The sequence below is a fragment of the Coenobita brevimanus genome, chromosome 39 (genome assembly GCF_032717465.1).
Source record: "Coenobita brevimanus isolate Jiangsu-jjx chromosome 39, ASM3271746v2, whole genome shotgun sequence".
Classification (NCBI taxonomy): Eukaryota; Metazoa; Arthropoda; class Malacostraca; order Decapoda; family Coenobitidae; genus Coenobita; species Coenobita brevimanus.
The window spans coordinates 29,778,504-29,850,592 of record NC_136992.1 but is presented as its reverse complement, the minus strand read 5'-3'; the positions used below and the strand labels follow the sequence as shown (position 1 = coordinate 29,850,592).

Genomic DNA, 72,089 nt, shown 5'->3' with positions numbered 1-72,089 from the left:
CACAGACCCCATTTCAAGTCGAGGTTGGGTGGAAATTTAGGTCACGTCCATACCAAATGCGTACTGTTGTGGGCGGGAGCCATGTATCACCGTAATCCGTAAAAGTACTCGCCCGAACCCGTCTCCAGTGGGGTCATATGTGTAGGGGTACAGTGATGCAGATTCCCACCCGCACCGGCAAGATTTCAGTGTGGACGTGACCTTGTCTGCCCAATAAACAACTTGCAAATGTAGGCATGATTCTTGCATTGATGTGATGTAACAGTGTAAGGCCAGTATTCCGTTTGTGTGGAGCAGGTAAAATAATGCATGATGTTCGCCTCAGCCTGTCACTGTGATGGAGAGTGTATAATGTCTGTGCCAGTTATTGCGTCAGGAAATATTGGATCCGTACTCTCATTGGTTTTGATATCGTAACAAGTCTTCTGCGTCAAATTGACCCATTGCTTTTCTTAACCCTGAGACAGATATAAGAGGGTGACGGAGAGAAATTAGAGGTGGGGACAAAACTATTCCTGATCGGTTTCGTTGTTGTATTTCAGTGGAAGGAAGTGTCAGAGAATTATACTCCTTAGACATCAACTTCATCCAGCTTTTAAGATTATGTAGGACAGATATATACTGCGCTTTGAACACTACTACAACAGTAACACAATAAATAAGAAAGGATACCAGTTCAACCAAGCACACTTCACTTCATGCCGCACACTGTTACTATTTCCACACGAGGCTGTCACAACATCCAGGAACCCTCCACTCCTTGTCAGCAGTGTCCCAAGGTCCTGATAGTCCCACGGTGTTCTAGGATTCTCCACCCCTCCTCCACACAGTATCTCAAATGTCCTAATAGCCCACGCAGGGTTCAGGGGTCCTTCACACCTGGTCCACACAACGTCCCAGGGGCTTTGTAGTCCCACAGCGTTCAAGGACTTTCAATTCCCAATCCAAACCAGTGTCGGGTGTGCACTTCAGCGGGTTCGTCCTCTGTACACCTTGCTACACTGCTGCTCCGTCTCTGTGTGCAAGGAGGAGTATTTGTCTCGTCTACCAGGTGTCTCTCAGTCTCCTACGTAACCATTACCGTCTCACCTTGGACCGGGAAATCAGTACTTATTCCGTAATTAGGTTCGAGACAGTTGACAAAGAAGCATGCTGTATTCAAGACATACTGTGCTGTATTGAAGTGACAAGGACCAAATTACACTCATCGAACCTTTTCAGGAAGTTCTGTGACAAAAACCACAGTCAGGATTTAGCTTTTGTGTGTGTGTGTGTGCGCATGTGTGTGTGTTTCTCTAAGTCACCCTGCTGTATGTCCTTTCATATGTCACATATACAGTACTGTACTTACACGCAGTTGAGGCTCCCCTGATCACAAACACAGACTCTCTCAGCCATATACACAGCAACACCCACACATAAACAGACTTTCACCCATATACACATACACCCATACATACACTGTCTTTCTCACCCATACATACACAGACTCACCCATATACACATACACCCATACATACACTGTCTTTCTCACCCATACATACACAGACTCACCGATATACACAGCTACACCCATACAAATGTCCACATGGATTTCTCACCCTCCACTCCAGATCATCAGGTGGAAGGGGTTAAGGGGCCGGGATAAGTCGCCAAGTAAGAGGGGTTACGAAATCAACCATGCCAAAGAGAATACGGATCTGTGTGTATGTGTGTGTAAACCCAGCCTAGCACAGCGGCTGCCATGTGTACCTGTCTTGTATAAGCTTACCTCATGTACCGCACTATCTTATTGTCGTTCCAGGTCCCTACTTCCGTAACCCCTTCAACTCTTGTCATTTATTCTTGCTATCTCCACACTGTTTATGTAGCGGAGAATTTTCAGGCGTGAGAGGTTAGCTATACCATTGACCTCTTTACTGCTAGGGTGTGTTCTTAAAGGCGCTTGACCACGGTGCTCCCCTCACCTCTCTCTCGTGACTCATCCACTGACCTGAGATGCAAGGCCACAGAAACGAGACTATATTGAAATCAACATGTATTTATTTTTGTATATTTATGTATTTATTTATTTTAGATTCACGACTGAGCATCATTTTTTTTTTATCTAATGAAGGCTGAGGAGAGAGAGACAGAGACAGAGAGAGAGAGAAATCGTCTGGAGATAGCAAGAGTAAATAGACGTCCTCGTAGTGAAGGGGTTAAGGAGATGCACAAAGGCCCCGTATTCTCCTTAGCACCTTTTCCTAAGCGATTTATTTTATCACGCCTCACTGTCCTCCTCTGTGTTATATAAATCCTTCCACTATCGCCATAATCTGCATAAATAACGCACAAAGGGTTATTAACTAGCCATATCCAGGAAATAAATCGCTATGGAAGAGGTGTTAGGGAGCTTAGAATACGAGCCCAGACCTGCAGGATGGGCCATATATTGCGTCTACCAGTGCTTGTGTTTTGCGGGGACGGCTGAGCATAACAAGTGTATATCCTGTATTGTTTATTTCACATACTTCTGTGTGTGTGTGTGTGTGTGTCTATTTATGTATGTACAGTATGTGTGTGTGTGTGTCAGTGTATGTGCATTGTGTGTGTGTGTGTGTGTGTGTATGTCTGTCTATTTACGTATGTATATGTGTGTATTTGTGTGTGTGTGTGTGTGTGTCAGTGTATGTGCATTGTGTGTGTATGTATGTCTGTCTGTATACAATATGTATGTGTATGTATTTGTGTGTGTTTGTGTGTGTGTGTGATTATGTATGTATATATATGTGTGCGTCTCTGTCTGTGTGCGTGTGTATAGGCCCATTGATTGCAAGGGTGACTAAATTCATAAAGCAGTCTAAACCCCTGTTCTGCCCACACCAGCAGACTGTGCCATCCTCTCAACACGCAAGCTGTGACCTGGTTAGTGCAATATATGGACATCCCTGTCTTGAAGCATCGGTGTTTGGTGTGGGAGCCTCTGTGTTTGTGTTTGAGAATGTTTACTGGGAATTAGTTTATTATTATTATTATTATTGTTATTTATTATTATTATTATTTCTCCTATTATTGCTGTTATTGTTATTATTATTATTATTATTATTGTTACTATTATTATTACTGTTACTATTATTACTGTTACTATTATTACTCATATTATTATTATTATTATTATTATTATTATAGATGAAGTATCGATGTCTCTGTCATTCGGCTGGTTCCAGTGATAGAGGTAGTTCTGTAGTTTGCTTGTTTGTGACGTCAGCGGTGGGTGATTAGGGGTCAGGAGAGGATGAGGTATAAGGAGAGAGAGAGGAGGGGGGGGAGGATACCGAGAGCGTCCGTGCTAAATCCTAATAACGTTTTTACTCTTCCTTTTTCCCCCCCTCCCCTCCTCCCTGAAGTCCTGGAGACGCCCTTGATCTTATAGGCCCGTTGCTCCTTATCACCATTTCCTGAGCGATTTATTTTACTTATTACACCTTACTGTCTTAGTCTGTGTTTTATAAACCCATCAAACATCGCCATACTCTGCATAAATAACCCACAAAAGGATATTAACTACCCATTATCCAAAAATAAATCGCGAAGGAAGAGGTGTTAGGGAGCTTCCTGTACCAGAATACAAGCAATAGTCACGTCAGGAACTTCAGAAATTTGCAAACACCAGTTCCTTATTGATTTATTCTTTGTATTGAGACGTTGATATTCTCTTCTAAGATATTCTAAGATATTACAAGGGTATGAGGAGCGTACAGGACCTCCTCCTCCTCCTCCTCTTCCTCCAGACTAATCTACCAAACCTTCCATATTTATCTTCTGTTCCTGCTCCCCTTCCTCCTCTTCTTTCTCCTCCTCCTCCTCCAGACTAATCTACCAAACTTTCCACATTATTTATCATATATTTCTGCTCTCCCTCCTCCTCCTCCTCCTCCTCCTCACCTGCACCCCTAAACTCTCCGCCCCGCGCCGCCTCCGCATCGTCCCTTTAGTGGTTGACTCTGGCCAAAGCAAATCAAACGAACTCTATACCTGTCGCTTGAGCCTGGCACACACCGCTACACCCACATTTATTTATTTATTTATTATTTTTGTATTAGCTGCGTCCTTTAATTTCCCAGGATAAAGGGTAATAATAACTTCAGGATTGGGAGGGACGAGAGAATGAAGGATGAAGCTGCCAGACACAATCTATTCTCGAAGTTGTTTGAATCTCTCGGAAAGGCAAGAGGAGGAAAACACAATATTTTCAATAATTCTTTGTTTTTTTTCCTTCAAAAGTTTAGTTAGAACGAAGAATTGGTGTTTTTCTTTTCTTTTTATCATACCAAGTGTCTGTCTGATTTATTTATTGATTGATTTATTTATTTTTGGCGAAACAGGTGTAAGAAAAATGTTTACGTTTTGGTATTTGAAGAGAACTGGTAATATTTAAAGAGAACTGGTAATATTTGAAGAGAACTGGTAATACTTGAAGAGTGCTGGTAATATTTGAAGAGAACTGGTAATATTTGAAGAGAACTGGTAATATTTAAAGAGAACTGGTAATATTTGAAGAGAACTGGTAATATCTGAAGAGAACTGGTAATATTTGAAGAGAACTGGTAATATTTAAAGAGAACTGGTAATATTTAAAGAAAACTGGTAATATTTAAAGAGAACTGGTAATATTTAAAGAGAACGTAATATTTAAAGAGAACTGGTAATATTTAAAGAGAACTGGTATTATTGAAAGAGAACTGGTAATGTTTTAACAGAACTGGTAATAAAAGAACTGGTAATATTTTAAAAGAACTGGTAATATTTTAAGAGAACTGGTAATAGTTTAAGAGAACTGGTAATATTTTAAGAGAACTGGTAGTATTTAAAGAGAACTGGTAATATTTGAAGAGAACTGGTAATGTTTTAAGAGAACTGGTAATAAAAGAACTGGTAATATTTTAAGACCTCGTAATATTTAAAGAGAACTTAATATTTTAAGAGAACTGGTAATATTTTAAGAGAACTGGTAATATTTTAAGAGAACTGGTAATATTTTAAAAGAACTGGTAATATTTGTAGAGAACTGGCAATATTTTGGTTAACGATTTTTTTAGACGAAAATTGTAAGAAGAAATCAGATCATAATTTAAGATTCTTTTAAAATACTTTCCTGTTCAGTAAAAAAAAAAAAAGAAAAAGAAAAAAAATGGTTGATTGAAAAGACGCATTTCTGATAGTTCTCTGTTGTAAGGAAGACCAAAAAACTAAGAATATGACTTTTCAGAACGCTTTTAGATTTCTCAGAGATCAAACCGTCTTGGAGTATGTCTGCTTATTTCTGTTTTTTTGTATTTTAGTGTCGAAAAAGTATATAACGATGCTTGAAATTCGAAATGAAGAAAAGTGCGCAGCTGAATTATGCGTGTGTTACTTCCCAGCGTAGATGTTGGTCTGGTAACTAAGCTGTCGAGAAAAACTTGTGATAGAAAACTGTGAAGGAGAAGAATTAAAGCTGACGAGACTTACTATACAGCTTGTTGCAATTCCGAGCTTGTTTTTGTGTTGAGAAGGACAGTGTTGCTTTAAAAGTGTACTGGGTGTATTATTGTATGCATGTTGTGAGTTAGTGCTTGGAGGTTATTATTATTATTATTATTATTATTATTGTGGTGTTGGTGAGGCTGTACTGGATAGGTAAGTGATTGTAATACTGCCATCATCACCTCACACCTGCCACCACCACCACACCACACTTGCTACTGCCATCATCCCACACCTGCCACCACCACCACCACACACCTGTCACCACCACCACCACCACCCCACACCTGCACCACCACCACCACACACCTGCACCACCACCACCCCACACCTGCACCACCACCACCCCACACCTGCACCACCACCACCACACACCTGCCACCACCACCACCACCACACCTGCCACCACCACCAATACACACTGTCACCACCACTACACCACCCCACACCTGCCACCACCACCACACCACACCTGCCACCACCACCACACCACACTACCGCACCACACCACACCACACCACACTACCGCACCACCACCACACCACACCACCCTGCCAGGCTCCCTCCGTTGCCCGCTGCGTGTGTATATTTATGTCCATACGCGATACTGTCATGTGCGTCAGGAGATAATATGTTTGTTAATAAAAAGACCAGAAAACATAATGGTGGTAGTAATTATTTATCCATAGTTATTGCTGTAACGTTAAGAATTTAATTTAATTTACTCACTTTATGCTGGGCACCTTTTATTATTTTTATTATTATTATTATTATTATTATTATTCTTTTTTTACCGCCGTTATTACCACAACCATCATTACTACCACCTCAGTCACCACTACTGTCACCATCACTACCATTATCATCATCAGTATCATCACTACCAGTCACCACTACTGTCACCATCACTACCATTATCATCATCAGTATCATCACTACCAGTCACCACAGACCATCACAACCATCACCACTACCACCACCATGATCACCACAACCACCTGTAACGCTATCACCACCAATCACCACTACCACAACCACCACAATCATCACCACAACCACCACAGTCATCACCACCACAACCACCACCACTATCATCACCATCGTATCTGTTATACTTCAACACGCATCACACGAAAAGCAGTAAACACACATTCGTTATACTTTCTCTGTTGTTGTATTTCGTGTTATACTCACCGTTGTTATATTTTACCTGTTGTTATTATTTCGTCTTATTATTATTATTATTATTATTATTATTTTGTTATTATTTTCTGTTGTTATGTCCTGTTATATTTTTCTCGTTATATTTTTGTTCATTGTTATATTTACTGTTGTTATATTTTCCCTGTTGCTGTTAATTTGCCTTATTATTATTATTATTATTATTATTATTATTATTATTCTGTTACATTATCTCCTGTTATATTTTGTGTTATAATTATGTAGTTGTTATATTTTCCCTGTTATTATTATTATTATTATTATTATTATTATTATTATCACTGTTATTATTATTATTATTATTAATATTATTATTATTATTATTATTATTATTATTACCGTTATTATTATTATTATTATTATTATTATTATTCTCTTGTATTATGTGTTATATTGTCTGTTATTTTTGAAGTGACGTCTTCTTCCTCTGCCTCTCAGTACAAACGCCATCTTGCTGGTGATTTATTTTAAGATTATTTCAGCCTCCCTAACATCTAAGCGATTTATTTTATTACACCTCACTGTCCTCTTCGTTACATAAATCCTTCCAATATCACCATACTCTGCACACATAACGAAGGATATTAACCAGTCATATCCAAAAATAAATCGCTAAAGAAGAGGTGTGAGGGAGCATCTTACCCGACGAGATAGGTGAGAGAAGCTGGGTGTTTCTCTGTCTATACTGTGTGATTTTCTTTCGTCTACTGTTTCACCTCATCTACTCGTCTACTACTACTGTTTCACCTCATCTACTCGTCTACTACTACTGTTTCACCTCATCTACTCGTCTACTACTACTGTTTCCTCATCTACTCGTCTACTACTACTTTTTCACCTCATCTACTCGTCTACTACTACTGTTTCCTCATCTACTCGTCTACTACTACTTTTTCACCTCATCTACTCGTCTACTACTACTGTTTCCTCATCTACTCGTCTACTACTACTTTTTCACCTCTTCTACTCGTCTACTACTACTTTTTCACCTCTTCTACTCGTCTACTACTACTGTTTCACCTCATCTACTCGTCTACTACTACTGTTTCACCTCTTCTACTCGTCTTCTACTACTGTTTCACCTCATCTACTCGTCTACTACTACTGTTTCACCTCTTCTACTCGTCTTCTACTACTGTTTCATCTCATCTACTCGTCTACTACTACTGTTTCACCTCTTCTACTCGTCTACTACTACTGTTTCACCTCTTCTACTCGTCTACTACTACTGTTTCACCTCATCTACTCGTCTACTACTACTGTTTCACCTCTTCTACTCGTCTACTACTACTGTTTCACCTCATCTACTCGTCTACTAGTACTGTTTCACCTCATCTACTCGTCTGCTACTACTGTTTCACCTCATCTACTCGTCTGCTACTACTGTTTCACCTCATCTACTCGTCTACTAGTACTGTTTCACCTCATCTACTCGTCTACTACTACTGTTTCACCTCTTCTACTCGTCTACTACTACTGTTTCACCTCATCTACTCGTCTACTACTACTGTTTCACCTCTTCTACTCGTCTACTACTACTGTTTCACCTCTTCTGCACGTCTGCTACTACTGTTTCACCTCTTCTGCACGTCTGCTACTACTGTTTCACCTCTTCTACTTATCTACTACTACTGTTTCACCTCATCTACTTATCTACTATCTCTTCTGCTCGTCTACTACTTCCTCTACCCCTCTCCTGTCTCATCTCATTACTTCATTTTCCTCACTTGCCCATTATTTTTAAGTTGACAGGGGCTTGGTATGTTTCTCCAACCCTAGATGAGTCTCTCTGATATGATGTGTTAGGGAGGGAAGTGACGGATATGTCCTAAGTATAACGCATACCCAGTGCAACAGAAGCCAGCTTTTCCCCCAGACTATCATCCACTCATATGGTGTAGTGCTGCCTACTTCTTCCTTCACCTTTATCATTCTTTTTCTGTGTCTGCCCTCCTCTCTTCGTATTTCTTCCATCTTTCCTGTCACTTTTTGTTATTCTTTCTTTTTCAGGTGGCTTTACATAGAGTGACAAGCCTAATGGTTTCCTTTAAGCCAGGAAACCATTTACAGTGCTGGGTGGTATCCATATAGCCAAACCACACGTGTTCCCTACGTGTCGACATGTGGGTTGGCGGAGTGTTATTGCCCCTCGTAAAACAACTAACTCAGAGACAAATGGCCGCCCCTTACATGATTATGGCGTCTGGCTATAGATAGATAAATTGATAGACAGGTTATATAAGGTGGGGAAGCTTTAATCTCTTTCTTTATGCTGTGACAGTTTCTTCCAAGATCTAAGAGTCAAGAGAAGGAATCGACTTAATACACACATCGCAAGGCGCCTTAGGTCCCGGCCAACGTCAAATGAACCCCTTCAGCTCCGGATCCACGTGATAGCCCAGCACCTTGAAGTCAGCCGCGTAAATCTGTAATATTCTCGCCATCACGTCTCCAGGTACCTCAAGGAACTGCCGTAAGTCTTGGCTGAGGCTTCTCTCGGCGTGACCTGTGAGGGAGGGGGTCAGGGGAGATGGTATAGCCAATTCTTGCAGTGTAAAGATGAGCAGAATATTATCAAGTATTATTCTGTCTGGTGTAGGGAATATTGTCAGGTATTTTCAGGGGTTTTGTGTGGTGTAGGGAATATTATCAGGTATTTTCAGGTATTTTGTGTTGTGTAGGGAATATTATTAGGTATTTTGTGTGGTGTAGGAAATATTATCAGGTATTTTGTGTGGTGTAGGAAATATTATCAGGTATTATCAGGTATTTTGTGTGGTGTAGGAAATATTATCAAGTATTTTGTGTGGTGTGGGGAATATTATCAGGTATTATCAAGTATTTTGTGTGGTGTAGGAAATATTATCAAGTATTTTGTGTGGTGTAGGAAATATTATCAAGTATTTTGTGTGGTGTAGGGAATATTATCAGGTATTTTGTGTGGTGTAGGAAATATTATCAAGTATTTTGTGTGGTGTAGGGAATATTATCAAGTATTTTGTGTGGTGTAGGGAATATTATCAGGTATTTTGTGTGGTGTAGGGAATATTATCAGGTATTTTGTGTGGTGTAGGAAATATTATCAGGTATTTTGTGTGGTGTAGGGAATATTATCAGGTATTTTGTGTGGTGTAGGGAATATTATCAGGTATTTTGTGTGGTGTAGGAAATATTATCAGGTATTTTCAGGTATTTTGTGTGGTGTAGGGAATATTATCAAGTATTTTGTGTGGTGTAGGGAATATTATCAAGTATTTTGTGTGGTGTAGGGAATATTATCAAGTATTTTGTGTGGTGTAGGGAATATTATCAGGTATTTTGTGTGGTGTAGGAAATATTATCAGGTATTTTCAGGTATTTTGTGTGGTGTAGGGAATATTATCAAGTATTTTGTGTGGTGTAGGGAATATTATCAGGTATTTTGTGTGGTGTAGGAAATATTATCAAGTATTTTGTGTGGTGTGGGGAATATTATCAGGTATTTTCAGGTATTTTGTGTGGTGTAGGGAATATTATCAAGTATTTTGTGTGGTGTAGGAAATATTATCAAGTATTTTGTGTGGTGTAGGAAATATTATCAGGTATTTTCAAGTATTTTGTGTGGTGTAGGGAATATTATCAAGTATTTTGTGTGGTGTGGGGAATATTATCAGGTATTTTGTGTGGTGTAGGGAATATTATCAAGTATTTTGTGTGGTGTAGGGAATATTATAACATTTTCTCTGGTGCCATTCATTTTCATAGTCACTCCAGTCGTGTGTGTGTGTGTGTGTGTGTCTTTAGCTGTACGAGTAAAAATAAATGTATAAACAAGCCACAGACTCAAGAAAAACCATAAATACCGTACCTGGCGACGTGTGGTAATGAGGAACCATCACGTCATCGGGGTAGCCAAGGACGGAATGTAGGATGTAACTCAACTCAGGGCCGAGATTCTCCAGGCGAAGTATATAGTCGTAGTGTCCATTGCAGGGGCGGCAGTGGTGATAGGCGGACATCCAGTGGTGATCGGGGACGCCTTGATCGTGTGTCCATACTACGTGACGCAGGAAGTCCACCAGCGTGAAGGTGACGTTGGCGAAAGTGTGGTGCGGGGTGTGTCTGTATTCCCGCCAAACAGCGTCCCACAGCCCCCAGTGCACGCCGCTCGTCACCATCGATGTCCCTGTTGGCAGAAAGTTTTGAACCAGGTCCTTCATTATATTACCATTATGCCGGGAATGGAAACCGGGACTCTTAGGTGAGAGCCAGGCGGCAATCCACTACACCACGACCAGGTAAAAGTTTTTCCAGTTTAAAGTACAGGTTTCTCTCTTCATTCTGACTTGCCGTAACTCCCGTAAGTGCTTGGTTGAGACTAAAAGCATCTACTTGCCTGAGTTCCAGGGTGTTATCTCGGTCTCTTCAGGCCCACAGTGGGGGCGGAGAGACATTGGTTACAAGATTGTGACAATGTGAGATAATTTTTACCTGGTCGTGATGTAGTGGATTGCTGCCTGGCTCTCACCTGAGAGTCCCGGGTTCGATTCCCGGCATATTGGTAATATATTGGATGATTTTTCTTGTGTAAAGTACAGGTTTCTCTCTTCGCTTTGAACCAGGTTTTGACGGCGAAGGAGCCTCGTATTTTTGTGTCACATTATTCTATCTATCTATCTATTGCCAGACACCTCAATCCCGTTTGGGGTGGCCACAAACAAATCGCCTCCAAGTCGCCCTGTCCCCCGCCATTTCACTTCCCTGCTCCCAACTCACACCCCCCTCTCTGATATACCTCTCCACCCCATCTCTCCATCTCATCCTCGGCCTCCCCCTCCCTCTTTCCCCCTCCACCTCACTCACATACACTCTCTTCGTCAGTCTTTGACCCTCCATCCTCTCCACATGGCCAAACCACCTCAGTGTGTTCCTCATAACGCTTCCTATCACATCCACATCAACACCACAACGCTCCTTTATATCCTCATTCGTCAGCCTGTCTTTCCATGTGACTCCACAGGCTCCTCTTAAATAACTCATTTCCACGGCTCTCACTCTTGACTTGCGTCCTTCCAACAACGTCCAAGCTTCACTTCCGTACGTTAGAGTTGGTATCACAATACTGTCATGTAGTAACTTTTTCACTTCCATGCTCACTTCCCTGTTTCTTATCACTGCTTTCAAAGAACCAGCAACCTTTCTTCCCTGCTGTACCCTTTCAAGCACTTCACCCTCCAAACCTCCATCCTTACTCATCACACTACCCAAGTACTTAAACGTACTCACATTTTCCAATTCCTCACCATCCAACCTCGCTGTACATTCACTGACTTCACCTCTCTCAAAGACCATCACTTTACTCTTCCCTACATTCACCTTTAGATTCCGTTTCTTACACACTCTCTCAAACTCATCCACCAAGCCTTGCAGCTCCCCTTCGTCTTCACTCAACAACACGGTATCATCTGCAAACAACAGTACAGGGAGTTTCCAAACACTATCCTCTCTCACCAGGGCCACTCCAACATCCACTACCCTACCTTGTACCTCTTTTATTACCCCATCCATGTACAGATTGAACAACCATGGAGACATGACACATCCCTGTTTCAACCCAACTTTCAAAGAGAAAAATTCACTTAGTTCACCATCCACACGCACTGCAGCCTTCGCACCATCGTACATACTCTTCACAGCATTCAACAACTTCCCATCTATTCCATATATTCTTAACACTTTCCACAATCCTAGTCTATCCACCCTGTCATATGCTTTCTCCAAGTCCATGAAAGCCGCATACAACTTCTTTCCCTTCTCTAGAAACTTTTCCACTAAAGATCTGAGAATGAATATCTGATCTATACAACCTCTTCCCTTCCTAAAGCCTCCCTGTTCTTCTCCAACTAATTCTCTGTTCTTTCTCTAACTCTGTCAAAAAGTATCCTACCATACACTTTTCCTATTATACTAAGAAGACAAATGCCCCTATGAGTACCACACACTTCTTTTTCCCCTTTTCCTTTGTACTAGGGAATAATTATACCTGACTTCCAATCCTCCGGGACTCTACCTTCCTCCCAGGCCAATCTGCACATCTTCCACATCCATTCTACTACTATCTCTCCCCCATGCTTCAGCATTTCACCACACACTCCATCAATTCCTGGGGCTTTCCCTGATTTAACTTTCTTCATTGCTTCCACAACTTCTATCCTACTGATTTCTTCCTGTCTTCTCACCTCCCTCCTTCTTCCAGCCATTCCCCAGCCACTTATATTCGCATTACTTCCATCCTCCACGTTCAACAATTCCTTAAAGTGTTCTCTCCATCTGCTCACTTTTTCTCCCTTCTCCACTAGTAATCTACCATTTTTATCTTTCACTCCCCTGCTAACTTCACTTCCACCCTGTCTTACTCTTTTCACCTCTTTCCAGACCATTTTCTTACAGTCCCTCCACTTTACACTCAAATTCCTTCCAAATTCCTCATCCACTCTCTTCTTACTCTCTCTTACTAATCTTTTCACCTCTCTCTTTCTTTCTACATATAACTCTCTCTTCCGCCTCTCAACTTCTTCCACGCCCCTATTTCTCATCCATTCATTGTATGCTTTCTTCTTTTGTGCCACAGCCCGTTTCACCTCTTCAGTCCACCACGCTGTTCCTTGTACCCCCCTCCGTCTTCTCTTCCTTCCACACACCACATCACATGCTGCACATATTTCTTCTGTAAATATTCTACACACACCTTCCACGTCCCCCATCTGCTCCAACTCATATTTGCCCAATCGTTCCTCCACTTCTCTCTTATACTCTGCCTTTTTCTCATCCTCTTGTAACCTTTCCACTCTCCTTGCAACTACTCCTTCCTCTCGTCTTTCCCTTCTTCCATTCCTCCATCTTACTTGAACTTTAACTCTGGCCACCACCAAGTAGTGGTCAGAAAGTCCACTCCTCCAACCTCTATAAACTCTTGCATCCAATATACATCTTCGCATCCTTTCATCCACACACACATAATCAATCATTGCCTTCCTTTCACTCAATTCACCACCCACCCTTCTCATCACTCGCCATGTATACCTGTGGATCATTTTATGCCTGAAGAGGGTATTGGCTATCACCAACCCCCTCCCAGCACAAATGTCCACTAACGCACTCCCATTCTCATCTATCTCAGCAGGCACACCCCACTCACCAACTATTCCATCCACCTTCACATTCCCAACTTTACCATTCATATCACCAATCAAAAACACTCTATCATTCCTTCCAAACTTTTCCATGCACACTTCTACATTTGTCCAGAACTCTTCTCTCACTCTTCTAGCACGATCTTGCGTTGGCGCATACACACACACAATCGCCCACATTTGTATTCCAACTTTCAACTTTACCCACACAATCCTTGATCCAACTGATCCATACTGTCTTATGCTCCTCTTCCATCTTTTACTCACAACTATACATACTCCTTCCTTTGCCCTCTCATTCTCACCTACTCCTGCACATATACCCCATCCATACTCCCATTCTCTCACACTTTCTCCTCTCCATTTTGTTTCAGTTATTCCACATACATCCACTTTCGCATCCTCAAGCACCTGGACAATCTCTCTCTCTTTCACCTCATCATTTGCTCCCCTTACATTCCACGTTCCAATTGCAATGTCCTTTGTCCGGTCCTTGGTCGTCAACGTTTGGTCAGTCCTTGTCCGAGGCTTATTGTTTGTTTTTTTAGTTAGTTGTTTTCCGGGGAGGGGCACTAACCCTCCGTCAACCCTTTTAGTCGCCTTTTACGACAAGCAGGGATACTGGGGGAGTATTCTTGACAAACCCCCCTACCCCCAGGGGTAGTCACATTATTGCTTACTGTAATTGGTAGCATTGTGAATGAAATGTAAACAAATAGTGGAAATGTTGGGATGGGAGAGAGAGACAGTTTGGTAGCCAGTTAATGTTTACTATTTTTACTGCAGGATTAATGTTAACTGTTTACTACTCATTATATGTTTACCGTGTTTACTGCCCTATTAATGTTTTCAGTTGTTGTTCTAGGCTCTTGTAACTGAAATGAGGGTGTACAAAACTTACTAGCCTGGGAACAAGGTAAAATTCTGGTGCATAAAGCTAAGGAGATTTCAAGAGACTATACCTGTGCTCATTGCCTGTGGGCCGTAAAGGACGACCTCTTCTGTGGTGGGGGCGGCGAGGAGGACACCAGTGGGGGAGAAAAATCGCTCTCGTATCATCTTATAAATCTGTAGGTTCCTGACAAGAAGAAGAATAAAAGAAGGAGAAGAAGAATCGAGGAAGATGAATACGATAAAGAAGAAGATGAAGAAAAAGAAGAGGTAGAGGAAGAAGAAGAAAAAGAAAAGGAGTAGGAGAAGAAGAAAACAAGATGAAGAGAAGATAAAGATGATGAAGAAAAAGGGGGGTAAAGGAGGAAGAAGAAAAGGAGGAGTAGGAGAAGAAGACGACGAAGAGGAAGAACAAGAAAGAGAAGAGTTAATATTCACCATATTTTCGTTGTCTCTGAAGAGTTCGTAACAAATTTCTTATATTTGTTTTTGCATCTGACACCTTTATATCTTCGTGGATGTTATTTGTTTCTTCATTTCAACAGCATTCCTTTTCCTACTATACCCTTTTTACTCTAACTTGGTCTAAAATTGCCCTCTCTCCACCTCGAATGCTGAGCTGTAGAAATAGATTAACAGTAGAATACGATGCTAGTCACAAAGAAGTGCCATGGAAAGAATGTAGTTCTAGTATTGCCTTATTCTGCCAATGAGCTATGTGAAATAAGCTACAAGAGGAGGAAAATGTGGACCAAGTTAGTGTTAAAAGAAAAAAAAAAAAAAAACTGACAACCTAACCTAACTCAACTTGACCTAACCTAACCTGACCTAACTTAACCTAACCTAACCTAACTTAACCTAACCTGACCTGACCTAACCCGACCTGACCTGACCTACCTCTCAAGATGGCGGCTGACCCTCTCCACTCCCTCCACCCTGCCTAAGGACACGAGGGCGGGCAGCCAGTACAGGAAGAGGCGGGTGGTCCAGGTGTCAGTGGTGTTTGTCTTGTGCTGCCAGGTGGTGCTGTAGTGCTGGAGTGCTGCCCCGCCCAGGTACTTGTCCCTGTGTGGTTGAGGCTGGGTAGTGGTAGTTGTGGCGGTGGTGGTGGTGGTTGAAGTAGTAGTAGTGGTGGTGGTGGTGGTAATGGTAGTAGTAGTGGTGGTGGTAGAAGAAATAGTGTTGGTGGTTGTGGTGGTAGTAATTGCAGAACAGTAGTAGTGGGGGTGGTGGTGGTAGTAGTAGTAGTTGCAGAATAGTAGTAGCGGTGGTGGTGGTGATAGTAGTAGTTGTTGTAGAATAGTAGTAGTGGTGGTGGTAGTAATAGTAGCAGTAGTTGCAGAATAGTAATAGTGGTGGTGGTAGTGGTGGAGGAAGAGAAAGAAGAGGTGTCAGAAGTAGTAGTTGTAGTAGTAGTAGTAGTAGTTATGGTGGTGGTGAAGGAAGAGGACGAAGAAGTAGTTACAACCGCAGGCTCATCTGAACGTGAACCCGGGACACTGCAGGCCAGCACAGCCCTTCTCCCGCAACCCACCCTCCTGCCGCGTGAAGGCCTCCCTCTCCACCACCAACTCAGGTCAGATTAGGTTACTTTAGGTAAGATTAGGTTATTTTAGGTAGATTAGGTTAGGTTAGGTTATTTTAGGTAAGATTAGGTTATTTTAGGTAGGGTTAGGTTAGGTTATTTTAGGTAAGATTAGGTTATTTTAGGTAGGATTAGGTTAGGTTAGGTTATTTTAGGTAAGATTAGGTTAGGTTAGGTTATTTTAGGTAGGATAAGCTTTTTTTTTAGTTAAGATTAAATTTTAGGTAAGATTAGGTTAGGTTAGGTAAAATTAGGTTATTTTAATTAAGATTAGGTTAGGTTATTTTAGGTTGGTTTAATTTAGGTTAGGTTAGATTATATTAAGTGCTTTCTTTGTATACCTAATTTTGGTCATATACTGAATGATAGATATATGATACATGGAATTATAGGTTTTGTTCACATTTACCAATAGTTAATATATTTCTCTCTCTCTCTCTCTCTCTCTCTCTCTCTCTCTCTCTCTCTCTCTCTCTCTCTCTCTCTCTCTCTCTCTCTCTCATATCTGGCCCTAGTTCGGAGTCTTCCCGAATGCCATCATCATCATCATCATCACCTTTTCCTATCAATACCTCACTAAATATACCACATCCCTCCCTCATACTACGTTATAACAGCATATACCACATCCCCAGACCCGTATACCACCCTATGATAGTATACTTCTCAAAAATAATATACTCCTCTTGTCCAGCATACTCCCCAACTCCACCCCACATCCCAACATACCTGTAAGCAGAGAGTAGGCGATGGAGTGGATGTCTCACTACCACTACCTTGAGTCTCCTTGGTTTCTGAGGCCTTATCCCCTCCACCGCCTCCTGCAGTAGGAATAGGGCACCCGATCCCACCTGAGGAAGTAAAAATGATTGCTGTGTCTTTCTGAAATGGGAGTGGGTGAAACAGACTCAATCCTTCATCACTGGACATAGAGAATGGTGAGGGTAAGAGATGGATGACAGGAGGAATGTGTGTGTGTGTGTGTGTGTGTGTGTGTGTGTGTGTGTGTGTGGTGATGGTCCCAAATATTCTTACATGTGGCGTTAGATATTATGAAAACAACTAATAATAACTATACTTGGTTTGCTTTCATCTGATGGAGGGTCGATTTGAATAGTAATCAGGGAGACTCATTGCTACCCCAATCCCATCGAATTCCATGCAACCACGACTTAATATATGAGTTGCAGGAGTGACCTAGTTCCATCAGATGAAAACAGAGACACAATACTCACTTTTGGCAGTAGGCAGAAGGTAAGAGGCCCGGGTGGTATATGGAGCATCATCTCTTTCTGCCACGCCATCACGGGAGCTTCTTCTGTCCGATCCAACTTTCCACATTGTCTTTTTACCCTCTCAATCCTCTCTGACAATACTTTTCCCATATTCCTCTCTGGCGATTTGCTTGTCGATCTGATTGTGTCGCTGGCCCATTCTGTTGTTGTTCTAGTTGATTTGGTTGCTGTGTCTGTCGATTTGGTTACGATGTGCGTCGATCTGTTTGAAATGTTAGTTGATTTTGTTGTGGCGTTTTGCGATCGGGTTGAAGTTGCGATCGGATTGATTTTGAGGTTTTTCGATTTTTCTGCGGCGTTTTTCGACCTTGTAATCATGTTTATCGGTATTTCAGTCGTGTCTGTCGAGTCTGCTGTCGTCTTTGTCGATTTTAGAGCCGTGTGAGTCGATTTGGTTCCTGTTTTCGTTGATTTTACAGCTGTGTTTGTCGATTTTGCAGCTGTGTTTTTCTGTTTTGCTCCTGTTTTTGTTGGTCTGGTCACAAAATTACTGTCATTTCGACGTGTGATGGTGGTCGTGAGGGATGCTGAGAGGGGAAGATGTGAGTATTTATGAGATGATAAAACTTTTGCGCTTGGTGGGGTGTCTCCGCCATTATCATCACTTAATGTCTGTTGTTGATCTATACCTCTACTCTCCGCTAAGCTTGTGTCGTAGGTCAAATGGTTATTGAGTGTCTGAAACAAAAATAGATAGATTAATGGGCAGATAGATAGACTGATGGACAGATAAATAGATAGATACATGGATAAACAGGTAAATAGATACATAATGGGATAGCAGCAGCCTAAGTTGAGAGATCTGGTATGCTTTTTTGACCGTATATGATTTTTGTGTATGATGCATCGGGGAGGAATATGGCGGACATGATCCATATATGAAACAGATGCAGTGGAAGAGTAAGCAAATTTTTTTCACAGTACAAGAGTATATAAAAGCGAAATGTTCGTCTAAAAAAAAAAAAAAAAAAAACACGGGAGGGGTAAAATTTTCGCAACAGCGGAAAATATGAGGGAAAAATCTCATGCTGCCAGTCACTTAGAAGACAGTGGTTAAGAATAAAGTGAATATGTGATTATGTCTACTTATATAATTCATGCATATGTAATTACAGTCGTCTGTGTGTGTTCTTACCTAACTGTATCTTTACAGGAATGAGTCAAGCTCGTACTGTCCCTTGTATTGAACCATTTTCATCATACGCATCCTTAATTTTATGAATAGTTTTGACACCATTTCATTCGGTAGTGCATTCCATTGATCAATTGCCCTATTTGGGAAACTAAATTTCCTTACGTCTTTATCGCCTCTCTCTCTCTCTCTCTCTCTCTCTCTCTCTCTCTCTCTCTCTCTTTTATTATGTAGTTTTTTGCAGTGTCCTCATGCTGATGCTTCCCCATAGGTTATATATTAATTTATGTCTATTTTCTCTTTCCCTGAGATGCATTTATATAGCATAATCATGTCTCCTCTTTTCCTTGTCTCCTGTAGTGTTGGTAGATTCAGTTTTTCTAGTCTTTCCTCTTACCTTAGATCCCTTAAGCTTGTTACCCATCTTGCAGCTGCCCTTTGTACTTTTTCAATCTCATCTATGTATTTTTTTTGAGATGAGGATTCCAGACTACTGATGCATACTCCAGGGTTAGTCTGATGAATGATGGTATTATCTTTCTCAGCATGTCTTCAGTTATATATACAGTATGTGAATGCTATTCTCTTATTAGCAAGCAGTGTATACTTATTACGTACCTTCTCACTGATGTGGTCAGCCGGAGATAGTCTGTAATTGATAATCACTCTTAGGTCCTTCTCCCTTTCTCATATGTGTAGGGTTGATCTTCCCAAATTATAATCCCAGTCTGGTCTGTGTAATTCACCGGGTCGGTCAGGATCACTTTGATGGTCGTGATCGTCAGCTTTTACCCTCCCGGAAGGGAGCTGAGAGCTCATGTAGTCCGATCTAAGGGCAAGGCTGTGACCTTCACACACGCACACACCCGTCCCCTTGCTCAAAGGGGACAGTAACCACCCACTTCGTCAGAAACTTTTCGCAACCTGAGCGAGGCGCGAACTCCCGTCCACCAGTTGGCAAGCGAGAGCGTTACCACTGCACCAGCGAGCGGTGTTCTTACCTTACCTAATTGTTCTTACCTAATTGTATCTTTACAGGAATGAGTCAAGCTCGTATTGTCCCGTGTCTTAGACCATATTTATCGTACATATCCTTAAATTTGTGAATTGTTTTGGCACACACTATTTCATTCGGTAGTGCATTCCATTGATCAATTGCTCTGTTTGGGAAACTGAATTTCCTTACGTCTTTATCACCTCTCTTCTTATGCAGTTTTTTGCAGTGTCCTCTTGCTGATGCTTCTCTATATGTTAGGTAATCATTTATGTCTATTTTCTCCTTTCCTGATATGCACTTATATAGCATTATCATGTCACCTCTTTTCCTTCTCTCCTGGAGTGTTGGTAGATTCAGTTTATTTAGTCTTTCTTCGTAGCTTAGGTCCCTTAAGCTTGATATCCATCTTGTAGCGGCCCTTTGAACTTTTTCAATCTTGTCTATATGCTTTTTGAGATGAGGACTCCAGACTATTGATGCATATTCCAGGGTTGGTCTAATGAATGATGTTATTATCCTTCTTAGCATGTCTTCATTTATGTATGTGAATGCTATTCTCATATTTGCAAGCAGTGTATACATGTTCCGTACCTTCTCGCTGATGTGGTCAGCCGGAGATAGTCTGTTATTGATAATCACACCTAGGTCTTTCTCTCTTTCTGATGTGTATAGGGTTTTATTTCCTAACTTATAATCCCAATCAGGTCTTTTTTCCACTTTTTACCAAACTTGATTACATGACACTTGTCCACATTGAATTCCATTTTGCCATGTACTACTCCATTCATGAAGTTTATTTAATTCTTCTTGTAGCTCCCTACAAGAGTCTGTGCTAGTAATTCTCCTTTGTATTTTTGCATCATCTGCAAACATATTCAGATAGCTGTCATTTCCAGTGTTACTGTTTATATCATTTATGTACACTAGAAACATGATTGGTGCCAGCACCGAACCCTGTGGTACTCCACTAGTCACTTCTTTCCATGATGAGTAGTTTCCTCTTAGTACTGTCCTCATTTCTCTTTTTATGAGAAAGTCTTGCATCCAACAAAACAGTTTGCCTCGAATTCCTCCTTGATGGTACAGCTTCCATAAAAGTCTTTGGTGTGGTACTGTGTCAAAAGCTTTCTTGAAATCTAAATAGATACTGTCCACCCATCCTTCCCTTTCCTGTATTGTGTTTGTTACTCTGTCATAATAGCTCAACAGACTAGTAACACATGATTTTCCTTTTCTGAAGCCAAACTGTCTTTCTGTTATCATACTGTGTTCTTCTAGATGATTTACCCAAGCTTTTCTTATAAGTTTTTCTAATACCTTGCTTACAACACTGGTCAGTGATACTGGTCGGTAGTTGAGGATTTTGTCTATTTCCTTTCTTGAATAAGGGGACTATATTTGCTTTTTTCCAAATATCAGGTAGTTTACCTTGACTCAAGGATTTCTTGAAAATTAAAAATAATGGTTTACTTAACTCCTTTGCACATTCTCGTAACACCCAACATGAAATTTCATCAGGACCACTTGTTTTTCCTCTGTCTAATCTACTTAACTCCTCCTGTATTACTTTTTCTGCTATTTGTATATCTGGTAGTATGTGTGGACATGCGTGTTCCACATATTCCCTCTCAAAATTTTTTTCTTCTGTAAAAACTAATTGGAAATTCTTATTTAGTGCTTCACAAATATCTTTCTCTTGTGTATAAGTGATTCCCTCGTCCGTGATGGATTGTATTATATCTTTTACTTTGGTTTTGCTTCTGATATAGCTGTAAAACAGTTTTGGTTGATCACTACTTTTATTTATTATATCCTCCTCAAACTGTTTTTGGGCTTCCCTCCTTATTCTTGTATAGTCGTTTCTTGCCTGTTTGTAATTATTATACGCCCTTCACTATTGTGTCTTCTGTATCTATTCCACAACAAATCTCTTTCTTTTGATTTTTTACATTCTGTATTGAACCATTTCTGTATTTTCTTATCTGCTTCTTTGTGCTGTGGGATGTACTTCTGGACTCCTATTTCATAAAATTCACAAAATTTTTTATATACAGCATTTAAATCTTGTCCTCTCAGCTCATTTTCCCAGTCAACTTCTAAGAAATACTTCTTTAGGTCTTGATAATTTCCCTTTTTATAGTTTAGTCTCTTTTTGTAACTGTCATTGCTGTTTACTATGTCATATGCTATCCTGAAGTTATAATTTAGTACTGCATGATCGCTTTTGCCGAGTGGAGGGTGATATATTAAACTGTCAATGTCATTTTCTTGCCTAGTAAATATTAGATCTAGCACTGAAGGTACATCAAGTCCTCTTTTTCTAGTGGTTTCCCTCACATGTTGCGTTAAGAAAAACTCTTGTACGAGATCCAGGAGCTTTTGGTCCCAACAACTTTCTTGGCTATTTATATCTAGAGTATTCCAATTTATATTTGTATTGAAATCCCCAGTTAGTATAATTCTTTCCGATTTCTCTTCCATTTTATGTAGTAATGATCTTACACTCTGAATTGTACTCTCTGCCAGGTCCTCATATTCGTCTCTTTCCCATGTGTTTGATCTGGGTGGCATATACAAATTGGCTACAATTACTTTACCTTCAGATGTGTCGATCTCTACTGCAATCAGTTCTACTTGTGATGGTATATCTAGGTTTATTTCCTTGACTTTTAGATTTTTCTTAGTTAATATTATAATTCCTCCTCCTTTTTTTAAGTTTCTGTCTCTTCTCCATATATTGTATTCCTCTAAGTTTAGTATGTCATTGGATATCCTTGGTGTTAATTTTGTCTCAGTTAGGCATATTATTTGTGGTTCATTTTCTCTGACATAATCATTCATCTCTAGTAATTTAGATACCATTCCATCCACATTTGAGTACATCAATTTTATCATCTTGTTTATATACTTGTCATGACATGGTTCTACTAACTTCCTCCTTTTTCTTCCATCCTGTTTGTGTACCACTTTCGTACCTGCAACCCTATTACTTTGTAAAAAATTTCTTCTTGTCCTCTTCTGATCTTCCCTCATTTTTTGTTTTTGCTTCCTCCCTTTTCTCTTTCAGTAATTCCAGCTCCTCTTGTGTTAGGCATCTTTTTATCCATACATTTTTGAACTCCTCTTTTTCCATAAGATTCTTTGCATTTTTTAGTATCTCTTCCACAGTGTTTACACTCTGGAAAGTCACCTTTAGAGGTCTTGTCTTGCTTTTCTCGTATTTCCCTAACCTTTTGTGTTCCTCTATGTCTTTACTACAGATTTCCTCTGATACTTCTTTCAGTAAGTGTGTGTGTGTGTGTGTGTGAGAGAGAGAGAGAGAGAGAGAGAGAGAGAGAGAGAGAGAGAGAGAGACTTACCAGGTATAGGCCAGTGAGGGTGAATAATGCTAGGGTGAGTATGGGTAATGATGAAGCTCCCAACCGCACCCTCAGCCCCATCCTCACGCTCCGTCTCCAACGAGGTCAGTAATCACAAAGTTTATTAATCTTGCGTAACGTATAGGATGCCTTGTTTGTTTATAATTTTGCCACAACTCGTTAAAGTAATTTTCTTTATTTGTACATTTTTTAAACACTTCACAAACTGCAATGAATTAAGCTGTACATGTTTTCTTGTTTAGGTTGTATTCACGAAGTTTCCTGAATTTAAAATATGTAAGAAATTGTTTACATATTTATTACCACTCATACTGTTCCCAGACATATTCCAACTAAATATTCTTGATTTAAGTTGTGATGATGCTTGTTTAATCTATTCCCCCTGGGGAAGGGGGGGGGGGAGAATACCTCCCCAGTATCCCTGCTTGTTGTAAGAGGCGACTAAAAGGGCCTTTTTGTCTCCCGTCTTTCTTTCCTTATTGTCCTCCCCTTCTCTTCTGTCCTAATCCTCTTCCTTATATTTCCGTGTTTCTTTCGGCCTTTACTTTCCCTCTTCTCCTGTCAGGTTAGACATTTGGTTTTCTATTTGTCCATCTATAGCTAGACGCCTTAATCACGTAAGGCATGGCCACAAACAAATCGCCTCCATGTCGCCCTGACCCCTGCCATTACGCTGCCCTCCCCCAACTTCCCACTCCCCCAGTTTAAGGACATCCCGTTGACGTTAACCTTTTCTCCCTGTACTTCATAACCAAACTTTAGTAATTGTTAATGCGAATAGGGTCCACTGCGGCAAAATATATCAATTCCTGACAATAATTAAACGATATAATTTATTTATGTACGTATTTATTTATTTTATTGTAGAAAATTGTTAATCCCTTCACTCACAATGACAAATAGTATTTGGTTCTCGCCACTTTCAACTACGGTTCTCCTTTTCGAATTTGGCGGGTTAGATACAGCCTTAATTAATCTCTTTACTACCGGATCCTTCGTATAAGTTGGATTAAATCGTCCGGTGGCAGCATGAATAAGTAAAAGAATCGTCCCTGGGCTGGATGGGTCATACAGCATTTCCTTTATCTAGAAGTGCACTTTCCTGATACTCACTCTCTCTCTCTCTTTCTCTCTCTCTCTCTCTCTCTCTCTCTCTCTCTCTCTCTCTCTCTCTCTCTCTCTCTCCACAAGTACTCCTTAAAAGGTAGTTTCTCTCCACAGTTAAGACATCTCTCTCCACGAGTAGGCTACACATCTTCCCGCAGGTATACTTTCTCTCCACAGGTCCTGTACACTACTCGTAATATACACTTATCTACCATCTTTCCATAGTCTACAGTAGTTCTATCCATAGGTACACTTATACACTTCTCTCCCTTCTCTCCTCAGGTAGTCAACAAGTTCTCTCCACAGGTGCACCTTCTCTCCACAAATTCACCCTGCAGACTGAAATGAGGGAAGTCTGAAAAGCAGTGGATAAAACTTGTTAACTGAATTTGTACGTTATTGTAGCACTATGAGCAACAGTTAACTAGCAATAATAGCACTGTAGCACGATTCAAACCCCAGACTACTAGCTCAGCTGCAGCGTCAGGTAAATATAAAGGCACCGCACTTGCCGCGTCTAAGTATAGCGTTCATTCCAGTAGCTTTTCTTCCTTGTGAGACAAATACCCACTCAACTTTCCTGTATGCTTGCGGTTTGAGAAGTGTTTGATTGCACTACAGCCATAAGCCAGCATGATTTTCCGCTAGTACGGCTTCAAAACCACTTTATATTTTCTTGATTTTAGGAAACATAATTTAACTCTCAGATCTCGGGGAACGACTCCTGCATTTTACCCTGACACTCCAGACGATTTTACTCGCCAGTGGCAACTTCCTTTTCTGTATCCGTTGATGGATAATGGATAAGAGATAAATGAATTCCCCAAGCTAGACCTTGATCGATCATATAGTCCCCATAAGATGACGGGAGAGCGCTACGTCTCCCAGCAGGGCAACTACCCGGGCGGGGAGCGAACTTTCGACTCTTCGGTCTTGAATCAGGCGCTCTACCACTGAGCCACCCTGTCCCCACGCAGGTAAGGAAAGGGAAAATGTTCCCTCGAGCTAGTCATATAGCCCTGCTAGGTGACAGGAGGGCACTACCCCTTCTGGCATGGCAGTTACCGGACATGGCTCGAACTCACGATCCCCATTTCCGAATCCGACGCTCTACCACTGAGCCACCCTGCTCTCGTCGTAGGTAAGGAAAAATGAGTTTAGATCAATGGGTAGGTACAGTACGTGGCATAGTTGGTACGGTGTGTCCCCCTCCGACGTCATCGCCATCTATTCTAGAAGATAAGAGGTACCGGCAGAAAGCTAGGCTGATTACCCGGGTATATAATTATTCACCCAAAATAGTATGAAAATGAAACGATGAGGAGAATATCAATGAGAAAAAGTAAAGAAGAATATCACTTTCAGTGTTACGCCATTCGCTCACTGGTGGCGTTGCTGTTTGTTTATAAGGTAGGGCGGTCTGTTTAAAATGATAGGTTTAAGATTACGACAATGTACCGGTAACATTGTTCGTGCACTTTTATGATCGAGCGATGAATGTTGACTTTACTTGTAACTGATCAATGGAGGTTAAAGCCACATTTTTGCCTAACATCATCCATCTGTCATCGCATGGTGGCTGTCATCTGTCATCTGTGCGGAGGAGCTGTGGACTCTGCAACATCTTTCTTATTTATTTATTCTGCGCATAACTCGTCATATCCTCTTGTATTTTATTTATGCATCCCACGTCGATACATGAGTGATATAAATGACGTACGAGGGATGTAGAAGTTTTAGATGTGTATAGATCGCAGAGAAGTCCCGTATGTTTTCCAAAATTCCAATGATCCTCTTGCAAGTTCCCTTGGGTGTGGACGCCGGCAAGTTCGTTTGACCACCAATCCATTGTTATCGTACGTATCGAATAGTTCAGTATCAAATAAGAGATGCCTTTTGATGTTCAACATGGTGTTTATATATTAATGAACGTCTAGAGGTTAAATTGCAGCCATTCCAAAAATATCTTTTAGGAAATGTACCCAACCCGATGATGGTGATGAGTTTTTTATTTTTTATTTTTTTAGCCTACCTATCCAGACAGTGTCTAGGCAAGTAACACCTTAAAGATACAAGAATTTATGCTGGGAAATAGTTTGATTAATGAGCAGTTATAAAATTGTATATTTATATTTGCATCAAGCCCCATGTGCTTGAAATGCTATGTATTTAGGTAAAGATATTTTTGCTTTTGTACCAGTAGCCTATTTAACATATTGGTTATATCTTTCAGTCAGTATTAATTATTTTTAGATTACCTAGAGGAGGATCCTGGTGAAACTGCAAGAGAGGTCCCATGCATAAATCTACAGTTGTAAATTTTTTCTCAAGTTATGATGTAATCGTCATTTTGTAAGCATTGAGAGGTTGTAGGAATGTGTAATTTTTAAGATATCTGCTATATAACCAACAGTTTTACATGCAAACCATGGCAAGCAGCCACCTGTGTTGCCAGATTTTAAGGTTGATTCTACTCCATAGTTAACTCATCACTAATTGTTTGTTCCTACTAACCTAACCTAATATGACCTACCCAAACTTAACACAACTTACCCTAACCTAAAATAATCCAGCCGGACCTAACAAACCAGAACAGTTTGGGGGCAAAAGAGTTTCGGGTCCCAATGACGCCATTGCTGACGATGACAAACCTAACATCGTGCTGTCTAGAATTTGAATGTCTTAAGTGAATTATGCAATTTTGAGTAACATAAATGATATTTCTGCAGAATCTGGGTATCATAATGAATTTCTAATTATGAAAGCTAATCCTTGTCTGGAAGTTTTCATCATATGGTAAAGTCTCTCCTACAGTTTGTCCAAGTTCCCATGAACAGATATTGAAATTAGGGGAAACTTGCTAGGGATCACCATTCAATATTTTTGTAAGTAATCTGTAGCTTAATTATCTTTGTGATAGATTGAATTTGTAGAAATGCATAAATTTGAAAATATTAAATATAACCAAATTATGACACCTGGTGGTTTAGTGGGCAATTAAGGTGCTCCAATCGGATTGAGCCAGTGCAGGTTTATATCCAAGGGGTGGTTGGGGTTTATTGCTCATGTAATACCACTCAGAGATGAGTTAGACAGGTCACTCTCATCTTAAATGTCGGGACCAGCTTGCCTACCCCTGGGCTCCTATACTCCTCATGGGCCAGCACTGGACTAGATGAATGAATGAATGATTAATTATACAACTTCCATTTTCATATGCAGACCTTGGCAAATGGCACCAGCAGTGTTGGGCCTTCAGGCTGATTTTTTTCTAAGATCAGTTCATTACCGATTGTTTCGTCCCTGCTAAGCTAACCTAATATGATTTTACCTAACAACCTAACCTAATGTAACCAATTAAAATTGAGGCTCAATGGGTTTCAGGTGTACTGATCTATTGCCCTGTGTACGATGCTGGCCCAGGTGTAAGCAAGTTTAACTGTGCCTTTAGTAGCATAAACAGTTGTTTCTGCAGAATTTGGGTGTCATACACATACTGGTAGCTACAGTTATGAATGTAAATTCATCATAAACTTTTCATTATTTGTTAAAGGGAGTTCTCTTGTTGTTTGTCCAATAATAACTACTGGTATTAGCTTTCCTAATTGTATTCAGATTATGATGTCCAGGTTCTGTGGAAATAACAAATTATACTAAGAGCACTAAAGTTAAATTTGTCGATTCCAGCAGTGGCATCCTATGGAGGGTAATGGATCGATTCAGACCTGAAACCCATATGCCCTGAAGATGTTTTGATTAGTTAGGTTAGGCTACATTGTTAGGTTGGATTAGATAAAAAAAGCAGAGATGAAACAGTTGGTGACAGATTGACTCTGAGCCAGATCATCATGAAAGCCCAGCATGGTAGGCAGTTGTTTGTTGTAGTATGTGTCGTAAGACTTGTGAAGTGTTATAGGCTAATTAACATCTTGGACATTACACATTTCTGCAACTTTTAAAATCTGAGAAAGAAATGTTTTGTAATTGAAAATTATATGCATACGAGCCCTCCTGCAGTTTCACCACATTTCTAAGGTGCCAAAAATTATAGCGCTTTGTATTACTGTACTGTAATCAGTATACAGGCGAGCCCTGTAATGCAAGCATGGACTATACAAGAAGCCTGTGATACAAGAATGGGTTTAGACCCAAACTTGGTGATACATGCAGGATGAGTTAACCTAACCCAATATTTCCCACAAATTATGTACTGTACTCTGTTATACGAATCTTTGCAATTATTTCCCCCCCGCCCCCATTATACAAGTTTGAGCTATCCAGGCAGCCCTCCCTTAACATATCCGACTCATATATTGGGACCCGCCCATATAATATAGCCTGTATACCTGGAAAGAAGTTGATTGGGATTTTCCAAACTACTCTACTGTAACTCATGGAAAATCTTTGAAATCATAAAATCAGTTTCGTTGAGGTGCTGATACAGTACTGGATATTTGTGATTCTTTTAATGATAGTTTTTATTTTCAGCCACAGACAGTAATAGTAGCAGCCAATCCCATATTAACCACATCTGAGATGAAGTGCCCAGAGGCTAGGTTAACAATGTAGCTATAGTATATTTAGTTATCCAGACTTACAGTTTTGCGTTTATTCAATAATTAGTGAAATCGCATTTAAATGTTGGTCTTTGTTTGGATACTTTAGCAATATTTATCTAGGAGGTACCGGTACTTGCCTGTCTCATTAATGTATACTTTACAGGTGTACCTCAATATACAATACCCTTAGATGCGATACCCCGGCTTAAAGATGGGGGTAGAAATACCACCATACCCTGCCTGATGATGGCCAAACTCTGGTTTAACAATGGGTTTTGATTTTTTTTACCGATTTCAATGATATTTTAGACTAAAATTATGTGTTTAGGTTGATTTATAAACAGTGTTTTAGCCATAGGTGGGGTGAACGTTGTTATTTTGGGATACAGTTTACTAAGGTTTATTTTTTTCAGACATATTTGACAATTTTCAGGTTTTATTTGTTGGTTTAAGTGAGTTATTTACAGGTGTTGGGCTTAGGTTAGGTTCTTTTACAGCTGTTAGGCCATTTAGATTGGCTTTAAACTTGTTTTGGGGCTCATTTGGGTGGGTTTGGGACTTGGTTAGGGGGAAACCCCAGACTGAAAAATGCATCCCATTACTTTACATGTTAAATCTACCCCAATATACAATACCCCGTCTAACGATGGATTTTTACCTGACCAATTCCATCGTTAAACTGGGGTTTACCTGTACCTGCATTTAGCCGTATCAACCCAGTGACGTTCATATTTTTACTGGTACTAGATGATTTTATTCAGTTTAAGAGAGACCTCGGCAAATGTAGTTACTACGTAGACCAACACTGCCTGTATTTTTTATTGATTTATTTTTAACTTTATTCGTTTTTTATTGCTGAGTTCAGATCATATTCAGATCTGACTTATTATAATATGCTGTACATCCTCCCAATAAGATATGAAAGGGACGAAGGTGTTTTAGTTCAGGGGCTGTAACACACCACGTTCTCCCACAGAGGAAAGTAGTGTGATTCATATTAGTCAGTTACATTATAAACTGAATAGGCCATGTTTGTTTAGGTTCTGAACTAACCTAACCAAACCATTAGGCCCTGATTCTCTAATACATATCACACTAATTAGTTAGGTGGAAGAACACACTTGACAGGTAAAGGAAAATTACGATATATACTGCTGGGGGGGTGGGAGGAATACAGTTTAGCTTCAGCATTATCAGGGTTTGTGTTAGTTTTGTCTTCTAGAGCTTGGTTTATTGAGTAATTTTCACTTTAAACTACTGATGTTAAAATTTTTTTGGCTTCCTAGTATAGTGGCATACAAATTCTCAAATCAGAAAACCAATATACGAAAACTTCCACTTTCCAAAATATATTTTCATGGGATAGTGGGTTCTTGATATCACCTGCACTCACACAATCAGTGCATATATGAATACTAGGTTTTCTTATTGACAGAAAACAAATACTGTAATAAGTTATTATTGCAAGGTACTTTATTGTGTAGTATTTACTATTAATGGTGCTGTACTATGGGGTGTTTATAACATGGTTTTCTTATTAGGTACTGTATCATTATGAGTCTAAACGCCACTTTTTTTTTTTTTTTTTTTTTTTTTTTTTTTTTTTTTTATACCTAAGCCTTTTTTATTTCAGAGTTTGTACTGTATTTATTTTTTAAAGTACTGTATCGCCTAAACAGAGTACAGTTAAACCTTGATATAACTGACTTCAGTAGACCGGAATTCGCTTTTATCGGAATCGAGGAGCTACTGGACTAAATTCCTATACAGTAAAACCTCGATATAACAGACTTCAATAGACCCCCTCCTGGGGGTAGGGGGGTTTCAAGAATACTCCCCCAGTATCCCTGCTTGTCGTATGAGGCGACTAAAAGGTTTGTTGGTGAGTCAGGGCCCCACCCTGTAAAAAGAACTAACTAAACAAGCAAATAAAGCTACCGGACTAAAATCCTATATATCGGAAAAAGTCCGATAAAGCCAGAAGCAGTCCGGACTGCTTGACCACTTCAGCTATGTTCACTACAATTAGATAAATAAAAGATATGTTTATCAGTGTACAGTACAGTATTATTATATATATTATACCATTTGAGTACTGTAGTGAAGGTATAAAAATAGTTCAGTACTGCAGTGGTAGTGAAAACAGTTTAAAAACTGTTGGTGCAATCCGGACTAATGTCTGATATATCCGAAAAAGTCCGGATCGGCAGGGGGAAATCCGGATGTCACTTTTTTCAGAATGGCTTGGGCCCCAATTAGTCCGTTATAGTGAGGTCTTACTGTATAGAACTTTGTAATATTTTGGAAGACATCATCGGCATATAATGAAGACTGTGTGTATTATTTGTATAGTATAGAAAAGGTTGTAATATTTTTGAATACTATATGGTTTATATTTTACTTCTGATGAGGGCTGTTTAATATTTTCATAGATGATGTCAGTGTACGCATGTGGTCTGAACACCAGCAGCCAGATAATAAAGGAAGGTCCTGGTGTGATATGCTGCCCTACCCCTGTTGCATGGGCCACGGACATCACACAAGCCAGAGTTGCCTTCACACATATATTTTGGCACACAGGTACAGTTTTTTTTTTCCATTTTGCCCCTTTTTACACTTGCACATCAACTTACTCAACTTTTCTCATTTCACTTGCATTCACTGTCACCCTCACTGACACTGTTTCACATATTCTTTCTTCCACTTCCTGTCAGAATCGTTTGTTTTATACTCACTCATATTCTCATTCACTGATTTTCAGTTCTTCCTGCGATTTTTTTGTTATACACTTACTGTACTTTCATTTACACTTCAGGTCAGTCACATTTGACACACTGTTATTTATGCATACAAATTTCATGCGCATTCTTTTTCTGTCCTTTCACTCATCCACAGTCACTTATGTACAACAGTTTGCGGGTTGTGTGTGCAGTATTTATATGTCTGTAAAACTTGTAGCAGCAAGAATATAATAAAAAGGGCATCCTTGGACTGAATGGGCTAATAGTACAGTTTTGTCATACCTTGTTTTGTGTGCAGTAGTTATTTATTGATGATTTCTCTCAGGAAATGGGTGGAAATGCACGGGATTTGAGCAAGAGAATGTTCCTGATGAAGCAGCTATTGAAGGAGATATAAAGGTAAACTCTGTACAGTAAGGCCTTGTAAGTTGTCTTTTTTTGACATTGTTTTTGTTCTTAAGTTCCACAGCAAGTTACGAAAAGTGCTTATTGCAGATCCCTGGCTGTCTGTAAAGCTAATTTGCCATTTTTTGACAGTTTACAGTGCCATTTAACGTAAGTAGTTGTGATATTTTAATTATATTATTGGCATAAAACAGACTGCACATATGTCATACCATACCATTCACAGATGGTGCAGTTCATCATTTTAACTTGATTTGCCACGTTCACAAGCTGTACAGTGTAGTTGGGAAACCTAGAGCACAGCTCCTCAGTCTCATTAATGACCTAAATCAGAGGAGAGAAGAATTACCAGGGACAGGGCCCCTCCCTTCCCCTTTCCCTTTCAGTGCCAAAGGAGTTATGAGGCAAGTTGCAAAAATGTACAGTACTAGGTACGAACTCTCCACTGTAACTTGGCATTAGAATTGTCATCTCTGCATCTTGAGTGTCTAGTTGTAACAAAAGGATAACACTAGAGTGTGATGCTGGTCATGAAGAAGTGCTAGCCAGACGATGTAGAGCTACCCTATAGTACAGGTGGATCCTGTTGTACGAGCGTCTGCCATACGAGAAACTGATGATACGAGATTGGGCAATTTAGACCCAAATTTGGGGATGCGAGCAGGTCAGCTAAGCTAGCCCTGTTCTTCCCATAAGTTACCATATGTACTCAGTTACGTGAGTGTTTGTGATCCCCCCCCCCATCATACGAGTTTTCCTGTCTGAGCAGTCCTCCATCAACATATCTCACTTGTATAATGGGACCTGCTTGTGTTGTTTTATTCCACCATAATAAACACAGTAAACTCCAGAAGGACAAAAATGTCCTCCTAAATTAAGGTGGACAGATCATGGTATTGTTTCCAAGTCCTCTCAAATAGTACAAGTATGGAGGAAGGAAAGTTTCCTGACCATATCTTGTTGCCTTTTCTAACATACAAGGTAATTTAGTCACAGGTTGGCAATTCCCCTGCATATTGTCATTCCCACAGAGACTTGGTTGATTTTACCAGGTATTGTGTTCAGTATTGTACTCCACAGTAGATCATTGCCTTAATAATCTTTTGATCTGTAGACTTTATTGCTATATTGATAGTAGATTTTGACTTGTAGTGTACTGTACCATTTCATCTTTATTTAAAGTAGAGATTAGAGATCTATTTGTATAGCTAAATAACAGAGGATCCATGATTTGGTGTGTTTCTTATAGGAAGTGAATGTATGAGAAAGTGAGGTGTGGATATTGTGATAGTGAAAAGAAGTGACAGAATATAGAAGTGAATGAATAAAGCACAGTAAACTTTTGGCAGGTCAACATATATTGACTGTAACCTTGTGGAAGGCATGTCTTCTTTTGAAGTTATAAAAAAATTACTGTGTAGATTAACTGCATTTCAAAATATTATTCATATTAAATTGTCTTATGCAGTTCCTCACAGTATTGCAGCTCTTTTCCTATATCATTCCCTTTTTGCAGATATATGCCAGTGATAATCGTACAGTTGCAGTCAGTTCTGATGGTTCCCTCTTAACTTGGGAGAAAAGGTGGAGAAATCTACACTTCCAGCGTTGCCAGGAAGAGCTGGAGCCTGATGACCAGCATTCAGACGACATGGAAAAAGAGGATTCAGTAAAGCCTGAAAAAATAATGAAAGTATCAAGTGATTCTGAGTCAATCAAGAGAGAGGAAGTAGATACTTGTCACCACAGCCCAAACTGTTCCTTGTCCTTCTCCCAAGTTGCTTTAGAGGATAATGCACTTCTTGCTTTAAGTACAGGTATGTGTTGTTAGCGTGCCCTGTGTACTAAGTCAACCAATCATACAAGGTCATGCTTCCTCTTAAGGAAATAAGGTCGTGAATTATGTGGGAGCCCATCTGTGAAACATAAGAAAGGGGGATACTTGGAGAAGACCAGGTGGCCCATACTCGACAACTCTTGTGAAGGGAGTGACAAGTACGAAAGTAAGTTGAGGGTAGCAAACAAGTTATTTGCAATGTTCTATATTCCCCAGGGTTTGAGAAACTTATCCCATGAGAGTGTTGAGGTGTTGGTGTCTTGTAAATTGAGAGAACTGTCAACTTAGCTTTATAGGTGGCATTGGACTTAATAGGCAGCTTTCTGTACGGTAATTTACTGTGAACCTGAGAGCAGAAAAGAATAGAGTAATGGGGACCATTAGGATTTACTTTATATCAGTACTTTCCACAATAGGGTAGGAAAATTGCTGATATTATTCATTGTATCTCATTCACCTTGGTTGATCTCTTCAGGCTGATTAAAATGATCTGGTGGCTGCAGAATACAGTACTACAAACAAGATGTCATCACCCAAAACTAGATTAAATTGTGGCAGCAAGACAAAAACTGTACCTACCTAGCTACCTTCCTCACTACCGTCTAATGTATCTGCCTGGAAAGGGTCAAAGGGTTGTTGCTGGTATTTTGCAGTCATGTTATTTGGTTAGGCATGTGATGAGCCAGGATTGTTGGGACATGAATGGTGTGTGAAAAATTTGTATGCTGTTAGTAGTTTTCATGCTTACATACTTTCTCTTGCCATGTTTTCAGGACCCTACCTCATGTTATCATCGGGTAGGAAAATGTTAGTAACTAATTGATATAGAACATCAGACTGTTTAATTGAAAAGTAGAACATTTGCAGACAAAAGAATAAGGGATTGTAGCCTCAGTAGCTCATCCACCTTAACTTGGTGAAGATTTTTATTCTTGTATATCTTATTATCTCTAGCACAATGGCAAAGCAAGGCAGTACTGTGGCTTTACTTTTTTTTCCTCTCTCAAATAGCACTATATTCTAGTGATAATGTGTTGCAGTTGAACAGTGCTAATCTCTGTTACAGCTCAGTAGTGGAATATGAGAGTACAGTTGTACATCCATTCCTTAGCACTGCATTGTCATGAGCACCATGCAATATACTTATTTTACCATATTCTTTTGTTATAGTTCAGTGGCAGAACAAGACAGTATTTTGGCTCTCCATTCTTTCTGTTGGACTTTTTCATGACTAGCATGAAATTTTAATGTAACTTTAGTTACAGCTCAGTATTCAAAATACAGTAGATAGATGGTAATTGTAGGGTAAGTTGAAATGGAAGGAGTATAATGTATATTACCTGTATTCAGATGGTGTGGTGTTCAGTGGAGGTGTTGCTGTACCACTACGAACCAAGGTGAAGGAGGTGGCTGTGGGGAAGGAGCACTGTATGACGCTAAGCCAAGATGGAGAGGTGTACACCTGGGGCAGTGGAATGTGAGTCTTCCAGACACTACTTTGTCCACCTTATATTATCATCAGCTTCTTCGACCTAACAGTATTTCTTACTAATACTTGATGTGAGTAGCATCCAGAAATAAAAATAATAAAACAAAAAAGAGGACTGATTTGGCAGATGTACATGAAGCACATAAAATAAATTAATCTGTGCAGATGGTAAGGTCGGTGAGATGGAGTCAGGATTTCAGGAGCAGGAATGATACGTGGATGATTGTGTGGCTCATTTCACTGGGCATTCAGCTGATATTTCTCCCATTTTGTACTTTCTCCTTTTTCTGGGCACCACCTCATGCCATCTTAAAGTTAGAGATTTAAGATACTGATGATGATCTCTTTGCTGCTGTGCCCATATACAGTAGACTCTGTACTGCATCAGTTGGGTGTAAGCCCGATCTGATAGTCCCCCCCCCCCTGGAGTGGGGTTTCAAGCACATAATTGAAAATGTATTAGTAAAATAATGTAACCTAGTGCTAAAAATGAAAACTCTACCCATTGTACACCAACTTGTCCCTTAATTTTACACTCATGTCATAGCACTCCTACATGAATAGCCCAAGTGAGTGGGAGAAACTGCTGCCAGTGTTGGTAACTGTGTTCTGTGTCATCCCACATGCGGGAAACAGTCTGGTAGGCCTGGGTCACGTGCCCCATGTGATGATAGTATACATTAAATACAAAAGTGTCTGGTGGCCCAGAGTTGTCTGGTTGGTCCATGTAGTTTTTCCCATTTACCGGATGGTACCCGATATGTGTGACAGTTTGTCCAGGGCCTTCATAGTAACAGTGTGATATGTGGCCTGGCAGGGGACAGTCAAGTGGGGGTTTACTGTAATTAGTTTATTTGTCTGTATTCCATAACTTAGCGTATTCACAAATCGTATCTGTGTTTCTAACAATATCCTCCTTCCTTTAGGCGTGGACAACTGGGCATTGGTGAATTGAGTAATAGTGAAAAGCCTCTTGTAGTTGAAAGTCTTCAGGGTATTATCATCTCGTCCATTGCTTGTGGGGCTTGGCACTGTCTTGGTGAGTATTGTACAGTTGCATTGGTGACTTTATTTTATTGTCGTTATGATGTTGTAATAGTCATTATTATCAAACACACACACACACACACACACACACACACACAATGCCTTGTACTTACGTAATAATGTGTAGAGACTTTTTTTTTTTTTTTTTTTTTTTTTTTTTTATAAGCTTTGCTTAGGGAACAATGTTGCAAGCTTTGAATTAAATTGAAACTATAGTCCATTGCAGCATTGTCATTGTTGTTGTTGTTGCACTGAATAGTGAATCATCACAACTTATGTCCATTTAATAAACTTTCCTTTTGCAGCACAGAGTGAGTGTGAGGATGTGTATGTTTGGGGATGGAATGAGAGTGGTCAGCTTGGCTTCCCTCAACGTTCCCAGAACAATCATATCATATTTACGTCATTCCAACACACTTGTCAGTGCCCTGGAAGCCAAAAAAATATTAAACCACAAAGCATAGTTGACAGTCAACACTGGTCTCGTGATGTAAGTGGAAAAGGAGAGGGTAAAGATGTAGCAGAAGGTGTTTCAGCAAAGCAAAATGATAATTCTACTGACCCCAGAATTAACAGTCATCGCAGTAGAGAAGTGGTCAATGTGCAGGCATCCCCCAAGCTGCTAGACTTCTGGGCTGAAGATGTGAATGTTGTCAGCATTGAATGTGGAGACAGACACACACTGTTCCTACTAGGTGAGTAATGACTTTAGTGTTGTTATTATGTTATACAGTATTTTGGCTTAAACCACCTGCTTGTTATTTTGTGTCAGAATTATTGGTAGGTGGGGGTGCTCACCATTCACTCACTCATTGTAGTGCTGCTCTCGGGTGGCTGCCCTTTCCTCTCGTCCCGCATTATTTCCTTTCATTCTCTTATGTTGTTCTTTCCCTCATTCTTTCCTCTTCCTTTTGTGTATGGGTGACTCTACACTGAGTGACAAGCCAAATGGTTTCCTGTACATCAGGGAACCATTTACTACACTGGGTGGTAATCATAAGTTATGGTGCCTGGTGTTTTAGTGGGTAATTAAGGCACTCCAACCAGGTTGAGCTTGTGTCACTTCATATCCAAGGGGTGGTTGGGGTTATTGCTCAGGTAATGTCACTCAGGGATGAGTGAGGCTGGCCAGTCTCATCTTAAGTGTCAGGACCAACCCACCTAGCCCTGGGTTCCTATGCTTCTCATGGGGCAACACAGGTTTAGATGATGGGTGGATGGATGGGTAATCCAAGACACCATATAATTTTGTTAAACTGGTATTTTAAGGTCACGTGATACTTGCTGCTTTCATACAGGTAGCCATTAACATATTAGCACTAGACATATGTAAATAGCTCAGCCTCAGTCTGGTGCAAAAATTGCTGAAATGGCAACCTTACCAACATCATGCAATTACTCACCACGCTTGTCTGTTTTCCTCTTATCGCAGTTTTGATTCCTTATTTACATTTTAGCATTATACCGTATTCAGCATACTGTTATGCTTAACTCCATCATTATAATTCCAAAGTGATTAAAAGATGATGGTGATGAAACTAAAAGTGGTGAAGTAGACCCAAAATTGTATTGTCACATCCAAAATTCAGTCAGCTTTAAAGCAGGTAAAACTACTATTGCTTGTAGTATAGTATGCATTGTTAAACTACAGCTAATATATTTGAATTGTGTTTATACCATCATGTGATCAAATTTATGTGTGTGCAATTTATGAAAAATACTGATGGAGCATTCCATGTAATGCTGAATATGTTTTTTTTTTTATTAAAAAAATATATATTTTCCTTTGTTATTCATTTGTTGTTCAGTTTCTGCAGTTAATTAATTTATTTAACTGAAAGGATGTTTGATTAAGATTTTGAAAGGTAAGTCAATTTCTTTAAATTTTAAAGGAAAACTGTTCAGGCTACATTGCATTTGATGTTTGTTGATATGGTTGGTTAGCTGCTCAGCTGTCTCCTGTCACCACTGCTGAACTTCTTGCCCATTTTCCCTATTCATATCCTTTTTGTTCTGTTGTCAGGTAATATGTTGAACTTCCTTTGATATCCCATGTATGGTCTAATTTTGCTTATGTATTGTTACATAGCCTATGATTTCATCATCCTTTGTGTAATTTTAACGCACAGTTGCTGCATGTTTGATCACGAGCGTGTTCTGCCTCAGTTCCCCCCTTCTACCGTTATAGTAGAGTAAGTCGTCCTATCTGTTGTCCAGAGCGGGATTGTCAACTCTATGTCCCCATGGCTTCATTTGCGCGTCCTTCTTACAAGTTGTATCAGGCTCTGCCGGCCCCTATATAATGAGCTCAGTCTCTGCATCATTGCCACTTAGATCTGCTCCTCATTTTGTTCACATCTCTGTCCTCCCCTGTACAGATATTATTATTGTGAGTGCTCAAGAAATCTCCAACCATCTAGCAGCTGTGTGTAATTTGAGTATAACTGTTGTTGCATTTTTTCTTGTACTGTATAGCATAAGTTTAATTTGTAGGCCTAGTGAAGTTTTTGTAATTCGTGTGGGGTTCTTTATGTCAATCATTTTTGATAATAGTTTGTATCTGTAATTATTTATCTGGCATTCACTGAGTATTATCTGGTATCTCATTTTATCAGGGCTGACTTAGATAAATTTATTCTTGCTAATTTCGTGTTAATAGAGGCTATTGCAGTTAACCATATATTTAACCTGTTTATTTGCCATTACATTATCCTTAGGAGTCCTGAATGTTTTGTTGTTAGTTTAAGCATTAAACTTTATCTTGTAATTTTACCTAACTCTTTTGTTTTGAACCTGGAACTTTACGGGACAGTAGTGATTTTTAGTATTCTCACTTAAAGTGTACATTATCTTTCTCTGTTCCGTAACATAAATTTGGCGACCTCTTATCAGGATATTCAGGATGTTATCATAAGGATATTGTTTGATATTTTGTGACTGTGATATATTCATGATGGCTACTATTTCTACACTTGATGAAGCCAAAGATTTTTTGTCAAATGTGCAAACAGTGTGTGATATAGAAAACAGAACAAAGAATGAACTTAAGCTTGTTGCTCAACAATTGGGAATTGCAGTTCACTCTCATCATTCTAAAGATCAAATTGTTGGCATGATTAATAAGAGCTTGTTTAATGTAACTCCTCCAAATGAGCAAACGCAGATTGAATTAGCTAAGTTACAGCTAGCCCTGCAGGAGGCTTGTGCTAAGGAGGCGGAGTCTCGTGTAAAGGAGGCTGAATTTCAAGCACGTGCCAAGGAGGCTGAGTCTCAGGCTAAGGAGGCGGAATCTCAGGCTCGGATTCAGGAGGCACAGATACAGGCACAAGTTGAACTTGCCAGGATTCAGGCAGACCATGAGTATCGCATGAAACAAGGTGGAACTGGATCATCTTGCTCTGATGATTTTGATGTGGCTAAAAATGTTAAACTTGTCCCTCCTTTTAATGAATCTGATTTAACAAAGTATTTTCAGTTGTTTGAGAGGGTAGCTACAGGTTTTAATTGGCCTAAGGAGTATTGGCCAGTACTCCTTCAAACTGTTCTCACCGGTAAAGCTCAAGTAACTTATGCATCTTTGCCTCAGGATCAGTCTGATAATTATGATGTAGTAAAGAGCTTGATTCTTAAGGCCTATGAGCTTGTTCCTGAAGCCTATAGAGTAAAATTTAGGACAACTTACAAGCAAGATAAGCAATCCCATGTTGAGTATGCAAAAATCAAAGAAGATTTGTTGGAGCAGTGGTTAAATTCTAAGAATGTGGATTCTGATTTTGACAAATTTAAGCAGATGATTTTGCTGGAGGACTTCAAAAGGTGTATTAGTAAAGATGTAAGCCTATATCTTGATGAGAGAAGAATAGATAATTTGTCTGATGCTGCAGTTTTAGCTGATGAGTATGTTCTCACTCACAAGAGATATTCTAGAGAAAAAGGGAAAGCTGAGAGTAAGTACGTTGCCTCTACTCAGAGTACAGGTAACAGGAAAGAGAATAAGGATGATGTTTCTCAGGAAGTAAATACCAGCTTCACCTCTAGATTTCAGAAAAGTAAATGTACTTATTGTAGTAAGCTTGGTCATACTACGGAGAGATGTTTCAGGAGACAGCGTGATGTGAACAAAAAGGAGTCTTTAAATATTCAGTCAATTGGTCTAGTGTCCACTCTTGAGAGTTCCCAGAATTCTTTAACTGAGTTAACTGAACCTGCTTTGAGGGGTAACTTAAATTCTCATGATGGAGCTCCTCTTTTGAGCAGTAACGTGGGTGACACTCTCAAGAGTTCATGTGCTAATTTCCTGTCTGATGGTTTTGTCAGTCCTCTGGACAGTAATGACAGGAAATCAGTTAAAATATATCGTGATACAGGTGCTTGCCAATCCCTTATGCTGACCAGTGTTCTAGGCTCTAATGTTAATTCCTCTGATGAAACTGTAATCTTACAAGGTGTAGGGAATAATTACTTCTCTGTCCCTCTGTGCAGAGTGAATTTAGAGTCTGGTTTTGTTAATGGTTCCGTTATGGTTGGGTTGGTTGAGACACTCCCAATGTCAGGTGTAACTTTCTTACTTGGAAATGATATTGGTGGAAGTCAAGTGTGTCCAGCTCCTCAGTTGTCTAGTGAGCCAGTGGCGGCGTCCCAGGATTGTGATGTCCCTGATGTGTTCCCTGCATGTGCTGTCACTAGGGCTAAGTCTAAAGTTACTGGTGATTTAGAGGATAATGATGATGATGATGTTATCCTAGCTGACACTTTTCTTGCTAATTTGGACCACTCACCAGATGAGGCAGTACCCCGTAGTGTTGATAATTTGTCTCGTCAAGAGTTGGTTGAGTTGCAGGTTGCTGACCCTGAGTTGAAAGGTCTAGCTAACTCTGCTTACAGTGAAGAAGAGTCAGCCGGTGCTTCTACTTGTTATTATGTAAAGTCAGGAGTACTTATGAGGAAGTGGAGACCCCCAACAGCATCAGCCGACTGTGAATGGGAGGTTGTACATCAAGTTGTCATCCCTCGTGTTTGTAGGCAGGATATCATTAGAGTGGCTCATGATTCCAGTTTGGCAGGACACCTTGGAGTGAGGAAGACTGTGGCACGCATTTTGAAACACTTCTACTGGCCAGGTATCTTCAGGGATGTTTCCTGGTATTGTAAGTCTTGTCACACCTGTCAAGTTGTGGGGAAGTGTAATCATACTGAAAAGGTTGCACCTCTAGTTCCCATTCCTCCTTTTGAGGCGCCTTTCACCCGTGTGTTGGTGGATATTGTGGGCCCTCTTCCTAAGACTTCTTCAGGATTTTCTTATGTGTTGACCCTGATTGATATGGCTACTCGTTATCCTGAAGCCGTTCCACTTAGAAACATCTCAGCGAAGAACGTGGTTAAGGAAATGCTAGGGTTCTTCACAAAGTTTGGTCTGCCCAAGGAGGTACAGTCAGACCGGGGAAGTAATTTCATGTCAAACGTTTTCAAACAGTCTCTGAAAGAGTTGGGCATCACCCAGATCACGTCTTCAGCTTACCATCCCCAGACCCAAGGAGCGTTGGAGAGATATCATCAAACACTCAAATCGATGCTCAAGAAATACTGTTTGGAACATCAGAAAGACTGGGATAAAGGTCTTCCATTCGTTGTGTTTGCCGCAAGAGAATCTCCAAATGAATCACTGGGCTTCTCACCTTTTGAACTACTGTTTGGCCATGAAGTAAGAGGACCCCTTAAGTTACTCGAGGAATGCTGGCTGTCGGAGGAAGATGACGTCAACCTGCTGGAGTATGTGATGAAGTTCAAAGAACGGCTGTCCACTGCTTTACAGCTGGCGAGAGAGAATTTAGGAGCTGCTCAGGAGAAGATGAAGTCTTGGTATGATAAGAAGTCCAGGTTACGCCACTTTCAGCCAGGAGATCAGGTTTTGATTCTGCTACCAGTTCATGGGCAACCTCTTCAAGCCAAGTTTAGTGGTCCTTATTTCGTGGAGAAGAAACTCAGTGATGTCAACTATGTCATCGCCACACCAGATCGTGGAAAGAGCAAGCAACTATGTCACATCAACATGCTAAAGTTATATCACAGGCGGGACGAAGATAATCCAGTCTGCACTGTAGCTGTTCCACCCGAGTCTGCAAGTGAAGCTCTCCCATGCAGTATGAGCCTGAGTGATAGTTTGGGGAAGAATCCTGATATCATGAATGATCTCCAGACTAAGCTTTCTCATCTACCACCCAAGGAAAGGCAGGAGTTTTCGGCATTACTGCAGGAGTACCCGCAAGTGTTCCGTGCCACTCCAGGAAGAACCACTGTGTTGATGCATGATGTCGATGTTGAAGACGCAAAGCCAATTAAATTGCCTCCTTACCGTGTGAACCCAGTGAAAGTTCCTCTCATCCAGAAGGAGCTTGGCTACCTGTTGGACCACAAGATGATTGAGCCCTGTCAGAGCGAGTGGAGTTCTCCTGTCACTCTGGTCCCTAAGCCAGGTGGGTCACAGCGGCTTTGCATTGACTACAGACGTGTTAATCAGATAACCAAAACAGACACTTACCCTCTCCCTCGTGTGGAAGATTGCATAGACAAGATCGGAAAGGCTAGGTACTTAAGTAAGTTTGATTTGTTAAAGGGATACTGGCAAGTACCTATGACTGAACGTGCTAGGGAGATCTCATGTTTTGTAACATTAAGAAAGACATTTGCATGTTCTGTAATGCCATGTACAGATTGTTTTAGAGTAATAAGAAATTTCCTTTGTAAATTTCTTTTTTCTTTGTGGGGAGGTGTTACATAGCCTATGATTTCATCATCCTTTGTGTAATTTTAACACACAGTTGCTGCATGTTTGATCACGAGCGTGTTCTGCCTCAGTTCCCCCCTTCTACCGTTATAGTAGAGTAAGTCGTCCTATCTGTTGTCCAGAGCGGGATTGTCAACTCTATGTCCCCATGGCTTCATTTGCGCGTCCTTCTTACAAGTTGTATCAGGCTCTGCCGGCCCCTATATAATGAGCTCAGTCTCTGCATCATTGCCACTTAGATCTGCTCCTCATTTTGTTCACATCTCTGTCCTCCCCTGTACAGATATTATTATTGTGAGTGCTCAAGAAATCTCCAACCATCTAGCAGCTGTGTGTAATTTGAGTATAACTGTTGTTGCATTTTTTCTTGTACTGTATAGCATAAGTTTAATTTGTAGGCCTAGTGAAGTTTTTGTAATTCGTGTGGGGTTCTTTATGTCAGTCATTTTTGATAATAGTTTGTATCTGTAATTATTTATCTGGCATTCACTGAGTATTATCTGGTATCTCATTTTATCAGGGCTGACTTAGATAAATTTATTCTTGCTAATTTCGTGTTAATAGAGGCTATTGCAGTTAACCATATATTTAACCTGTTTATTTGCCATTACATTATCCTTATGAGTCCTGAATGTTTTGTTGTTAGTTTAAGCATTAAACTTTAACTTGTAATTTTACCTAACTCTTTTGTTTTGAACCTGGAACTTTACGGGACAGTAGTGATTTTTAGTATTCTCACTTAAAGTGTACATTATCTTTCTCTGTTCCGTAACAGTATTTAAAGGCAAAAAGTGTATTGCAAATACCATTTGATGACGCTAATGCACTGCATATCACTGGCTGCACCAAAACTACTCCCACAGCTCACATACACTTTGAAACTAAAGTCCTTCCTGTTAGAGAGTATCAGGACATGAGAGGCACACATTTCTATGAGGCGGCCTACACTAACACTCATCACCACTGCTGTTGCATGACAGAGCCTCACAGCGCAACACAACTAGGTATATAAAAGTCACCGTGCAAACAGTATTCATCCTCAGATATAACTACACCAGCACTGTAGAAACTCCGACCTACTCATTTTATGTGTAGGGCTTTACAACACCTGTATCAAAGCATTGTATTACAAGCCTCGCTCCTGACACTTACTCATCAGAGATATCCATTAATAGAGCTGATCAGGTACGAAACGTCATCTGATTGAAGAAAATTATTTACAGTATTTGTTAATTTTTTGGAAGTATAGAGGGTGAAGTGCTTGAAAGGGTACAACAAGGAAAAGGTTACTGTTTTTTTTAAAGCAGTGATAAGAAACAGGGAAGTGAGCATGGAAGTGAAAAGGTTACTGCATGACAGTATTGTGATACCAACTCTAATGCATGGAAGTGAAGCTTGGACCTTGTTGAAGGAACACAAGTCAAGAGCGAGGGCAGTGGAAATTAGTTATTTGAGAGGGGCATGTGGAGTCACATGGAGAGACAGACTGACAAATGAGGAAGTGAAGGAGCATTGTGATGCGGGATGGAGTGGAGAGGTAGCCAAGAGAGGGGGGTGAGAGCTGCGAACAGGGCAGTGGAATGGCGGGGGGCAGGCAACATGGAAATGATTTGTTTGTGGCCGCCCCTTACGGGATTAAGGCATCTGGCAAGAGATAGTTTTTTTTTTTTTTTTTTAAGCATCAAGGTTATGGATTGCATTGTAAACTAAGCAAAAGTAATTTAAGTCCTTTTGTTTGGTTGCTTATCACTTCCGATTGAACAATAACCTTCAGATTTTCCATTTGAATATTTACCCTGATTTTAATTGTCATTCAGCAGCTTGATATTGGCCGGATTCATTGTTGTATATGGTGGTAGGTAGTGACAACCATCATCCACTCTGTTGTAGTGCTGACTACTGCTTCCTTCCCCAATCTCATTCGTTTCTGTGTTTTCCCTCCTTTCATCCTACTTCACCTTATCTGTCACTCTATTACTCTTCTATCTGCTGTAGGTGATTTTATACTGAGTGACAAACCTAATGGTTTCCTGTAACCCAGGAAACCATTTACTGTACAATTCTGGGTGGGAACCTTATAACTAACCTGAGTGAAGTTTTTTTTTTTTTTTTTTTTTTTTTTTTTTTTTTTGTCAGACTCTGGGCATAGGCTTCACAGCCTGCACTCAAGGCCCAGTAGTCCTCCTACATACCATACATCTCTCTACATGTCACCTGCTATGGTGGCCCTGTTAACTGGGGGAGAGAGAGAGAGAGAGAAAGAGTGCAGCTTCCACTCAGTAACAATATCTCCACACTTTCCCTGTGCCTTGCTCTGTCAAGGTGCTGTCAGCCACAAGGGAACATCAGTTCAGTGCATGGAATGGCCCTGCAGGGGCAGTTGCTTATATGTGGTTGATGGGTCTGCTCAGCCAGACAGACTGGGGTTGATCGACGATAACGACTAAACTGTACGTTCAGCAGCATTCACTAGTGCACAGATGATTTTATTTAGCCTGTGGGACACTTCATGCTGTCAATGTGTGAATGAGATTATATCTTACCTCTGCCTTACAGCATGCCTCTCCTAAGCTTAGTAATATCTGAGGCACCAAGGACTGAAATAGTACATCATTGATGGGGTTACTGAATTTTTTGTGCACATAGAGATAACATTCCTTTTTTTTTTATATTGCAGAAGATGGCAGTGCTTGGGCTGTGGGGATGAACAGGTGAGGATCGTGGTACAGTATGCACACTTAGTTTTTATTTAGAGTAATTTCACATAATCCCAATCAGTCCAGTGATGTATATTTTCACTTTACTCGGACTACCACCACCACTGTATAGGTTGTTCCCAACTTACAGTTGGGTTAATGTTTGAGAAACTAATCTTAAGTGAAATTTTTCGTAAGTCAAAAATGCATTAAATACACCTAACCAACCAAACATCATAGCCTAGCCAAGCCCACGAAGCAGAAAGCCTGCTTTATAATTAATTGGTGAATATTTCATTTAATTTATTGAATATTGTACTGAAAGTACAAGATCATGAAGTCAACAATTCGTAAGTTGATAATTATTTTGTAAAGCGGGGACCACCTGTACAGTATTATTAAGCTTCTGAAAAGTCATGTACTAATGGGGTCTATGAAGGTAACATCTAGCTCCTACACTTAAAAAAAAATATATATGTATCCATCCATCCATCATCCAATCGTACATTGCCCCATGAGGAGCGTAGGAGCCCAGGGCTAGGCAGTTGGTCCCGAAATTTAAGATGAGAGTGACCAGCCTCACTCATCCTTGAGTGGCATTACATGAGCAATCAACCCCAACCACCCCTTGGATATAAACCTTCACCGGCTCAATCCAATTGGAGTGCAATAATTACCCACTAAACCACCAGGCGCCAAAATTTGGTTATATGGTTACCACCCAGCGTAGTAAATGGTTTCATGGCGCACAGGAATCCATTTGGCTTGTCACTCAGTGTAGAGTCACCCACAGGCTGAAGGAAGTGGAAAGAATGAAGGAAAGAAAGACAGAAGAGGGAGTGTAAAGTCACCTGTAGGCAAAAGAAAGTGGAAAGAATGGAGGAAAGACAGACAGAGGAGGAAGGAGGGATGAGAGAAAAGGGCAAACACCCAGCAGCACTACATCGAGTGAGTGGATGGTGAGCTCTGCCACCTACCACAGTTATGTAATGCATCTAAAAAAAATAAATAAAAAATAGGTGCAGATTGTTAGACCTGGTGATGGAGTTAAGATTCTGGGGGTCTGGTTGATGTGTATATGATTGTCTAGCCCATTGCAGTGTGTATTCTGTAGATACAGTAGTTCTTTCATGCTTTATCTTTCCTTGTTTTCTGGATCCTCCCTCACCCCATCCATAGGTGAACAAAAACATCAGTGTGATGATGATATCAAGTCATGACATGGCAGGTACTCAAGTTTACCCTCTTAAACTCGGCAGATATGGTCAGCTGGGTCTGGGTCACACAAGGCCGAGTGAGGAGCCATGTGAGGTCTTGAGAGGTGTGGTCAGGGTATTTGCCGGGGGCTGGAACACTGTCTTCCTTACCTCCAGTCCTCACCCTTGAATCCCGTGCTTGAAGGAATGGAAAACTATACCCAGATGTGGAAAAATTGTGTTAGAGAGAGACAGCAGTTTTAGCTTCACTTGGATGCTGAAGGTATATTTAAATAATTTTATATCCTCTTAAGTAGCTAAATGGAAAGCAGATTTTTAATTATTTCTTAATTAATTAATGTTTATTTTTTCCTCGTCCTCCTCCTCATCGTCTAATCCTGTGTAGCCCCATGAGGAGCATAGGAGCCTGGGGCTAGACAAGTTGGTTACTGTAGTAAATTTATAGGGAATGCAGTGAGCATGTTGACAGAATGCATGTTGATGCTGTAGCAGATTAGAAACTGTAAGAGTTAGAGGTGAAGATACTGGCAGATAAAGATACAGAAAGAATGTAGGACAGTAATTGATGGCCAGTTTATGTTGATTCATTATTTGACCTGAAGATTTTTGTTATATATTTAGCATTTAGTAGTTTTTGGAGCTTATAAGGTTTGGTTTTTTGGGTCATTAGAGGCAAATATGTATACGGTAATGATTTCTACCATTATTTTATGTTGTAGGTTATGGTAACTGTATAAAATTGCTTGCAAGGCTGATTACAATTGAGTTTGGGGTTAATAGCCAGATTGGCTATTTTCTGATCAGGAGGGCTGATAGGAGGTTGGTGAGGGATGTTAAAGTTATAGGGAGAGAAAAATGTGTGCAGCAACACAAATTACTGATAATTGACATGGTGCATAAGGAGCGGGTGGAGAAGAAGTGGACCTATGCACCTAGGAGGAAAATAAAACAATTGAAAAACTAATTAGTAAGAGATGCTTTTTATAGCTGGATGAGTAGAGTGTTGGCTGAATGGGAATCTGTTGACATAAGTGTTAATGAACTGTACAAAGCTTTCAAGAACAATCTCCTGAGAGTTACTGATTTAGTGTATGGGTGGTCAAGGGACCCTCCAAGACATAAGGTAACATGGGGTGGGATGAGGGTGTATAAGCTGCAGTGAAGAAAAAGCAGACTCATGGGAATGGAAATGGGATGGTAACAGAGGGCAACACTTGGTTTCTGAGCATAGGGCTAGAAAGGAGGTATACAGGGCAAATCTGAGTCACAGAGACTTGATAGTACCAAAAGGAAAACTGTGGTAATTAAGATGGAAAACCATATGAAGAGGGAAAACTGGGATGTGTGAAGCATAATGAAGGACAGTGATAACATAAAGGCCCCTGGAGAGAGCATAATACTGTAACTAGTTGCTGAATGAGGAGTTTGACCGAAACTTGGAAGGTTTGGAGTCAGTAGATCCATATTTTGTTCCATAGCCTTTGATTGATGTGCTGCTGTGTGCAGGGCAATAGACAGGATATAGTTTGAGAAGGTAGCAGGTGTGTCAGGGTTGACTGCTGAAGTGTTGAAGACCTCAGGAGATTTAGGAGTGGGTTTATGGTAGTTATTGATCTGATAAATTTGATTATATATGATATGTTGTCCCAGGCTGCAGAGTGTGATTGTAAATGTGTACAAGGGGAAGGGTGATGCCTAGAAAAGAGGAAATTAGAGTGGCATAAAATCTTTTGAACCTGATAATGAAGGTAATTGAGAGAGAGTTCTAGAAGTTCTGATAAGCAAAAGAGTGAATACTGATGAGATGCAGTTTGGGTTTATGCCAGGCAAAGGGACCACTAATGCTGTATTCATTGTCTGACAGTTTCAGAAAAAATACATAGGAAAGGAAAGGGATCTGTACTTTGTTTTTGTTGAGTTGGAGAAGGCCTTTGACAGTGTCCCTAGAGAGGTGGTGAGGTGATCAATGAAAAAACTTGGGATTGAGGAGTGGCTGGTTAGAGTGGTTTTGGCTATGTATGTGGGTGCTTGCACCCAGGTAAGAGTGAATGGAGATTTGAGGATTGCATGATTGTTGGGTGCATCAGGGGTCAGTCTTGAGCCCCTTACTGTTTATCATGGTGCTTGAAGCTCTCTCATGTGACTTCAGAATTGGATGCGCATGGGAGATTTATGTTTGATGACTTAGTGTTGATTGCAAAGAATGAAAGGGAGGTGGAGGACAGATTTAGGAAGTGGAGAGATGGTATGGGGCACAAGGGCTTGAGAGTTAAGGCAGATAAAACAAAAGTGATGGTACCTATGGCTGGTGGTAGTACACTTAAAGCAAAGGGAGAGTGGCCATGTGTGGTTTGCCACAAGGGCATGGGAAGTAATTCCATCTTGTGCAGTATTTGTGATAAGTGGGTGCATAAGAGATGTAGTGGTATTAGAGGTAAACTGGAAGATAATGCTGATTTCGTGTGTGAGGTGTGTCGGGGAGAGCACATGGAGATTGTCAGGCGTGAATGGATTGATCATGCTGGTGTGTCTTTTGAGCGTTTAGAAAAGTTTTGTTACTTGGGAGCTGGGATAGAGTGAATACAAGAGATTAACATTTGAATACGAGTACTTGGAAATGTCTCTGAATACAAATACAAGGAAAACTGACTTTGAATGCGAATACGAGTACTTGAAGAAAGTATTCATGAATGCATTCATGAATACTCATTGTTAAAAAGACGACTTCTAGCTATTGGTCAGCCCAATACCCTACTAAAGTTATGCAGTAGTAAGTGACTTCATAATTGGTGCCAGTATTCAGTACCTGGATATCAGACTTATCCTATATATAACAGTAGAAATATATGCTAATGCTTTACTAGTACGCTAGTTACAATGGGTACACAGCATATCATGGTATGCCACGTTTCTAGTAGTCTCGTCTTGTAGGCTGCACTTTTCTTTTTCAGAGTTTTAAAAATATTTTTAATAATGTCACTTTTATGTGAAGCAAATGGTGTTATTGTGCAGCTATTTCAAATTTCATGATAATGTGGCCAACTGGCCAAGAAGACTTAATGAAAGGCAACTGAAAAAAAGAGATTTTTTTTATAAATTTATGTAATGCATGAAAACTGAAAGTAAGTGGTAAATTAAGAGAAAAATGGTGTCTTGAGAAAATAAAGTACAGTACTGTATTACTTTTTTATGTACTGTATAACATAAAATTCTGCATTTACTTCAACCACAAAGCAAAGTGCAATAGTATCATACTAAGGTAGATGAGAACACCAAGTGCATAGAAGGGACCTGTTTTTTTCAACTTTTCACCTAGCAGGCTTCCTCAGGAATAACACACAGTGGTAATGTTGTGACTTAAATAATCCAGGCCGAGGAACTCATGACACAATGAAACAATGAAAACAGAATCTTATCAGTGTAATTGGGCTAGTCAGGCTTCCCCCTAGTTAATAAGTACACTATGCTGGTGGTTTGGCCAATACAAAAAAATCCCTTGTTTTGGTTAAAATTATTTGCCATGATTAACGGATTTTAGATAGGGGAATCTGGGGGACATTTAACTTGGCCAAAATCCCCAGTTATATGGTTACCACCAAGCGTAGTAAATGGTTTCCTGGGTACAGGGAACCATTTGGCTCATCATTCAGTGCAGAGACCACAAGGCGTCCTTACACTGAGTTAGTGGGTGATGGGTGCCCCCATCTACCACAAAGATAGAGCCAGGATTCTGGGGGCATGAATGATGAGTGAATGGTAACGTGATCCATTGAACTGGGCAGACTTGGGCTGTCTGGACGTTGCTACTCCTCACCCTGCGCTAGGGTGGGAAAGGAGGTCTGGATGATGATGATGATGGTTAAAATCATTAAGTATCTCTATATAAGCAGATTCATGACACCATCCTTTGTATGTCATTTTCATATCTGGTGAACTTAGCGTCCTCCCAGTCAGTTTTATCGTCAGTATCCCACCTACGTCTAACAATTGCATTATTCATATTTAACCTCTTAACATCATATTTATGTTCACTTATTCTTTATTCTACCCCAGAAAAGTTTCTCGTGTACAGTATATGATTGTTCACAGTCTTTACATGGCATATGATAAGCCCCGGCCTTACACTATCCCTGTCTGACCCCCTGATGCTTAACCAGCCCCAAAATTGTGGTGGAAGCAGTCCTTACCATTCTGTTCCAGTCCCAGACATCATGCGTGAAACATTCAGGGACACAGAATTGTTTGGAAAAACATTTCTTCTATTCAACCCCATACACCCTGTTCTCTCTTTAATATCAGTGGCCTTTCTTGTTGTCCTGAGGATGAAGTAGGAAGGGTAGTTTAGGTCCGTGAAAGTCTTGTAAATGAAATCGTGTTCTTCCAGATACTCCTCCGAACAAATCCTTAGCTCTCGAAGATAAAACCCTATGAGGACATCTTGTTTAGTTCTCCTGTTCGTTGCAGAATAAAAATGCGCGGTCATTTTTGTTGGCCATTTTTCTCAAAACTTTGAACTTTAAATTCTCATCCTTAATTAAAAGTATATCCAGATATGGCAATCTCTGGTCATGCTTTGTGGCAGAAAATGAATGCCATCCTCTACTCTATTTAACCTATCCGTAAGAGCTACAAAATCTATTCTACGAGGTATTATCACCATAACAACATCTGCATACCTACAGTGTACCATGTCACTTCTTTAGGAACAACATTATTAAAACCATTGACCTCTAAATGTTCTAGAAGTAAATTGGCAAGGATAGTACTGAGCGGGGAACCCATTGCCATCCCAGCCCCTTGTGTATAAAACGAGTAATTGAAAACAAAGTTACGAGAAGACACACAAATCTTCACTAGTTCAATAAAATCCGACACAGGAACAGGTAGTACATCATCATTACCAAGAGTACTACACAATACATCCAACGCCTTATCAGTGGGCACGTTATTGAATAAGGATACTACCTCAAACCTGGCTTGTTGCTTGTCCCTGATGCTTATTGGTTTAATCTTAATACAGTCCCCAGAATGGTTCAAGCTGCAGCCACTGATTGTACCTATTTTTCCATAAATTGTCTTGGCCAAAGCTCCTGCCAATTTGTGTAGTAAAGTTCCCACTGCTGAGACAATGGGACATACTGGTGCACCCGGTTATGGTTTGCCTAAGCTCCAACCACCCAACGGATGTAAACCCAACCCAGTATTACCCCATCAGGAGTGTAGACGCTCAGAGCAAGCATACTCGCTCTAGGCAAGGTGAAGCTGGCCATTTGCTTTCCTGTGTGGTATTATGTCAGCAGTAAACCCTCAGATGTACACTCACCTCAAAAAGTATTGCTATTGCAATACTCCTTATCTGTGTGTGTGTGTGCATGTGTGTGTGTGACAATTATTTTATGGTGAAAAAAAAAATATATATATATATATATATATATATACAGTACATGTATACAGTATATATATCTCATCTCATCTCATCACCCCGTTTGAGTGTCCACTGCAGGACTGGCCTACCCCTACTGAAGTGGGGACAATACGGCCAACGTATCTCTACAAAGTGGCTTAGGCTGTCTGGTAGAGATTGTATGTAGGGTGAGAAGTGCTTGTAAGTGTAATTGTTGTGTTGGAGTGGCTTTGGATCTGTGTGTAGTCTGTGAACCAAGTGTAATCAGCCCGCGCAAGCTGACTGGGTGCAAGCATACTTTATAGTATGCGACACTGGTTCAGCCACAGCACCCCTGGTGTCCGTCAATGCAGTACGTGGCCAGAAGAACGCTCCCAAAGTTTATTACCCTGATGGGGCGCGAACCCTCGTTCTTCAGTGTGCGAAAATGAACACTTTACCACTGTACCACAGAGGCTCCGTATATATATATATATATATATATATATATATATATATATATATATATATATATATATATTATTTTATATACATATATATATATTAATTATTTTATATATACTGTATATATATAAATATTCATTCATTCATTCATTCATTGCCAGACGCCATGTATCCCAAACAGGGTGGCCAAGGGCTTAGAGTTAATTGTTTTACAGGGAGGGGCACTAATCCTCCACCAACCCCACTTGACACGTAGGGACAACGTTATGCCAACAGCATCTGGTGTTCCCAGGCAGTCACCCATCCAAGTACTAACCAGACCCAATGTTGCTATATATATATATATATATATATATATATATATATATATATATATATATATATATATATATATATATACACACACACTGGTATCTCATCTAATCCTATGTTGCCCCATGAGGAGCGTAGGAGCCCGGGGCTAGGAAAGTTGGTCCTGGCATTTCAGATGAGAGTGACCAGCCTCACTCATCCCTGAGTGGCATTACGTGAGCAATAAACCCCAACCACCCCTTGGATATAAACCTTCACTGGCTCAATCCGATTGGAGCACCTTTATTACCCACTAAACCACGTATATACATATATATATCGTCACCCTCATAAAGAAACTGCCTAAGTCATTTTTTCTACTTTTTGGGAAATTGAAAAAAAAAAAATCATTTTCTTAATATTCAATGACTTTGGCAGAAACTTGACGCACATTTTAGACCACTCACACCCTAGACTTGGCAAAGGCAACTATACCAATAGGTGCACCACATGATGAAGAATTGTTTTAGGCCAAAATCCAGAAATTGCCAAAAAAATGACTTAGGCAGTATCTTCATCAGGGTGACTCTCTCTCTCTCTCTCTCTCTCTCTCTCTCTCTCTCTATATATATATATATATATACACACACACACACACACACACACACACACACACACACACACACACACAGTATATATACCGGTATACACACACACACACACACACACACACACACGAGTATATAAACTATTGCTAACCACTCAGCAAATATCCGACAGTCCAGACTTTATTGTGTGTGACCCTTTGGCATAGAATTAGAAAGACTCTGAAAGTATTCCACACTTTAGTCTTGCATCCACATTTTCTTGGTGGCTTTTGTCAGGTGGGGTACATAAGTATCCTGAGAATTAAGGCTCTGCTTCATGTGTGACCAAGTATTTTCAACTGGAATCAGGTCTTGGATGTTCTCTGACCAATACATAGTGTGAATATTGTCATCACTTAAGCATGTGAGTACCTTTTGTACCAAGGACACAGTGCCCAATCTATCATAAAGATGTTATAACCATGAATGTCATAAACTGCATGCCAATGCTGTTATCACACCTGCAGATATAGGTTGCTGTTCATTGAAACATACTGTGGGAGGAAATACAAACTACTACTTCCCGTAACACCAGTAAAACAGGCCCATCTCATAACATGGTTTGGGTTTTCCATGGTTTTCCAGGTTTACTGATGGTCATCCCTGTTGACTGTTTGTTTATTTAGCATCACTCACTCTAGCACAGTGGAAGGAGCTCCCATTGTATCACATGATGAGCACATGGTGTGCAGGGGTGATATTCGTGGTCAGATTCAAGATGGGCCTTGTGCATTTTTTCTGGCATCATGGCAACAGGCCAGTTCATCTCTTCTTGAAGATGATGTTGAATGATGTGATGTGATGTTATTTCCCAGGATATCATAGTGGTTTCTTTGTAACTCTTCTGCTATTATGTTAGGGGTCTTGAGTACGTCTCATCTCAAAAGAGTATTTGTGACCTTATAAGTCTTGTGTGGTCAACCAGAACATAGATTTATTGGCAGGAGTTAACAGCTGGCAGTCAGCTTAATGCAGCCTTCAATCTGCAGTGTTGCACTTAGTCTGACAGCTTCTTTAACTTGTAAAGTATGGATTCTGACCATTTCCTCACATGACATGATTCTCCCAGGCATCTTGAGCAAGGACTGGGAAAAAGTAGGGGGATCAAAAAAAAAAAAAAAATAAAAAAAAATAAATGAACAGGGCTAAAACAATGCACATGCACCCTCCTGTGATGTGAACTGCACAAACCCTGAAAGCTTGTGGCACGCAGAGTATGACAGTGGATCTGTGACAGTCACCAAGTACTGTACAGTCAAACATCAGTTGTTGAGTTTCAGGGGAAGAGAAAGAGAGAGAGAAAAAATCATTCAAACCTTTGGGGACTGTACAAATGCGATGGATAAGTAGAAGGAGAGAAGGGCAGGAGGAAGCAGTCCATACAAAGAGGGTAGAAAGGTTGCAAGAGGATGAAAAAAAAGTCAGAATATAAAAAAGTGGCAGAGGAGCAATTAGGTAAATATGATGAGCAGATGGGGAAGGAGGAAGGTGTGTGCAAAGTATTCACAGAAGAAATCTGTGTAAGATAAGAGGTGGTACGGGGGTGAAGAGAGGACAAAAGGGGGTGCAAGGAACAGCATGGTGGAATGAAGAGGTGAGACAAGCCATGGCTCAAAAGAAACAAGCATATAGTTAGTGAATGGGAAGCAGAGGCGTGGAGGAAGTTGAATGATGGAATAGAGAGTTTTATGTAGAGAAGAAAAGAGGTGAAATAATAAGTGAGTAAGAAGAGATTGGATAAGAAGTTTGGAAGGAATTTGTAATGTGGATGGAATGTATGAAATTGTTCTGGAAGGAGGTAAAAATAGACAGGGTGATAAAGAGGGTAGCAGGGGAGTTAAAGATAAAAAAGGCGGATCGCTAGTGGAGAAGGAAGGAAAAGCGAGCAGATGCAGAGAACACTTTCAGGAAATGTTTACCATAGAGAATGAAAGTAATACTGGTGAGTTTCTTGAGTGTGTGTTTGTGTAAGAGTTTTGTTATTTAGGAGACATGCTATGTGCTGGAGGTGGGGCTGGAGCTAGCTCTGTGGCTAGAGTGAGGAGTGGTTGGAAGAAGTTCAGGGAGCTGTTGCCTCTTCTGACATTGAGAGGACTCTTCCTCCATGCCAAGGGATCTTTGTATGTGGCATGTGTTAGGAGTGTAATGCTGTATGGTTGTGAGACCTGGGCAGTAAAGGAAGAGGATATCCCTAAGCTCAAACATACAGAAATAGACAATGATTAGGTGGATGTGCAGTGGGTCCTTCAGTGCAAGGCCCAGGGGGGCTAGGTTTACAGTGGAAGAGTTGAGACGTAGGTTAGGACTGGAGTCTATTGGTGTTGTGATGAGGAGAGGTAGATTGCAATGGTTTGGGCATGTGGAGAGGATGGTGGATGAAAATTGGGTGCAGAGAGTAAGATATGTTAACGTTATGGGTGGGGTTGCGAAATGTAGACCGAAAAAGACCTGGGACGAGGTCATTGAGTGTGACCTCAGGGATAAGGAACTGAATTGGGAAGCTGCCAGAGATAGAGTAGAGTGGAGTCGCCATTAGGTGGCCAAGGCCGGCACGTGCAAGCGTGTTGGAGCCTTTAAAAATCAAATGAAACAAAACAGGGAATGGCTGAGAGGAGGAGGGTAATGAGAAGGGATAAGGAAGAGATCAGTAGGATGGAAGTAGTGGAAGCTATGAAGAAAGTCAGTATGGAGAAACCCCCAAAATTGATGGAGTGTGCGGTGAAATGCTGAAGCACGGGGTAGAGATAGTAGTAGAATGGATATGGAAGATGTGCAGATTGGCCTGGGAGGAAGGTAGAGTCTCTGAGGATTGGAAGTTGGGTATAGTTATTCCCTTGTACAGTACAGTACAATGGAAAGGGGGAAAAGAAGTGTGTGGTAATCACAGGTGCATTTGTCATCTTAATGTACTAGGAAAAGTATATGATTAGGATACTTATTGATAGAGTTAAGGAAATAACAGAGGAATTAGTTGGAGAACAGGGAAGTGTTAGGAAGGGAAGAGGTTGTGTAGATCAGATATTAATCCCAAGATGTTTTCTGGAAAAGCTTCTAGAGATGGGAAAAAAGTTTTATGTAGCCTTCATGGATTTGGGCACAGCATATGACAGAGTGAATAGGCAAGGAATGTGGAAAATATTAAGAATATATGGAGTAAATGGGAAGCTGTTGAATGATATGAGGAGTATGTATGAGGGGGCTAAGGCTGCAGTGCATGTGGATGGTGAACTGAGTGAATTTTTCTATCTAAAGGTTGGATTGAAATGGGGATGTCATGTCTCCATGGTTGTTTAATTTGTATATGGATGGAATTATAAAAGAGATGCAAATAACTCTGTTTTCACCGCTCTCACCCTTGACCTGTGTCTTTCCATCAGGGGTGAGACCAGCGTGTTAACCCATGGAGGAGTCCGGTACTACCCAAAGGTTCCTTAGTGAGAGGGGAAGATCCTGCTATCTCAAAACATGATGGATGCAGGGGCCCTATCTGTAGCTGAGGCTGAGTGGCTGAGATCTCCACAAGATGTCACAAGGTAAGTTCCAAGCTTCTCATCTATATGTTAAAGTGGGGATCACAGTACAGTATTGTCATGCAACCCCCCCCCCCCAAGTTATTCCTTTCAACCATTTACTGTCTCACATTCTCCATCAGCTTTGCATAAACAGTGTCGTTCATCACTGCAACTCCATGTAGGGTCATTTCTTTTGAGTGTGTTGTGTGCCAGTTTATCTGTGTTGCAACATGCTGTAACATAAAGAAACAGACTGTGAAAATTATAAAATGAAAGGAAAACGACTTATATTTATGCAGAGGTAACCAGCACCCATAAAAACCAAATTATTCGTGGTTGACAAACCTAGTCAGTACCTGGTGTGACTCATTTGAAATTAGCTTGTTTTGTGATTGAATGTATTAAGAGAAATACTTTGAGATGAGATGGTTCGGCCAGTTGGAAATGATGGAGAATGGGAGACTGGCCAGAAGAGTGTATGAGAGTCAGGTATTTGGAGAGAGGCAGAGAGGGAGACAAGGATGAGATGGAGGGATGGAATGGAAAGATATATGAGACAGTGGGGTGTGAGTTAGAGAAAGACCAGCAAAATAGCAGAAGACAGGGCAGTGTGGAGATTTATTTGTGGTCACCCATTATGGGATTAAGGCATCTGGCAATAGATGGGTAGCTAGACAGATATCAGATGGGTTAAAGCAAAGGACTACTGTAACCCTCCAGTGTTCCACAAATGAACCTCGGTTTCTGTTGCATATTTTCAGGGTATAGGTACTGTACCTGGAAAAAATATATATATATACACACTTCAGCATTAGTTGGCTAAATAATTCCCAGCAAAGAGATCTCAGATAGATGGCTTAATCTGCACTTAAGAAAGTAAAAATGTAGACATTATATATTTTTTTCTCAATCTTTGCATGTTCACCATGTCATATAATTTGGGAATTTTTATGTTCATCACATAAGTTGAATGTTACAACAGGGGTTATAGTATTAAAATATACATGAAAACAGTATTGTGATGGGGATTGGCAGATTGAGATGGTTTGGGCATTTTGAGAGAATGGATGATGATGATGATTGGGTGCGGAAAGTGAGAAGTGTGAACGTCCAGGGTTGGTTTACAAGAGGCAGACCAAAAAACACCTGGGACAAGATCTTAAGAGTGTGACCTCAGGGATAAGGGACTGAATAGGGTAGCTGCCAGAGATCAAACAGTGTGGACAACCACCATTAGATGACCAAGGCCGATGCATGCAAGCATATTTGAGCCTTTATAAATGATACAGGACAGTCTTATTACACTTGCCTATATTATTGTTCTGTAATTAAAACAAATATAATAAACGAGTATTCTTACTTTTTTTATGCCATTAGTGCATTAAGGGGTAAATCTGCCAGGAATCCCCCCCCCCTTTTTTTTTTTTGTACAAAGTGCTTTGTATTGAGAGACATTAATTGAACCTTTTTTTTTGTTATTATTATTATTATTATTATATGTGAACCCTCTAATGCAAGAGTTAAACTGTTGCTCCCAGTCCTTCATGTCTGCAACAGGTCAGCTCTGGAACTGTCTTCCTCTGTATTTCCTGCTGCCTGTGACCCCCAGTCTTTTAACAGTGTCTCCAGGCATCTCAAAATGAACGAATCTTGAATTTGGATCTTTATTATCTTGTTTATATTTATACTTGGAGGGAACAAGCTTGCTGGCTTCTAACCTTTGGTTCCTTCTTCCTGCATTAAAAAAAAAAAAAAAAAAAAAAAATGTCCCTAGATGGTACTGTTCTTGCAGCCACTAGATACTTTTATCACCAAGTAAACTTAGTCAAGGTTCAGAAGGAAAAGACTAATGTGTAATATATATTTCAGGCACTAGAGTTGCCTGTAAGCTGTGGAAACTGCATACAAAGAGGGGGAAGGGGGAGAAGAAAGCCAAATTAATACCATATTCAAGGTTACTTTCATCCTGCCATCTGCCTCCACTCTGGTAAGTGAGGGTCTAATTCTGAGGGGTGATGGGATTTTTTTTTTTTTTAATTCTTTCCTCGTTCATAGAGTTTGTAAAGGCTCCACCTTCCCTGTAACCAAAAAATGATGTAAATAATATGCAGGACATTAAGATGTAATGCACAAAACAAGTTTCCCAGGAAGAGGTGCTAAGAGGCCTCGTAAGCCCAGAATAATATGGCCCAATGTTTTCTTTGTATAATTTTTTTTTCTATTTTATATATGGTGTGAGTTAGAGGGAGGGCAACATGATGGCAGAGGACAGGGCAACACTGAGGCCATTTGTTCATGACATCCCCCCTACCCTGCAGGTGTAGGACTGTCAGGGTGTAGACAGTTATTATTAGTATAATTGTTGTTATTATTACTCCCTGTAAAACAATTAACTCTAAGCCATTGGCCACCCCGTCTGGGATACATGGCGTCTGGCAATGAATGAATGAATGATTATTATTATTTTTTTTTTTTAATTTATTATTTATTTTTTTTTTTATCTTTACACTATGATCGATAGATAGAGATAGATATGAGCCTGTTAAAGTTCTTTTTCTCCCTATGAAGTAGATTTGCCACTTTTCCCAAAGCTACGGTAGTAGTTGTGGCTCCAGGCTTATCTGAAATGGGAACTCAGTGGACTGCAGACATAAAGTTACCCTTCTGCAGCAGTCCACCATCTTCCTCTCTGGAACTAAGGAAGCACTTGAGGGACTATAACCAGGGAATTGAGCTAGACAAATAATGTAAAATGGATCAGTACATGTCAGGTCTCATGTACTAGTTGTTGTGCAGGCCAGAGTGACCTGTCTGAAGTCCACCATTCTCCTGGTGGAGGATAGGGATGGGATTGAGAAATGTTAACATAATCAGACAGCTACCTCCCCCCCCTCCCCTTCAGCACCATCACTATAGGGGTTAATTAAGATCTGTATTCAACTCCTTCTCAGACAGAGGGTTGAATTATTAACAGACCTGAGATAAACCTGCCATAGTTTCAGAGGCTACCTGTATTACTTGTGCTGCCGCTGCCTGTGGGGTGGGTGCTGCCGCTGCCAGTGGGGTCAGTGCTGCCGCTGCCTGTACTGCCTGTGGGGTTGATGCTGCCACTGCCTGTGGGGTCGGTGCTGCCGCTGCCTGTACTGCCTGTGGGGATGGTGCTGCTGCTGGCTGTGGGGTGGGTGCTGCTGCCCCTGTGTTTTCACTCACTACACAGTGGCCTCTAACCTTTGGGGAAATACCTCTATTGTGCTGTACAGCTTCTTCTAGTCTTCAAAGCATATCTACACCTCAACAACTGTGACATTGAACCCAAGCTACTGCTACCACTACAACTACTACAGCAACAGCCACCCTTCAGAAATGTGAGTTGGACATTTTTTGGTTCATCCACCTTGACTTGGCAGAGATTTATGTCCTTTGGCAGCCTGATCCTCAAAGCTTAGAGGCAGAGTAAGACAGGGATAGCAATGTTGTTACTCTGCATCCTTTTCAAATCACTTTTAAACCAACTTGAGGTGGACAGAATATATTAACAGTTGCCCTCCTACTTACGAAATTTTTATTGAGAATCCATCACCCATCCATGGGTGGGAAAAGGAGTTAGGGTTTATGATGATGATTATGCTCAGTGGCAGTGGTAGGCTTCATAACTAGATTGTTTCACCGCTAGGGTATACAAGGCCATTTAACTTAATCTAGGTACTCATTTTACTTGCTAATCAGTGACAATGATGATGATAGTGATGACAACGGTAATGGATGCTGCATAGGAGTAGGATGCTGCATTGCCGGGAATCAATCCCTGGCATTAACAGACTGGCAGCATCTAAGGAATAGTTTTAACCACAAGGACTAATAAAATCTCAAGCAGGTAAGTCATGAATCTTGTCAGCAACAGTAGTTTATAATTCAAATGCTCGTAAGTGGGAGAGCGACTGTCTTTATTCCAACTAACACCAGATGGTTTTATTTAACTGAGAGTGATGCGTTGGGGTCTAAGGATAATAATGATCTTTAACATATATTTATTTATTTATTTATTTATATACATTAGTCTATACTCAATTGTCATAGTTCTTTCTCCTTAACTTGGCCCAGGGTTTGTCCTTTCACCAACTTTATTCATGTAGCTCAATGGTCGAGTAACACAGTACTACAGGTCTACATCCTTCCCATTGCACTTCTTCATGACTAGCATTCTTTTTGATGAACTGTTGCTGAAATGGCAATTTTATGCCAGGTTAGAGTAACAAGAGTATAGTAAGCAAATTCCCTAGGTATACCATTAACAGTTCTTAAACCTTTCCATTGCACGTCTTTATGATTTAGCGTGTCTCCTTGCTGTGCCATTACATCAACTCAGCATTATTTCAAATTGATAGGTAGATAGACAAGTACACAGATAGATTGATAAACATTACACAGATACACATACATAATAGATTGCTAGATAAATGGTAGGTAGATAGATATATTATTAGAATTTTGAGATAGAAGTGTTCTCCAGGTTAGTTTTTTCTGCCCCTGACTGCTAGTAGAGTATTTCTCTCAGTTGAACAATGTCTGGTGTTAGTTCAATGAAAGTGGTTTGTCTTCTTTGTGGCTTTGGTGATTTTCTAACATAATTTCTTAGCAAGCCTCCTTTGCCACCTAAAAGACATCCCAGTTAATTATGCATATGATTATTGATTTCTTATTATTATTTTTTTGATGTTTGTATTGTAATTTTGTCAGATGAACAGTGGACAGGTTTTTATAGCCTGTGGTTAGCCCAGTTGTTTCATTTCAAACTAAAGATTGCATACTGCACCAGTATATATTGCAAGCTTCCAAATCTGCCAATCAGTTCTTCAGCAATCCTCCGCTTACCAATATACTTTTTCACTCAAATTTCCTTGCAGTGTTATCTGTGTTTGAGATTATTCCTTGAACTTTCTTAGGTCCCTGCTGTGTTTTTCGTTTCAGTCACCCACACCAACCGACCTTGCGATGTTGTCATTGCTCATTATTTAAAAATCTTGGCCCTATCGATTCTCCCATGTCTGTAATTAACCTTATTGTTCCGTGAAAGCTTGTGAAGCAGGAAAAGCAATTACATTATTCGTAGCATCATTTAGAAATTAGATGTACTTTTAAAAATATGCTGAAAGTTTGAGTAAGGTTAGGTTCGCAGCAAGTGTGGTGTAGGAACGACTATCATTAATGAGATAAGGCAGTAGAGTAATATACTGTACAAGTTATTACAATTTTATGTTGGCAGTTCGAGAGCTAAGTCTGCATGTAAAAAGCGCCAAATCAGACTGAGAAGATTAAAAGTTTTAGGCCGTCAGTGATTGAACGAAAAGTTTGCATCTAGAAAATAATAAACTTTAAACGTTTCTTGCTGAATTAGTTGTGATTTTACTGTCGTGTAGCGTGGCCCCAGGTCCCTTTGTTATGAGTGGGGTTTTCGGAGATTGTGGAATGACTGGGGGGTTGGGTAATCATTTTCACATTCCACACAACCCACTTTTGTGTGCCATGATATATATCGGTTACAACATAGGTATGTGCGGGGCTCTGGAGTTCTAATTTTTGATAAAGGGAAGGGGTCCTCATTGCAAATGTTGGAAGGATAAGTGGCCCACAGGTGGATGATTATATAAGTAAACATGCACGCAGCCCTTGCTTGTAAGAACCACGTTGTGCCCGTACAGTAAGGGGGCGACATGCTTTTTGAGGGGGTTGCTATCACGGTTCTTTTGTTCCTTTATTTTTTACAGCCCACGCAATACTTCAGTGATTGGGTGTTCGCCCTTAAGTGGATATTGCAAGCCGGACGTTGCACACTTTGTTCACATCTATGAGATGCTGGACCACACATTCTCAGCCACCCATTCATTGACCAATTTTTTGTTTCCCCTTTTTGCAATGGGACCTGGGACTGAGCTACTGCTGGATGTAATACCTTATGGGCCCACATCCATCCGGAGCGCCATAATTCCATACACCACCATATGTCTGTCTAGTTGTATGTTACCACCAAATGTAGTAAATTATATCCTGGGTAGCAAGAACCCACTCTGGCTTGTCACCCAATGTAGTCATGAGATGTCCACTTTGGTTAGTAGTCATATCAAACCACAAATTTCATTACCTCCCGCTGTCAGCCGAGGTGAATGGAGACATCTTTTCCAGATGCAAATAAAGTGATTAAGGTTAGAGACAACTGGCCAGCTGTATGCTGCTGCAGGCTATAAAATGTGTATAAAGACTCCTGTCCTGAGCACGAGCAAAAGTATGTAGACACATCTCAGCCGGCTGTAGCAATGGAAAGTGTTGTTTGAAATATTTTATGTGGTAAGGACTGCGGACTAAAGTTACTGTTCCTTCAGAGTCCACCGTACTCCTTTAGCGGTGTTGTAAAGGAACAGAAGGCTGTTAGTATAACCTGATGGCTTCAGTATCTGATTATTACTATATGAAGGTGTCTGTTCCAAGCATCAGCATAAAGAGCAGGAGAAGGAATGTTTGAATGTTACTCGTCATTTGGGGAAGTGTGATAAATATGAAATACAAGTTAGTGCTGGCAGAGTATTGTTGCCATACTTTTGCACCTGCCTGTACATCACAAAATGGCACAGTAAGTTCTGGTTATATGCCACAGATGCCAAAAAATACAGGGTGGTCCATATATAGCATGTCTGATCTTCATGTGTTTTGTCCTTGCTTTTCAAACCATACCTTACCCCATTCTTATGTGGGAAGAAGAGGTTAGGATGATGATGATGATGATTGCAATGATGAGTGTATTAATAATGACTCTGATGATGATCATTATAATGTTTATAATGATGATTGATGTGGTGAACGGCTCAGTCAGCAGTACCTGTGTGTACCATGTATCATTTTCTGTTTCCCATGACCCTTTCTTACATTATTGTGATTGCTTGTGTACATCCATTGTTTACGTTATTTTTTTTATAAAGCAATCAAACATCTCTTGCTTGTGCTTCCAGTATATAATTGCATAAAGCTCACTCATTTTAAGTAAGCAGAGATTATTGTCCCTCTCCATCCTTTCATCTGTCTGTCTGTTGCCAGACACCTCTGTTCCATAAGGAGTGGTCACAAACAAATTGTCTCCATGCCACTCTATCTTCTGCCATTTGACCACCCTACCTCCAGATCACACACCCCGCCCTCATATATCTCTCCACTTCATCCGTCCATCTCAGCCTTGGTCTTCCGCTCCATCTCTCGCATACACTTTTCTAGTCAGTCACTCATTCTCTGCCCGCTCTACATGGCCAAACTATGTCAAAGCATCTACCGGCACCACAACGCTTCTTTACTTCCTTATTTGCTTGTCAGCCTGTCCATAAAACTCCATGCTGCGTATTTTATTTTTGCTCTTACTCATGACTTGTGTCCGTCCAACAGGATCCAGGCTTCGCTTCCATGCTTACTTCCACTCCCTCCCTCATATATCTCTCACTCCATCCTTCCATCTCATCATTGGTCTCTTCCTTCTCCCTTCCCCCTCCACCTTAATCACATACACTTTTCTAGTCAGTCTTTTATTCTTCATCCTCTCTAACTGGCCAGACTATCTTGGAATATTTCTCCTAACAGCACCACAGTGCTTCTTTACTTCCTCATTTGTCTGTCTGTTCATAAAACTCCACACACTCCTCACTTCACTTCCACAGCTCTTACTCTTGACTTCTGTCCTTCCAGTAGGATCCAAGCTTCACTTCCATGCTCACTTCCCTATTCATTATCACTGTTTTCAGTGATCCAGCAACCTTTCTACCTTACTGGACCCTTTCAAGTGCTTCCATCCCTACTCCATACACTACTTAAGTACTTAGATACACTCTCATTCTCCATTTCCTCACCATCCAGTCTCACTGTTTGCTGTAACTTCATTTCCCATAAAGACCATAATTTCTCTACATTCACTTTTAGATTCTGTTTCCTACATACACTCCCAGAGTCATTCATCAAGCCCTTCAATTCACATTCATCCTCACTTAATACAGTAACATCAAGCAAGCAACAGTTCAGGAAGTTTCCACACCTTACCCTCTCTCATTAGACATTCCAGAATATTTATTTCTCTACCAGTTCTCTCTCTTATAGCTCCATTCATTTACAAATTGAACAACCACATAAACATGACACAAGGAGCTTTGACACAGGCATGACACACACAGACATGAGATTTTTGTCCTTATGCAGGTTTATTTCCCATACATCACTGACAGAATAATACTGTGGCTCAACATCCTTTCCATAGCACTTCTTCATGACTAGTGCCACTTTACAGTATTGTTTCAATGATAAGTTAATGCCCATTAAACATAGTTGAATAGCAGTAGCTTATTGTGAATGGCGTCAAAATACCTGCGTCCCCCATACCAGCAGACTGAGCTGACAACACACTGTATTATATGAGCAGCCCTGTATTGCATTAAAGTGAATTGTGGGCTGCTGTTGCTGTGGTCATGTATTCTTCTGTAGTAGTGCTGTAACCAAAGCACTTCTCTGATATAGTGTCAATTTCATAATTTTTCCGGTACAGTATTTGTTCTCTGACCAAGCAAAACAGTGTCAGTTGTTTTGTAGCTTATCTCAGCATGATCATCTAGCATCTGGAATTAGATGTTGCTAGATGAGCTGATAACTTTTGCTAAGGATATAGGCCTATGCATGTCATTTTCCAAAGTTGACTGCTGTTAGTAAGATGTGCACACATCTAAAAAAGATTATTAGAGGATAATCTGTGTTGTAAAGATAATTTTGGAGCATAACTCATACAAAAGCTCCTATTGCCTCGCAATCATTAAGTTCAAGTGATTGATCCTTGGGAGTATTTAAATAAGTTTGGGACCACAACAACAGCCTGTATTATCAGCCCAAAAGATCATAAATAAATGTGGCATATAAAAGGACCTGTCCTGATAAAAGCCATAGTGCTTTTTTACCAAAAAATAAAAGTAGGTGTTTTGCATTCATTACCCTACCTGAAGTATTGATATTGGGTGTGTTATATTTTTATGCCTATTTTCTTGTACTGATGTATTATTTTTGCATTTTTACTATTGCCATGTGATAGTGATATACTGCCAGTCTGCTACAGGAAAAAATATGCACCTCTAGTCCCTGTTTGGAAGATTTTAATTGGCAACAGGCCAACTATTAAACTGTCTTTCTTGATCTGTATTTCCCTCTGCCTATGACCCCCAGTCTTGTAAATGCAATGTGTGCAGGAATTTCAAATTTTATGGATCATGAATTTGGCTCCCTTTTGTTTATTTTTCTTACTGCCTTTAGCTCCTTCACATTTAAAAAAAAAATAAAATATAAAAAAAATAGCCTGAATAACACAGAAATTAAAAACTAACGAGCATCTTTAGTTAACGTCCAGTGAGCACTGTGAGTTGTTTCCCATCATTTATATCCAGTAATAACAATCATTTTGAGTTGATTCTCCTCGTTAAACATCCCCAGTTGCTTCATTTATGGCAGAGAATGATTTTTTTCCCCCTCATATATATAAACATTTGTCATTATTATGGTTAATGTTTTTTAACATTTTTTTTTTTTCCTGTGGCTGACTCTATGTTTATATGTGGATATGTTCTTTGATGCCTTTTTACTTCTGTTGATTTATAGTCAGTCTGCTTTCACCTGACAGATTATTGACCTCTTAGCTTGGTTGATGGCCAAATGTAGTCAGACTGGAGAGTTAATTTGAATAGTAACCAAGGAGTCTCATCCCTACTTCATCACTAAGGCTTATCAGATTTTATGTAGCCACAGAGATTCATAACCCCTTAGATTTGATTATGGCCAAGTGTAGTCAGATTGGAGAGTTAATTTGAATACTAACCAGAGGCTCATCCCTACCTCATAATAGAGTTACTTAATTTTATACACCCATGAGTCAGCACCGAATTTATGAAAGTTGCCTGGTTTTGTCAGATGAAAATAAACTGACTATAGTTATGTATGTGTTGAATTGTAATGTCATGTTTATATCTCTATATGAATTAGTCTTGGAAAATGTGCCTTGGTAATGTCATCTCCAGGTGTTTAAAATTTTATAACTACAGTATATGGAAAGATCCTAAGGTGCCCAACTGAGAGTATTTTGATATAGTTTCAAATCACATAGTCATTTGCCATATTTCTCAAGCATGTGCAAGAACTAATTTGCCTGTCAAAGTCCGTATCGTCTATTACCCCATGGTATCAGCGGTATTATGTGTTGAGCAGAATATTTCCATATGTGTGGTTATGCTATGCTAGTCAGTGTTGTGTAAAGTTGTAAGCTCTCGGACATCAGAGCCATTTGTTTATTCATTTTAAGAATTACTGTATACTTATTCTTAGGCTATGCTGGAATTTCTCCTACATTGTTGCATTTTCTTTGTCTTTTTGGTGTTTGTGATGATGTTGGTGTCCCTTGGATTAGGTTGTGGTGGTTTATAATTCTGGAGAGATAGAGAGTGAAGTACCAGTATGTAGTGAAGTACCGGTATGTAAATGACAGCGGTTTAATATAAGTGTTGCAGTGAGCAAGGATGTGTGTGTGTGTGTGCAGCACCCTGAAGATTTGGGATTTGAATGGTGAGTGAATGAGTGTATGAGCCATTTCATTGAGCTTGCAGTTGGCCAGTTTCTCTCTCTATTGGGTTTCCCCTTTGCATTATGGCCCCTATACATTTCATCAATCTGTAAGAAAAAAATGAATATGGGATGTCTGCTTTAAAAAAAAAAAAAAAAAAAAAAAAAAAAAAAAAAAATGGTTACGAAGATGATGATCAATTCACTTCACTAGGCATGGTACTGATAGTTTTCCTTTTTCAAAGCTTGTTCATTCTTAGTTCTTTGTTCACCAGACACAAAATTAAAAGAGAGGGAAATTGCGAGAGAAACCTTACCCTTATGCTAAAAATCATTACAGGCCTCTGACCCTCCCATCACCTGTACTAAGAGTGTTTCCCCCCCACCTTCCCTTGGCATAAAAATTAATTCTTATACTGTATCTTATTCCTTTCCGATCGTCAGTATGGGTTCCGTCAGGGACGCTCCACTGGCGATCTTCTCACCTACCTTTCAGACTCCTGGTCATCCTCCTTTCGGGACTTTGGCGAAAGCTTTGCCATTGCACTTGACATCTCAAAGGCTTTCGATCGAGTCTGGCATAAATCTTTAATTTCCAAACTGCCCTCCTACGGTTTCTATCCTTCTATCTGTACCTTCATCGCTAGCTTCCTTTCTGGTCGTTCTATAGCTGCTGTCGTAGACGGCCATCGTTCTTCTCCTAGATCTATCAACAGTGGTGTTCCTCAGGGCTCTGTCCTATCACCAACTCTCTTCCTTTTATTCATCAATGATCTTCTAAGCTGTACATCTAACCCTATCCACTCATACGCTGATGACTCCACCCTTCACCTTTCCATTCGGTTCCCGCAACGCCCATCTCAACAGTTACTTCAAGAAACAAGGGATGAGGCTATGGCACACCTAATGTCTGACTTGGCTCATATCTCTGACTGGGGTAAAAATAATATGGTTGTCTTTAATGCTTCTAAGACTCAGTTCTTACACCTATCAACCCGACAAAATCTTCCACAGGTATACCCACTAATGTTTAATAATATTCAGATTAATCCTGCATCATCCTTGAACATGCTGGGGGTTTCATTTACTCGGGACTTATCTTGGAAAGATCATATTACATCTCTTGTAAAATCTGCTTCCAAGAGATTGGGTGTGCTAAGCCGACTCCGCTCTTTCTTTACCCCTGCACAATTGTTGACTCTATACAGGGGTTTTATCCGCCCCTGTGTGGAGTACAACTCTCATGTGTGGGGAGGCTCCCCACATACAGCTCTTCTCAATAGGGTGGAGTCAAAGGCTTTTCGTCTCATTAACTCTCCTCCTCTTACTGACTCCCTTCAACCTCTGTCTCTTCGCCGCACTGTTGCATCTTTATCTCTTTTCTATCGCTACTTTAATGGTCACTGCTCCTCTGAACTGTCTGCTTGCATTCCTCCACCTCTACGACGGGCGCGTAGCACCTGTCTGGCAGCAAACTCTCATCCCTTTTCTGTCCAACTCTCTAATGCAAGAGTTAACCGTTACTCCCAGTCTTTCATTCATGCAACAGGTCAGCTCTGGAACTGTCTCCCTCTGTCTGTATTTCCTCCTGCCTATGATCTCCAGTCTTTCAAACGCAGTGTGTCCAGGCATCTCAAAATGATCGGATCTTGAATTTGGCTCTCTATTGCATTTTGTTTTTCTCTTGGAGGGAACTGTTACTGCGGGCTCATGGCCTTTGGTTCCTTCTTCCTCGCATAAAAAAAAAAAAAAAAAAAAATGATAAACCAATTAGGTCAAGATTATGCAGTTTTGAAGAATATTTGCTATGTATTAGTAAAGCTTGGCTTGTAATCCCACTTGGCTTGTAATCCCACTTGGCTGACTACAGAAATCCTGGGAGTCCCAAAGATATATGTTGAAGGATTGTCTGTTGTGGTAGTGTGGTGAGTGTGTTGTGGTGTGGGAGGAGACCTTACACTGTGGTACATATGGTGAGTGTTTTGTGGTAGTGTGGTGTGATAGTGTGTGTGGTGAGTGTGTTGTGGTTTGGGAGGAGGCATTACACTGTGGTAAATGTGAGTGTGTTGTGGTGTGGGATGAAGCATTACACTGTGGGCATAGTGTATTGTCTGTGAGTTGTATATTGTGTTGGCACTGAAGTAGAGAAAGATGATGATTGTGTTGGTCTGGTTGTACTCATTTGACTCTAACTTGGCACAGATTTCCCACTGGTAGAAGCAAAATATTACAGACCTACATTCATTCCATAGCTTTTAATCGTGACAGGCATCATATTTTAATGCTTGTTTACCGTATTCTTACAACTCAGCATTCATAAGAGAGCATGACATTTTTAAACCAAATTAGAGTAAAAGAGAGAGTGAGTATAGGTGTCATTGTGTTTCTCTGGGTATGGGTGTGTCTGTACGGTGGGTGTCTCGTGATGGTTTTTGAAGGCTTCTGTTGTGTGGCTGTAGTGGCCATGTATATCTAGGTAGTAGCTGTGTACCGTCTGAAATAGTAGGGAAAAAAAAAAAAAAAAAGTGGATGATGGCCACAGCCACAGGTGGATTGCACTTAGGATACTGGTATTGCAGATGGTCAGAGCTGGTGACCTGTACTGTGAAATTCCATGTGCTTTTCACAGCACAGTTCTGTTGGAATGGGGGCCATTTTAAGGGGTTAGGAAAAAAATGTGCTTCCTTGTGAAATTTAGTGTTGGGTATAGGATGAGAACAGTTGTTTTTGAATCAGTCTGTGTAGTGTAGGTTTTGAATACATTCATTCCATAGCATTTCTTCATAACCAGCATCACATTTTAGTGCTAATGTACTGTATTCTTACTATTCAGCCTCCATGTGAGAGCACAAGGCATTTTTAGACCAAGTTAGAGTAAAGAGAGGGAGAGAGATAGAGAGATAGTAGGTGTATTCATGTTTCCCTGGGTAGGGTTGTTTCTGAAGGGTGGGTGTCTAGTGATGGTTTTTGAAGGTTCCTGTTTGGCTGGAGGTTTTTGGATGGCTGTAGTGGCCTTTTGTGTATAGGTAGTAGCCATGTACAGTCTGAAATTATAAAAATAAAGTACTGTTGATGTCTATTAAAAAAAAAGAAGAAGGTTGATGGTCACAGCCATCAGCGGACTGTGAATAGTGCAGGTGGTCGGAGCCGGTGACCTGTACTGTGAAATTCCATATATTTTCACAGCACAGTTCATTTTGAATGGGGGCCGTTTTAGGGGGGGGGGGGGAAGTATGATATATCTTTGTGAAATTTAGTGCTGGGTGTAGGATGAGAACATATGTTTTTGAAGCACTAGTGTAGGTTTTGAATGGGTGTAGGTGCTGGGTAGTGACTATACACAGTAGCTAAAACAAGTATCTGTGCAGGAGGGGGTCAGTGTTCCCAAAAGTCAAAATGTAATGAGTGATATCTCAGGAGGGTTGATTACATGATTTCACGCACCTCTCTTTAGTGTTACTGTACAAGGACAGTATTACATTTGATTACTCTCTCTCAGTATAGGAAGATAGTCCTTACCACAGCTAATATTTGGCATACATACTCCATCTGTCTATAGCCAGACACCATCATCTGATAAGGGGTGGTCATTTGTCTTTGAGTTGGTTATTTTACGGGCAGGGGCACTAACCCAGTAATAAGAACTTATTCACATGCAGGGAACATGTATGGTTTGGTTATATGGTTACCACCCAATGTTGTAAACGGTTTCCTGGCTTCCAAGAAACCATTAGGCTTGTCACTTAATGTAAAGCCACCTGAAAAGGAAAGGAACAATAAAAAGTGACAATGTATTTATATAGCCCTGGAGTTAGTGCATACAAGTTGCCTTGACACTGAATGCCATGTAATTATTGAATCATAAGACTAAGTTTGTTATTCAGGAACCTGATTCACAAAACATCCCACTACCAGAGCTCTGCCAGGCTCTGCATGTGGCAGTATCACATTTCACAGTATTAACACTTATTTATAATGTCATATCAGATGCTTATTGGTACAGAGAGAAATTATATACTGTTTAGAAAGAGTGGTTACCATTTACTGGAAGATATATGCCACTACAAAAATGGAAGGTCAGGCATTTACGAGATTATTGCATCGTAAAATG

At 40.3% G+C, this 72,089-nt stretch overlaps 2 protein-coding genes across 2 annotated transcripts in view; both read left to right on the top strand.

The window, feature by feature from the left end:
• The window catches only part of LOC145396836 (uncharacterized), a 135,203-nt gene extending 135,163 nt beyond the window's left edge, over positions 1-40 (top strand). Inside the window, exon 23 of the mRNA XM_080270120.1 lies at positions 1-40. This exon is cut by the window's left edge and continues 73 nt beyond it. Coding sequence (XP_080126246.1) covers positions 1-40 — 40 coding nt within the window.
• Positions 41-26,114: 26,074 nt separating this feature from the next.
• Positions 26,115-47,251, top strand: LOC145396835 (uncharacterized). Its single transcript, XM_080270119.1, has 10 exons — positions 26,115-26,144; positions 31,280-31,427; positions 31,914-31,987; positions 33,510-33,810; positions 35,181-35,307; positions 36,246-36,358; positions 36,672-36,836; positions 36,873-37,061; positions 45,828-45,861; positions 47,106-47,251. The coding sequence occupies exons 2-10, from the start codon at positions 31,280-31,282 to the stop codon at positions 47,230-47,232; spliced, it is 1,278 nt and encodes a 425-aa protein (XP_080126245.1). The 5' UTR covers positions 26,115-26,144; the 3' UTR covers positions 47,233-47,251.
• Positions 47,252-72,089: the final 24,838 nt, after the last annotated feature.

What these genes read in the sequence shown, in the direction of transcription:
- LOC145396835 (XM_080270119.1), top strand. Translation starts at nt 31,280, where the DNA reads ATGATGTCAGTGTACGCATGTGGTCTGAACACCAGCAGCCAGATAATA. An exon ending in ACTTCTTGCTTTAAGTACAG is followed by an intron (nt 33,811 to 35,180) that starts GTATGTGTTGTT and finishes ACCTGTATTCAG; the next exon opens with ATGGTGTGGTGTTCAGTGGA. An exon ending in TGGGCTGTGGGGATGAACAG is followed by an intron (nt 45,862 to 47,105) that starts GTGAGGATCGTG and finishes TAAACTCGGCAG; the next exon opens with ATATGGTCAGCTGGGTCTGG.